Source organism: Amia ocellicauda, chromosome 2 (assembly GCF_036373705.1).
Source record: "Amia ocellicauda isolate fAmiCal2 chromosome 2, fAmiCal2.hap1, whole genome shotgun sequence".
NCBI classification, from domain to species: Eukaryota; Metazoa; Chordata; class Actinopteri; order Amiiformes; family Amiidae; genus Amia; species Amia ocellicauda.
The window spans coordinates 54,552,017-54,624,105 of NC_089851.1; the positions used below are offsets into that span (position 1 = coordinate 54,552,017).

General features: G+C 43.9%; 6 non-coding genes across 6 annotated transcripts; all 6 read right to left on the minus strand.

The window, feature by feature from the left end:
• Nucleotides 1–393: 393 nt before the first annotated feature.
• On the minus strand, nt 394–465 carry trnap-ugg (transfer RNA proline (anticodon UGG)). Its single transcript has one exon. It is a non-coding gene; the product is annotated as a tRNA-Pro (tRNA).
• Nucleotides 466–6,729: 6,264 nt separating this feature from the next.
• trnap-agg (transfer RNA proline (anticodon AGG)) lies at nt 6,730–6,801 on the minus strand. Its single transcript has one exon. It is a non-coding gene; the product is annotated as a tRNA-Pro (tRNA).
• Nucleotides 6,802–13,180: 6,379 nt separating this feature from the next.
• trnap-ugg (transfer RNA proline (anticodon UGG)) lies at nt 13,181–13,252 on the minus strand. Its single transcript has one exon. It is a non-coding gene; the product is annotated as a tRNA-Pro (tRNA).
• Nucleotides 13,253–24,162: 10,910 nt separating this feature from the next.
• On the minus strand, nt 24,163–24,234 carry trnap-agg (transfer RNA proline (anticodon AGG)). The gene has a single exon. It is a non-coding gene; the product is annotated as a tRNA-Pro (tRNA).
• A 2,252-nt stretch (nt 24,235–26,486) lies between these two features.
• trnap-agg (transfer RNA proline (anticodon AGG)) lies at nt 26,487–26,558 on the minus strand. The gene has a single exon. It is a non-coding gene; the product is annotated as a tRNA-Pro (tRNA).
• Nucleotides 26,559–27,654: 1,096 nt separating this feature from the next.
• trnap-agg (transfer RNA proline (anticodon AGG)) lies at nt 27,655–27,726 on the minus strand. The gene has a single exon. It is a non-coding gene; the product is annotated as a tRNA-Pro (tRNA).
• Between the last annotated feature and the right edge of the window lie 44,363 nt (nt 27,727–72,089).

The following is a 72,089-nucleotide window of genomic DNA, read 5'->3' on the forward strand; positions in this document are numbered from 1 at the left end:
TTCCAGAACGGTAACCGTATCCCCAGTGAGACAGCACTGAGAGCATGGTTCAGCAGGCCCGCAAACAACTGAAAAGAATGCATCTCCTTTGGTGCAGCTCAGGAGTACACGTTCAGCAAAGGTCTCCATAACAAGCCGGCAAACCACATTTCGTCCTCCTCCTCCTCAACAACACACTACATGTCCTCCTCCTCCTCAACAACAACAACGAACTTGTAAAATACACATTTTCTTTAAAGAAAACAAAACACACAGATGACAGTCTGATTTCCCATCAGCTACACAGCCAACAGTATCTGAGGTTGAAAGACCTCCCTGGTGCAGAGGAGCCCAGAAGCCAAGCATCGAGAGAGAACAAACAAATGCTTCAGAGAATGTAAAGCAGGGCCAAGCGGGCTCGTCCGGGAGTTGAACCCAGGACCTCTCACACCCAAAGCGAGAATCATACCCCTAGACCAACGAGCCAAGTTAACGTAGGTTGTCGCAGTTTCTGCTGGGCAAGCGCGTAACTGCTTTGGGGCAGACCGGGAGACCTACGCTCACTGACTGATAGCATGGACTGTAGCGCTGAAGTGTCTTTCCAGAATGGTAACGCCATCCCCAGTGAGACAGCACTGAGAGCATGGTTCAGCAGGCCCGCAAACAACTGAAAAGAATGCCTCTCCTTTGGTGCAGCTCAGGAGTACACGTTCAGCAAAGGTCTCCATAACAAGCCGGCAAACCACATTTCGTCCTCCTCCTCCTCAACAACACACTACATGTCCTCCTCCTCCTCAACAACAACAACGAACTTGTAAAATACACATTTTCTTTAAAGAAAACAAAACACACAGATGACAGTCTGATTTCCCATCAGCTATACAGGCAACAGTATCTGAGGTCGATAGCCCTCCCTTGTGCAGAGGAGCCCAGAAGCCAGCCTTCAAGAGCAAACGAACGAACACTTCAGTGACTGCAAAGTGGGACCAAGTGGGCTCGTCCTGGAGTTCAACCCAGGGCCTCTCACACCCTCAGCAAGAATCATACCCCTAGACCAACGAGCCAAGTTAACGGAGGGTGTCGCAGTTTCTGCTGGGCAAGCGCGTAACTGCTTTAGGGGCAGACCGGGAGACCTACGCTCACTGACTGATAGCATGGACTGTAGCGCTGACGTGTCTTTCCAGAATGGTAACGCCATCCCCAGTGAGACAGCACTGAGAGCATGGTTCAGCAGGCCCGCAAACAACTGAAAAGAATGCCTCTCCTTTGGTGCAGCTCAGGAGTACACGTTCAGCAAAGGTCTCCATAACAAGCCGGCAAACCACATTTCGTCCTCCTCCTCCTCAACAACACACTACATGTCCTCCTCCTCCTCCTCAACAACAACAACAACAACGAACTTGTAAAAAACACATTTTCTTTAAAGAAAACAAAACACACAGATGACAGTCTGATTTCCCATCAGCTTTACAGGCAACAGTATCTGAGGTCGATAGCCCTCCCTTGTGCAGAGGAGCCCAGAAGCCAGCCTTCAAGAGCAAACGAACAAACACTTCGGTGACTGCAAAGTGGGGCCAAGTGGGCTCGTCCTGGAGTTGAACCCAGGGCCTCTCACACCCTCAGCAAGAATCATACCCCTAGACCAACGAGCCAAGTTAACGGAGGGTGTCGCAGTTTCTGCTGGGCAAGCGCGTAACTGCTTTGGGGCAGACCGGGAGACCTACGCTCACTGACTGATAGCATGGACTGTAGCGCTGACGTGTCTTTCCAGAATGGTAACGCCATCCCCAGTGAGACAGCACTGAGAGCATGGTTCAGCAGGCCCGCAAACAACTGAAAAGAATGCCTCTCCTTTGGTGCAGCTCAGGAGTACACGTTCAGCAAAGGTCTCCATAACAAGCCGGCAAACCACATTTCGTCCTCCTCCTCCTCAACAACACACTACATGTCCTCCACCTCCTCCTCAACAACAACAACGAACTTGTAAAATACACATTTTCTTTAAAGAAAACAAAACACACAGATGACAGTCTGATTTCCCATCAGCTATACAGGCAACAGTATCTGAGGTCGATTGCCCTCCCTTGTGCAGAGGAGCCCAGAAGCCAGCCTTCAAGAGCAAACGAACGAACACTTCGGTGACTGCAAAGTGGGACCAAGTGGGCTCGTCCTGGAGTTCAACCCAGGGCCTCTCACACCCTCAGCAAGAATCATACCCCTAGACCAACGAGCCAAGTTAACGGAGGGTGTCGCAGTTTCTGCTGGGCAAGCGCGTAACTGCTTTAGGGGCAGACCGGGAGACCTACGCTCACTGACTGATAGCATGGACTGTAGCGCTGACGTGTCTTTCCAGAATGGTAACGCCATCCCCAGTGAGACAGCACTGAGAGCATGGTTCAGCAGGCCCGCAAACAACTGAAAAGAATGCCTCTCCTTTGGTGCAGCTCAGGAGTACACGTTCAGCAAAGGTCTCCATAACAAGCCGGCAAACCACATTTCGTCCTCCTCCTCCTCAACAACACACTACATGTCCTCCTCCTCCTCAACAACAACAACGAACTTGTAAAATACACATTTTCTTTAAAGAAAACAAAACACACAGATGACAGTCTGATTTCCCATCAGCTACACAGCCAACAGAATCTGAGGTTGAAAGACCTCCCTGGTGCAGAGGAGCACAGAAGCCAAGCATCGAGAGAGAACAAACGAATGCTTCAGAGAATGCAAAGCGGGGCCAAGTGGGCTCGTCTGGGAGTTGAACCTGGGACCTCTTGCACCCTAAGCGAGAATCATACCCCTAGACCAACGAGCCAAGTTAACGTAGGTTGTCGCAGTTTCTGCTGGGCAAGCGCGTAACTGCTTTGGGGCAGACCGGGAGACCTACGCTCACTGACTGATAGCATGGACTGTAGCGCTGACGTGTCTTTCCAGAATGGTAACGCCATCCCCAGTGAGACAGCACTGAGAGCATGGTTCAGCAGGCCCGCAAACAACTGAAAAGAATGCCTCTCCTTTGGTGCAGCTCAGGAGTACACGTTCAGCAAAGGTCTCCATAACAAGCCGGCAAACCACATTTCGTCCTCCTCCTCCTCAACAACACACTACATGTCCTCCTCCTCCTCCTCAACAACAACAACAACAACGAACTTGTAAAAAACACATTTTCTTTAAAGAAAACAAAACACACAGATGACAGTCTGATTTCCCATCAGCTTTACAGGCAACAGTATCTGAAGTCGATAGCCCTCCCTTGTGCAGAGGAGCCCAGAAGCCAGCCTTCAAGAGCAAACGAACAAACACTTCGGTGACTGCAAAGTGGGGCCAAGTGGGCTCGTCCTGGAGTTGAACCCAGGGCCTCTCACACCCTCAGCAAGAATCATACCCCTAGACCAACGAGCCAAGTTAACGGAGGGTGTCGCAGTTTCTGCTGGGCAAGCGCGTAACTGCTTTGGGGCAGACCGGGAGACCTACGCTCACTGACTGATAGCATGGACTGTAGCGCTGACGTGTCTTTCCAGAATGGTAACGCCATCCCCAGTGAGACAGCACTGAGAGCATGGTTCAGCAGGCCCGCAAACAACTGAAAAGAATGCCTCTCCTTTGGTGCAGCTCAGGAGTACACGTTCAGCAAAGGTCTCCATAACAAGCCGGCAAACCACATTTCGTCCTCCTCCTCCTCAACAACACACTACATGTCCTCCTCCTCCTCCTCAACAACAACAACAACAACGAACTTGTAAAAAACACATTTTCTTTAAAGAAAACAAAACACACAGATGACAGTCTGATTTCCCATCAGCTTTACAGGCAACAGTATCCGAGGTCGATAGCCCTCCCTTGTGCAGAGGAGCCCAGAAGCCAGCCTTCAAGAGCAAACGAACAAACACTTCGGTGACTGCAAAGTGAGGCCAAGTGGGCTCGTCCTGGAGTTGAACCCAGGGCCTCTCACACCCTCAGCAAGAATCATACCCCTAGACCAACAAGCCAAGTTAACGGAGGGTGTCGCAGTTTCTGCTGGGCAAGCGCGTAACTGCTTTGGGGCAGACCGGGAGACCTACGCTCACTGACTGATAGCATGGACTGTAGCGCTGAAGTGTCTTTCCAGAACGGTAACCGTATCCCCAGTGAGACAGCACTGAGAGCATGGTTCAGCAGGCCCGCAAACAACTGAAAAGAATGCCTCTCCATTGGTGCAGCTCAGGAGTACACGTTCAGCAAAGGTCTCCATAACAAGCCGGCAAACCACATTTCGTCCTCCTCCTCCTCAACAACACACTACATGTCCTCCTCCTCCTCAACAACAACAACGAACTTGTAAAAAACACATTTTCTTTAAAGAAAACAAAACAGACAGATGACAGTCTGATTTCCCATCAGCTATACAGGCAACAGTATCTGAGGTCGATAGCCCTCCCTTGTGCAGAGGAGCCCAGAAGCCAGCCTTCAAGAGCAAACGAACAAACACTTCGGTGACTGCAACGTGGGGCCAAGTGGGCTCGTCCTGGAGTTGAACCCAGGGCCTCTCATACCCTCAGCAAGAATCATACCCCTAGACCAACGAGCCAAGTTAACTCACTGACTGATAGCATGGACTGTAGCGCTGAAGTGTCTTTCCAGAACGGTAACCGTATCCCCAGTGAGACAGCACTGAGAGCATGGTTCAGCAGGCCCGCAAACAACTGAAAAGAATGCCTCTCCTTTGGTGCAGCTCAGGAGTACACGTTCAGCAAAGGTCTCCATAACAAGCCGGCAAACCACATTTCGTCCTCCTCCTCAACAACACACTACATGTCCTCCTCCTCCTCAACAACAACAACGAACTTGTAAAATACACATTTTCTTTAAAGAAAACAAAACACACAGATGACAGTCTGATTTCCCATCAGCTACACAGCCAACAGTATCTGAGGTTGAAAGACCTCCCTGGTGCAGAGGAGCCCAGAAGCCAAGCATCGAGAGAGAACAAACGAATGCTTCAGAGAATGCAAAGCGGGGCCAAGCGGGCTCGTCCGGGAGTTGAACCCGGGACCTCTCGCACCCTCAGCAAGAATCATACCCCTAGATCAACGAGCCAAGTTAACGGAGGGTGTCGCAGTTTCTGCTGGGCAAGCGCGTAACTGCTTTGGGGCAGACCGGGAGACCTACGCACACTGACTGATAGCATGGACTGTAGCGCTGAAGTGTCTTTCCAGAACGGTAACCGTATCCCCAGTGAGACAGCACTGAGAGCATGGTTCAGCAGGCCCGCAAACAACTGAAAAGAATGCCTCTCCTTTGGTGCAGCTCAGGAGTACACGTTCAGCAAAGGTCTCCATAAGAAGCCGGCAAACCACATTTCGTCCTCCTCCTCCTCAACAACACACTACATGTCCTCCACCTCCTCCTCAACAACAACAACAACAACAACAACGAACTTGTAAAAAACACATTTTCTTTAAAGAAAACAAAACACACAGATGACAGTCTGATTTCCCATCAGCTACACAGCCAACAGTATCTGAGGTTGAAAGACCTCCCTGGTGCAGAGGAGCCCAGAAGCCAAGCATCAAGAGAGAACAAACGAATGCTTCAGAGAATGCAAAGCGGGGCCAAGTGGGCTCGTCCTGGAGTTGAACCCACGGCCTCTCACACCCTCAGCAAGATTCATACCCCTAGACCAACGAGCCAAGTTAACAGAGGGTGTCGCAGTTTCTGCTGGGCAAGCGCGTAACTGCTTTGGGGCAGACCGGGAGACCTACGCTCACTGACTGATAGCATGGACTGTAGCGCTGAAGTGTCTTTCCAGAACGGTAACCGTATCCCCAGTGAGACAGCACTGAGAGCATGGTTCAGCAGGCCCGCAAACAACTGAAAAGAATGCCTCTCCTTTGGTGCAGCTCAGGAGTACACGTTCAGCAAAGGTCTCCATAACAAGCCGGCAAACCACATTTCGTCCTCCTCCTCCTCAACAACACACTACATGTCCTCCTCCTCCTCAACAACAACAACGAACTTGTAAAAAACACATTTTCTTTAAAGAAAACAAAACACACAGATGACAGTCTGATTTCCCATCAGCTATACAGCCAACAGTATCTGAGGTCGATAGCCCTCCCTTGTGCAGAGGAGCCCAGAAGCCAGCCTTCAAGAGCAAACGAACAAACACTTCGGTGACTACAAAGTGGGGCCAAGTGGGCTCGTCCTGGAGTTGAACCCACGGCCTCTCACACCCTCAGCAAGAATCATACCCCTAGACCAACGAGCCAAGTTAACGGAGGGTGTCGCAGTTTCTGCTGGGCAAGCGCGTAACTGCTTTGGGGCAGACCGGGAGACCTACGCTCACTGACTGATAGCATGGACTGTAGCGCTGAAGTGTCTTTCCAGAACGGTAACCGTATCCCCAGTGAGACAGCACTGAGAGCATGGTTCAGCAGGCCCGCAAACAACTGAAAAGAATGCCTCTCCTTTGGTGCAGCTCAGGAGTACACGTTCAGCAAAGGTCTCCATAACAAGCCGGCAAACCACATTTCGTCCTCCTCCTCCTCAACAACACACTACATGTCCTCCTCCTCCTCAACAACAACAACGAACTTGTAAAATACACATTTTCTTTAAAGAAAACAAAACACACAGATGACAGTCTGATTTCCCATCAGCTACACAGCCAACAGTATCTGAGGTAGAAAGACCTCCCTGGTGCAGAGGAGCCCAGAAGCCAAGCATCGAGAGAGAACAAACGAATGCTTCAGAGAATGCAAAGCGGGGCCAAGCGGGCTCGTCCGGGAGTTGAACCCGGGACCTCTCGCACCCTAAGCGAGAATCATACCCCTAGACCAACGAGCCAAGTTAACGGAGGGTGTCGCAGTTTCTGCTGGGCAAGCGCGTAACTGCTTTGGGGCAGACCGGGAGACCTACGCTCACTGACTGATAGCATGGACTGTAGCGCTGAAGTGTCTTTCCAGAACGGTAACCGTATCCCCAGTGAGACAGCACTGAGAGCATGGTTCAGCAGGCCCGCAAACAACTGAAAAGAATGCCTCTCCTTTGGTGCAGCTCAGGAGTACACGTTCAGCAAAGGTCTCCATAACAAGCCGGCAAACCACATTTCGTCCTCCTCCTCCTCAACAACACACTACATGTCCTCCTCCTCCTCCTCCTCAACAACAACAACAACAACGAACTTGTAAAAAACACATTTTCTTTAAAGAAAACAAAACACACAGATGACAGTCTGATTTCCCATCAGCTATACAGCCAACAGTATCTGAGGTCGATAGCCCTCCCTTGTGCAGAGGAGCCCAGAAGCCAGCCTTCAAGAGCAAACGAACGAACACTTCGGTGACTACAAAGTGGGGCCAAGTGGGCTCGTCCTGGAGTTGAACCCACGGCCTCTCACACTCTCAGCAAGAATCATACCCCTAGACCAACGAGCCAAGTTAACGGAGGGTGTCGCAGTTTCTGCTGGGCAAGCGCGTAACTGCTTTGGGGCAGACCGGGAGACCTACGCTCACTGACTGATAGCATGGACTGTAGCGCTGACATGTCTTTCCAGAATGGTAACGCCATCCCCAGTGAGACAGCACTGAGAGCATGGTTCAGCAGGCCCGCAAACAACTGAAAAGAATGCCTCTCCTTTGGTGCAGCTCAGGAGTACACGTTCAGCAAAGGTCTCCATAACAAGCCGGCAAACCACATTTCGTCCTCCTCCTCCTCAACAACACACTACATGTCCTCCTCCTCCTCAACAACAACAACGAACTTGTAAAATACACATTTTCTTTAAAGAAAACAAAACACACAGATGACAGTCTGATTTCCCATCAGCTATACAGGCAACAGTATCTGAGGTCGATAGCCCTCCCTTGTGCAGAGGAGCCCAGAAGCCAGCCTTCAAGAGCAAACGAACGAACACTTCGGTGACTGCAAAGCAGGGCCAAGTGGGCTCGTCCGGGAGTTGAACCTGGGACCTCTCGCACCCTAAGCGAGAATCATACCGCTAGACCAACGAGCCAAGTTAACGTAGGTTGTCGCAGTTTCTGCTGGGCAAGCGCGTAACTGCTTTGGGGCAGACCGGGAGACCTACGCTCACTGACTGATAGCATGGACTGTAGCGCTGACGTGTCTTTCCAGAATGGTAACGCCATCCCCAGTGAGACAGCACTGAGAGCATTGTTCAGCAGGCCTGCAAACAACTGAAAAGAATGCCTCTCCTTTGGTGCAGCTCAGGAGTACACGTTCAGCAAAGGTCTCCATAACAAGCCGGCAAACCACATTTCGTCCTCCTCCTCCTCAACAACACACTACATGTCCTCCTCCTCCTCCTCAACAACAACAACAACAACAACAACGAACTTGTAAAATACACATTTTCTTTAAAGAAAACAAAACACACAGATGACAGTCTGATTTCCCATCAGCTATACAGGCAACAGTATCTGAGGTCGATAGCCCTCCCTTGTGCAGAGGAGCCCAGAAGCCAGCCTTCAAGAGCAAACGAACGAACACTTCGGTGACTGCAAAGCGGGGCCAAGTGGGCTCGTCCGGGAGTTGAACCTGGGACCTCTCGCACCCTAAGCGAGAATCATACCGCTAGACCAACGAGCCAAGTTAACGTAGGTTGTCGCAGTTTCTGCTGGGCAAGCGCGTAACTGCTTTGGGGCAGACCGGGAGACCTACGCTCACTGACTGATAGCATGGACTGTAGCGCTGACGTGTCTTTCCAGAATGGTAACGCCATCCCCAGTGAGACAGCACTGAGAGCATGGTTCAGCAGGCCCGCAAACAACTGAAAAGAATGCCTCTCCTTTGGTGCAGCTCAGGAGTACACGTTCAGCAAAGGTCTCCATAACAAGCCGGCAAACCACATTTCGTCCTCCTCCTCCTCAACAACACACTACATGTCCTCCTCCTCCTCCTCAACAACAACAACAACAACAACGAACTTGTAAAAAACACATTTTCTTTAAAGAAAACAAAACACACAGATGACAGTCTGATTTCCCATCAGCTTTACAGGCAACAGTATCTGAGGTCGATAGCCCTCCCTTGTGCAGAGGAGCCCAGAAGCCAGCCTTCAAGAGCAAACGAACAAACACTTCGGTGACTGCAAAGTGGGGCCAAGTGGGCTCGTCCTGGAGTTGAACCCAGGGCCTCTCACACCCTCAGCAAGAATCATACCCCTAGACCAACGAGCCAAGTTAACGGAGGGTGTCGCAGTTTCTGCTGGGCAAGCGCGTAACTGCTTTGGGGCAGACCGGGAGACCTACGCTCACTGACTGATAGCATGGACTGTAGCGCTGACGTGTCTTTCCAGAATGGTAACGCCATCCCCAGTGAGACAGCACTGAGAGCATGGTTCAGCAGGCCCGCAAACAACTGAAAAGAATGCCTCTCCTTTGGTGCAGCTCAGGAGTACACGTTCAGCAAAGGTCTCCATAACAAGCCGGCAAACCACATTTCGTCCTCCTCCTCCTCAACAACACACTACATGTCCTCCACCTCCTCCTCAACAACAACAACAACAACAACAACGAACTTGTAAAAAACACATTTTCTTTAAAGAAAACAAAACACACAGATGACAGTCTGATTTCCCATCAGCTATACGGGCAACAGTATCTGAGGTCGATAGCCCTCCCTTGTGCAGAGGAGCCCAGAAGCCAGCCTTCAAGAGCAAACGAACAAACACTTCGGTGACTGCAAAGTGGAGCCAAGTGGGCTTGTCCTGGAGTTGAACCCAGGGCCTCTCACACCCTCAGCAAGAATCATACCCCTAGACCAACAAGCCAAGTTAACGGAGGGTGTCGCAGTTTCTGCTGGGCAAGCGCGTAACTGCTTTGGGGCAGACCGGGAGACCTACGCTCACTGACTGATAGCATGGACTGTAGCGCTGACGTGTCTTTCCAGAATGGTAACGCCATCCCCAGTGAGACAGCACTGAGAGCATGGTTCAGCAGGCCCGCAAACAACTGAAAAGAATGCCTCTCCTTTGGTGCAGCTCAGGAGTACACGTTCAGCAAAGGTCTCCATAACAAGCCGGCAAACCACATTTCGTCCTCCTCCTCCTCAACAACACACTACATGTCCTCCTCCTCCTCAACAACAACAACGAACTTGTAAAATACACATTTTCTTTAAAGAAAACAAAACACACAGATGACAGTCTGATTTCCCATCAGCTACACAGCCAACAGAATCTGAGGTTGAAAGACCTCCCTGGTGCAGAGGAGCACAGAAGCCAAGCATCGAGAGAGAACAAACGAATGCTTCAGAGAATACAAAGCGGGGCCAAGTGGGCTCGTCCGGGAGTTGAACCTGGGACCTCTCGCACCCTAAGCGAGAATCATACCCCTAGACCAACGAGCCAAGTTAACGTAGGCTGTCGCAGTTTCTGCTGGGCAAGCGCGTAACTGCTTTGGGGCAGACCGGGAGACCTACGCTCACTGACTGATAGCATGGACTGTAGCGCTGACGTGTCTTTCCAGAATGGTAACGCCATCCCCAGTGAGACAGCACTGAGAGCATGGTTCAGCAGGCCCGCAAACAACTGAAAAGAATGCCTCTCCTTTGGTGCAGCTCAGGAGTACACGTTCAGCAAAGGTCTCCATAACAAGCCGGCAAACCACATTTCGTCCTCCTCCTCCTCAACAACACACTACATGTCCTCCTCCTCCTCCTCAACAACAACAACAACAACGAACTTGTAAAAAACACATTTTCTTTAAAGAAAACAAAACACACAGATGACAGTCTGATTTCCCATCAGCTTTACAGGCAACAGTATCTGAGGTCGATAGCCCTCCCTTGTGCAGAGGAGCCCAGAAGCCAGCCTTCAAGAGCAAACGAACAAACACTTCGGTGACTGCAAAGTGGGGCCAAGTGGGCTCGTCCTGGAGTTGAACCCAGGGCCTCTCACACCCTCAGCAAGAATCATACCCCTAGACCAACGAGCCAAGTTAACGGAGGGTGTCGCAGTTTCTGCTGGGCAAGCGCGTAACTGCTTTGGGGCAGACCGGGAGACCTACGCTCACTGACTGATAGCATGGACTGTAGCGCTGACGTGTCTTTCCAGAATGGTAACGCCATCCCCAGTGAGACAGCACTGAGAGCATGGTTCAGCAGGCCCGCAAACAACTGAAAAGAATGCCTCTCCTTTGGTGCAGCTCAGGAGTACACGTTCAGCAAAGGTCTCCATAACAAGCCGGCAAACCACATTTCGTCCTCCTCCTCCTCAACAACACACTACATGTCCTCCTCCTCCTCAACAACAACAACGAACTTGTAAAATACACATTTTCTTTAAAGAAAACAAAACACACAGATGACAGTCTGATTTCCCATCAGCTATACAGGCAACAGTATCTGAGGTCGATAGCCCTCCCTTGTGCAGAGGAGCCCAGAAGCCAGCCTTCAAGAGCAAACGAACGAACACTTCGGTGACTGCAAAGCGGGGCCAAGTGGGCTCGTCCGGGAGTTGAACCTGGGACCTCTCGCACCCTAAGCGAGAATCATACCGCTAGACCAACGAGCCAAGTTAACGTAGGTTGTCGCAGTTTCTGCTGGGCAAGCGCGTAACTGCTTTGGGGCAGACCGGGAGACCTACGCTCACTGACTGATAGCATGGACTGTAGCGCTGACGTGTCTTTCCAGAATGGTAACGCCATCCCCAGTGAGACAGCACTGAGAGCATTGTTCAGCAGGCCTGCAAACAACTGAAAAGAATGCCTCTCCTTTGGTGCAGCTCAGGAGTACACGTTCAGCAAAGGTCTCCATAACAAGCCGGCAAACCACATTTCGTCCTCCTCCTCCTCAACAACACACTACATGTCCTCCTCCTCCTCCTCAACAACAACAACAACAACAACAACGAACTTGTAAAAAACACATTTTCTTTAAAGAAAACAAAACACACAGATGACAGTCTGATTTCCCATCAGCTACACAGCCAACAGAATCTGAGGTCGATAGCCCTCCCTTGTGCAGAGGAGCCCAGAAGCCAGCCTTCAAGAGCAAACGAACAAACACTTCGGTGACTGCAAAGTGGGGCCAAGTGGGCTCGTCCTGGAGTTGAACCCAGGGCCTCTCACACCCTCAGCAAGAATCATACCCCTAGACCAACGAGCCAAGTTAACGGAGGGTGTCGCAGTTTCTGCTGGGCAAGCGCGTAACTGCTTTGGGGCAGACCGGGAGACCTACGCTCACTGACTGATAGCATGGACTGTAGCGCTGACGTGTCTTTCCAGAATGGTAACGCCATCCCCAGTGAGACAGCACTGAGAGCATGGTTCAGCAGGCCCGCAAACAACTGAAAAGAATGCCTCTCCTTTGGTGCAGCTCAGGAGTACACGTTCAGCAAAGGTCTCCATAACAAGCCGGCAAACCACATTTCGTCCTCCTCCTCCTCAACAACACACTACATGTCCTCCACCTCCTCCTCAACAACAACAACAACAACAACAACGAACTTGTAAAAAACACATTTTCTTTAAAGAAAACAAAACATACAGATGACAGTCTGATTTCCCATCAGCTATACGGGCAACAGTATCTGAGGTCGATAGCCCTCCCTTGTGCAGAGGAGCCCAGAAGCCAGCCTTCAAGAGCAAACGAACAAACACTTCGGTGACTGCAAAGTGGGGCCAAGTGGGCTCGTCCTGAAGTTGAACCCAGGGCCTCTCACACCCTCAGCAAGAATCATACCCCTAGACCAACGAGCCAAGTTAACGGAGGGTGTCGCAGTTTCTGCTGGGCAAGCGCGTAACTGCTTTGGGGCAGACCGGGAGACCTACGCTCACTGACTGATAGCATGGACTGTAGCGCTGAAGTGTCTTTCCAGAACGGTAACCGTATCCCCAGTGAGACAGCACTGAGAGCATGGTTCAGCAGGCCCGCAAACAACTGAAAAGAATGCCTCTCCTTTGGTGCAGCTCAGGAGTACACGTTCAGCAAAGGTCTCCATAACAAGCCGGCAAACCACATTTCGTCCTCCTCCTCCTCAACAACACACTACATGTCCTCCTCCTCCTCAACAACAACAACGAACTTGTAAAATACACATTTTCTTTAAAGAAAACAAAACACACAGATGACAGTCTGATTTCCCATCAGCTACACAGCCAACAGTATCTGAGGTTGAAAGACCTCCCTGGTGCAGAGGAGCCCAGAAGCCAAGCATCGAGAGAGAACAAACAAATGCTTCAGAGAATGTAAAGCAGGGCCAAGCGGGCTCGTCCGGGAGTTGAACCCAGGACCTCTCGCACCCAAAGCGAGAATCATACCCCTAGACCAACGAGCCAAGTTAACGTAGGTTGTCGCAGTTTCTGCTGGGCAAGCGCGTAACTGCTTTGGGGCAGACCGGGAGACCTACGCTCACTGACTGATAGCATGGACTGTAGCGCTGACGTGTCTTTCCAGAATGGTAACGCCATCCCCAGTGAGACAGCACTGAGAGCATGGTTCAGCAGGCCCGCAAACAACTGAAAAGAATGCCTCTCCTTTGGTGCAGCTCAGGAGTACACGTTCAGCAAAGGTCTCCATAACAAGCCGGCAAACCACATTTCGTCCTCCTCCTCCTCAACAACACACTACATGTCCTCCTCCTCCTCAACAACAACAACGAACTTGTAAAATACACATTTTCTTTAAAGAAAACAAAACACACAGATGACAGTCTGATTTCCCATCAGCTATACAGGCAACAGTATCTGAGGTCGATTGCCCTCCCTTGTGCAGAGGAGCCCAGAAGCCAGCCTTCAAGAGCAAACGAACGAACACTTCGGTGACTGCAAAGTGGGACCAAGTGGGCTCGTCCTGGAGTTCAACCCAGGGCCTCTCACACCCTCAGCAAGAATCATACCCCTAGACCAACGAGCCAAGTTAACGGAGGGTGTCGCAGTTTCTGCTGGGCAAGCGCGTAACTGCTTTAGGGGCAGACCGGGAGACCTACGCTCACTGACTGATAGCATGGACTGTAGCGCTGACGTGTCTTTCCAGAATGGTAACGCCATCCCCAGTGAGACAGCACTGAGAGCATGGTTCAGCAGGCCCGCAAACAACTGAAAAGAATGCCTCTCCTTTGGTGCAGCTCAGGAGTACACGTTCAGCAAAGGTCTCCATAACAAGCCGGCAAACCACATTTCGTCCTCCTCCTCCTCAACAACACACTACATGTCCTCCTCCTCCTCAACAACAACAACGAACTTGTAAAATACACATTTTCTTTAAAGAAAACAAAACACACAGATGACAGTCTGATTTCCCATCAGCTACACAGCCAACAGAATCTGAGGTTGAAAGACCTCCCTGGTGCAGAGGAGCACAGAAGCCAAGCATCGAGAGAGAACAAACGAATGCTTCAGAGAATGCAAAGCGGGGCCAAGTGGGCTCGTCTGGGAGTTGAACCTGGGACCTCTTGCACCCTAAGCGAGAATCATACCCCTAGACCAACGAGCCAAGTTAACGTAGGTTGTCGCAGTTTCTGCTGGGCAAGCGCGTAACTGCTTTGGGGCAGACCGGGAGACCTACGCTCACTGACTGATAGCATGGACTGTAGCGCTGACGTGTCTTTCCAGAATGGTAACGCCATCCCCAGTGAGACAGCACTGAGAGCATGGTTCAGCAGGCCCGCAAACAACTGAAAAGAATGCCTCTCCTTTGGTGCAGCTCAGGAGTACACGTTCAGCAAAGGTCTCCATAACAAGCCGGCAAACCACATTTCGTCCTCCTCCTCCTCAACAACACACTACATGTCCTCCTCCTCCTCCTCAACAACAACAACAACAACGAACTTGTAAAAAACACATTTTCTTTAAAGAAAACAAAACACACAGATGACAGTCTGATTTCCCATCAGCTTTACAGGCAACAGTATCTGAGGTCGATAGCCCTCCCTTGTGCAGAGGAGCCCAGAAGCCAGCCTTCAAGAGCAAACGAACAAACACTTCGGTGACTGCAAAGTGGGGCCAAGTGGGCTCGTCCTGGAGTTGAACCCAGGGCCTCTCACACCCTCAGCAAGAATCATACCCCTAGACCAACGAGCCAAGTTAACGGAGGGTGTCGCAGTTTCTGCTGGGCAAGCGCGTAACTGCTTTGGGGCAGACCGGGAGACCTACGCTCACTGACTGATAGCATGGACTGTAGCGCTGACGTGTCTTTCCAGAATGGTAACGCCATCCCCAGTGAGACAGCACTGAGAGCATGGTTCAGCAGGCCCGCAAACAACTGAAAAGAATGCCTCTCCTTTGGTGCAGCTCAGGAGTACACGTTCAGCAAAGGTCTCCATAACAAGCCGGCAAACCACATTTCGTCCTCCTCCTCCTCAACAACACACTACATGTCCTCCTCCTCCTCCTCAACAACAACAACAACAACGAACTTGTAAAAAACACATTTTCTTTAAAGAAAACAAAACACACAGATGACAGTCTGATTTCCCATCAGCTTTACAGGCAACAGTATCCGAGGTCGATAGCCCTCCCTTGTGCAGAGGAGCCCAGAAGCCAGCCTTCAAGAGCAAACGAACAAACACTTCGGTGACTGCAAAGTGGGGCCAAGTGGGCTCGTCCTGGAGTTGAACCCAGGGCCTCTCACACCCTCAGCAAGAATCATACCCCTAGACCAACAAGCCAAGTTAACGGAGGGTGTCGCAGTTTCTGCTGGGCAAGCGCGTAACTGCTTTGGGGCAGACCGGGAGACCTACGCTCACTGACTGATAGCATGGACTGTAGCGCTGAAGTGTCTTTCCAGAACGGTAACCGTATCCCCAGTGAGACAGCACTGAGAGCATGGTTCAGCAGGCCCGCAAACAACTGAAAAGAATGCCTCTCCATTGGTGCAGCTCAGGAGTACACGTTCAGCAAAGGTCTCCATAACAAGCCGGCAAACCACATTTCGTCCTCCTCCTCCTCAACAACACACTACATGTCCTCCTCCTCCTCAACAACAACAACGAACTTGTAAAAACACATTTTCTTTAAAGAAAACAAAACAGACAGATGACAGTCTGATTTCCCATCAGCTATACAGGCAACAGTATCTGAGGTCGATAGCCCTCCCTTGTGCAGAGGAGCCCAGAAGCCAGCCTTCAAGAGCAAACGAACAAACACTTCGGTGACTGCAACGTGGGGCCAAGTGGGCTCGTCCTGGAGTTGAACCCAGGGCCTCTCATACCCTCAGCAAGAATCATACCCCTAGACCAACGAGCCAAGTTAACTCACTGACTGATAGCATGGACTGTAGCGCTGAAGTGTCTTTCCAGAACGGTAACCGTATCCCCAGTGAGACAGCACTGAGAGCATGGTTCAGCAGGCCCGCAAACAACTGAAAAGAATGCCTCTCCTTTGGTGCAGCTCAGGAGTACACGTTCAGCAAAGGTCTCCATAACAAGCCGGCAAACCACATTTCGTCCTCCTCCTCAACAACACACTACATGTCCTCCTCCTCCTCAACAACAACAACGAACTTGTAAAATACACATTTTCTTTAAAGAAAACAAAACACACAGATGACAGTCTGATTTCCCATCAGCTACACAGCCAACAGTATCTGAGGTTGAAAGACCTCCCTGGTGCAGAGGAGCCCAGAAGCCAAGCATCGAGAGAGAACAAACGAATGCTTCAGAGAATGCAAAGCGGGGCCAAGCGGGCTCGTCCGGGAGTTGAACCCGGGACCTCTCGCACCCTCAGCAAGAATCATACCCCTAGATCAACGAGCCAAGTTAACGGAGGGTGTCGCAGTTTCTGCTGGGCAAGCGCGTAACTGCTTTGGGGCAGACCGGGAGACCTACGCACACTGACTGATAGCATGGACTGTAGCGCTGAAGTGTCTTTCCAGAACGGTAACCGTATCCCCAGTGAGACAGCACTGAGAGCATGGTTCAGCAGGCCCGCAAACAACTGAAAAGAATGCCTCTCCTTTGGTGCAGCTCAGGAGTACACGTTCAGCAAAGGTCTCCATAACAAGCCGGCAAACCACATTTCGTCCTCCTCCTCCTCAACAACACACTACATGTCCTCCACCTCCTCCTCAACAACAACAACAACAACAACAACGAACTTGTAAAAAACACATTTTCTTTAAAGAAAACAAAACACACAGATGACAGTCTGATTTCACATCAGCTACACAGCCAACAGTATCTGAGGTTGAAAGACCTCCCTGGTGCAGAGGAGCCCAGAAGCCAAGCATCAAGAGAGAACAAACGAATGCTTCAGAGAATGCAAAGCGGGGCCAAGTGGGCTCGTCCTGGAGTTGAACCCACGGCCTCTCACACCCTCAGCAAGATTCATACCCCTAGACCAACGAGCCAAGTTAACAGAGGGTGTCGCAGTTTCTGCTGGGCAAGCGCGTAACTGCTTTGGGGCAGACCGGGAGACCTACGCTCACTGACTGATAGCATGGACTGTAGCGCTGAAGTGTCTTTCCAGAACGGTAACCGTATCCCCAGTGAGACAGCACTGAGAGCATGGTTCAGCAGGCCCGCAAACAACTGAAAAGAATGCCTCTCCTTTGGTGCAGCTCAGGAGTACACGTTCAGCAAAGGTCTCCATAACAAGCCGGCAAACCACATTTCGTCCTCCTCCTCCTCAACAACACACTACATGTCCTCCTCCTCCTCAACAACAACAACGAACTTGTAAAAAACACATTTTCTTTAAAGAAAACAAAACACACAGATGACAGTCTGATTTCCCATCAGCTATACAGCCAACAGTATCTGAGGTCGATAGCCCTCCCTTGTGCAGAGGAGCCCAGAAGCCAGCCTTCAAGAGCAAACGAACAAACACTTCGGTGACTACAAAGTGGGGCCAAGTGGGCTCGTCCTGGAGTTGAACCCACGGCCTCTCACACCCTCAGCAAGAATCATACCCCTAGACCAACGAGCCAAGTTAACAGAGGGTGTCGCAGTTTCTGCTGGGCAAGCGCGTAACTGCTTTGGGGCAGACCGGGAGACCTACGCTCACTGACTGATAGCATGGACTGTAGCGCTGAAGTGTCTTTCCAGAACGGTAACCGTATCCCCAGTGAGACAGCACTGAGAGCATGGTTCAGCAGGCCCGCAAACAACTGAAAAGAATGCCTCTCCTTTGGTGCAGCTCAGGAGTACACGTTCAGCAAAGGTCTCCATAACAAGCCGGCAAACCACATTTCGTCCTCCTCCTCCTCAACAACACACTACATGTCCTCCTCCTCCTCAACAACAACAACGAACTTGTAAAAAACACATTTTCTTTAAAGAAAACAAAACACACAGATGACAGTCTGATTTCCCATCAGCTATACAGCCAACAGTATCTGAGGTCGATAGCCCTCCCTTGTGCAGAGGAGCCCAGAAGCCAGCCTTCAAGAGCAAACGAACGAACACTTCGGTGACTACAAAGTGGGGCCAAGTGGGCTCGTCCTGGAGTTGAACCCACGGCCTCTCACACCCTCAGCAAGAATCATACCCCTAGACCAACGAGCCAAGTTAACGGAGGGTGTTGCAGTTTCTGCTGGGCAAGCGCGTAACTGCTTTGGGGCAGACCGGGAGACCTACGCTCACTGACTGATAGCATGGACTGTAGCGCTGAAGTGTCTTTCCAGAACGGTAACCGTATCCCCAGTGAGACAGCACTGAGAGCATGGTTCAGCAGGCCCGCAAACAACTGAAAAGAATGCCTCTCCTTTGGTGCAGCTCAGGAGTACACGTTCAGCAAAGGTCTCCATAACAAGCCGGCAAACCACATTTCGTCCTCCTCCTCCTCAACAACACACTACATGTCCTCCTCCTCCTCCTCAACAACAACAACAACAACAACGAACTTGTAAAAAACACATTTTCTTTAAAGAAAACAAAACACACAGATGACAGTCTGATTTCCCATCAGCTATACAGCCAACAGTATCTGAGGTCGATAGCCCTCCCTTGTGCAGAGGAGCCCAGAAGCCAGCCTTCAAGAGCAAACGAACGAACACTTCGGTGACTACAAAGTGGGGCCAAGTGGGCTCGTCCTGGAGTTGAACCCACGGCCTCTCACACCCTCAGCAAGAATCATACCCCTAGACCAACGAGCCAAGTTAACGGAGGGTGTTGCAGTTTCTGCTGGGCAAGCGCGTAACTGCTTTGGGGCAGACCGGGAGACCTACGCTCACTGACTGATAGCATGGACTGTAGCGCTGAAGTGTCTTTCCAGAACGGTAACCGTATCCCCAGTGAGACAGCACTGAGAGCATGGTTCAGCAGGCCCGCAAACAACTGAAAAGAATGCCTCTCCTTTGGTGCAGCTCAGGAGTACACGTTCAGCAAAGGTCTCCATAACAAGCCGGCAAACCACATTTCGTCCTCCTCCTCCTCAACAACACACTACATGTCCTCCTCCTCCTCAACAACAACAACGAACTTGTAAAATACACATTTTCTTTAAAGAAAACAAAACACACAGATGACAGTCTGATTTCCCATCAGCTACACAGCCAACAGTATCTGAGGTTGAAAGACCTCCCTGGTGCAGAGGAGCCCAGAAGCCAAGCATCAAGAGAGAACAAACGAATGCTTCAGAGAATGCAAAGCGGGGCCAAGTGGGCTCGTCCTGGAGTTGAACCCACGGCCTCTCACACCCTCAGCAAGATTCATACCCCTAGACCAACGAGCCAAGTTAACAGAGGGTGTCGCAGTTTCTGCTGGGCAAGCGCGTAACTGCTTTGGGGCAGACCGGGAGACCTACGCTCACTGACTGATAGCATGGACTGTAGCGCTGAAGTGTCTTTCCAGAACGGTAACCGTATCCCCAGTGAGACAGCACTGAGAGCATGGTTCAGCAGGCCCGCAAACAACTGAAAAGAATGCCTCTCCTTTGGTGCAGCTCAGGAGTACACGTTCAGCAAAGGTCTCCATAACAAGCCGGCAAACCACATTTCGTCCTCCTCCTCCTCAACAACACACTACATGTCCTCCTCCTCCTCAACAACAACAACGAACTTGTAAAAAACACATTTTCTTTAAAGAAAACAAAACACACAGATGACAGTCTGATTTCCCATCAGCTATACAGCCAACAGTATCTGAGGTCGATAGCCCTCCCTTGTGCAGAGGAGCCCAGAAGCCAGCCTTCAAGAGCAAACGAACAAACACTTCGGTGACTACAAAGTGGGGCCAAGTGGGCTCGTCCTGGAGTTGAACCCACGGCCTCTCACACCCTCAGCAAGAATCATACCCCTAGACCAACGAGCCAAGTTAACGGAGGGTGTCGCAGTTTCTGCTGGGCAAGCGCGTAACTGCTTTGGGGCAGACCGGGAGACCTACGCTCACTGACTGATAGCATGGACTGTAGCGCTGAAGTGTCTTTCCAGAACGGTAACCGTATCCCCAGTGAGACAGCACTGAGAGCATGGTTCAGCAGGCCCGCAAACAACTGAAAAGAATGCCTCTCCTTTGGTGCAGCTCAGGAGTACACGTTCAGCAAAGGTCTCCATAACAAGCCGGCAAACCACATTTCGTCCTCCTCCTCCTCAACAACACACTACATGTCCTCCTCCTCCTCAACAACAACAACGAACTTGTAAAAAACACATTTTCTTTAAAGAAAACAAAACACACAGATGACAGTCTGATTTCCCATCAGCTATACAGCCAACAGTATCTGAGGTCGATAGCCCTCCCTTGTGCAGAGGAGCCCAGAAGCCAGCCTTCAAGAGCAAACGAACGAACACTTCGGTGACTACAAAGTGGGGCCAAGTGGGCTCGTCCTGGAGTTGAACCCACGGCCTCTCACACCCTCAGCAAGAATCATACCCCTAGACCAACGAGCCAAGTTAACGGAGGGTGTTGCAGTTTCTGCTGGGCAAGCGCGTAACTGCTTTGGGGCAGACCGGGAGACCTACGCTCACTGACTGATAGCATGGACTGTAGCGCTGAAGTGTCTTTCCAGAACGGTAACCGTATCCCCAGTGAGACAGCACTGAGAGCATGGTTCAGCAGGCCCGCAAACAACTGAAAAGAATGCCTCTCCTTTGGTGCAGCTCAGGAGTACACGTTCAGCAAAGGTCTCCATAACAAGCCGGCAAACCACATTTCGTCCTCCTCCTCCTCAACAACACACTACATGTCCTCCTCCTCCTCCTCAACAACAACAACAACAACAACGAACTTGTAAAAAACACATTTTCTTTAAAGAAAACAAAACACACAGATGACAGTCTGATTTCCCATCAGCTATACAGCCAACAGTATCTGAGGTCGATAGCCCTCCCTTGTGCAGAGGAGCCCAGAAGCCAGCCTTCAAGAGCAAACGAACGAACACTTCGGTGACTACAAAGTGGGGCCAAGTGGGCTCGTCCTGGAGTTGAACCCACGGCCTCTCACACCCTCAGCAAGAATCATACCCCTAGACCAACGAGCCAAGTTAACGGAGGGTGTTGCAGTTTCTGCTGGGCAAGCGCGTAACTGCTTTGGGGCAGACCGGGAGACCTACGCTCACTGACTGATAGCATGGACTGTAGCGCTGAAGTGTCTTTCCAGAACGGTAACCGTATCCCCAGTGAGACAGCACTGAGAGCATGGTTCAGCAGGCCCGCAAACAACTGAAAAGAATGCCTCTCCTTTGGTGCAGCTCAGGAGTACACGTTCAGCAAAGGTCTCCATAACAAGCCGGCAAACCACATTTCGTCCTCCTCCTCCTCAACAACACACTACATGTCCTCCTCCTCCTCAACAACAACAACGAACTTGTAAAATACACATTTTCTTTAAAGAAAACAAAACACACAGATGACAGTCTGATTTCCCATCAGCTACACAGCCAACAGTATCTGAGGTTGAAAGACCTCCCTGGTGCAGAGGAGCCCAGAAGCCAAGCATCAAGAGAGAACAAACGAATGCTTCAGAGAATGCAAAGCGGGGCCAAGTGGGCTCGTCCTGGAGTTGAACCCACGGCCTCTCACACCCTCAGCAAGATTCATACCCCTAGACCAACGAGCCAAGTTAACAGAGGGTGTCGCAGTTTCTGCTGGGCAAGCGCGTAACTGCTTTGGGGCAGACCGGGAGACCTACGCTCACTGACTGATAGCATGGACTGTAGCGCTGAAGTGTCTTTCCAGAACGGTAACCGTATCCCCAGTGAGACAGCACTGAGAGCATGGTTCAGCAGGCCCGCAAACAACTGAAAAGAATGCCTCTCCTTTGGTGCAGCTCAGGAGTACACGTTCAGCAAAGGTCTCCATAACAAGCCGGCAAACCACATTTCGTCCTCCTCCTCCTCAACAACACACTACATGTCCTCCTCCTCCTCAACAACAACAACGAACTTGTAAAAAACACATTTTCTTTAAAGAAAACAAAACACACAGATGACAGTCTGATTTCCCATCAGCTATACAGCCAACAGTATCTGAGGTCGATAGCCCTCCCTTGTGCAGAGGAGCCCAGAAGCCAGCCTTCAAGAGCAAACGAACAAACACTTCGGTGACTACAAAGTGGGGCCAAGTGGGCTCGTCCTGGAGTTGAACCCACGGCCTCTCACACCCTCAGCAAGAATCATACCCCTAGACCAACGAGCCAAGTTAACGGAGGGTGTCGCAGTTTCTGCTGGGCAAGCGCGTAACTGCTTTGGGGCAGACCGGGAGACCTACGCTCACTGACTGATAGCATGGACTGTAGCGCTGAAGTGTCTTTCCAGAACGGTAACCGTATCCCCAGTGAGACAGCACTGAGAGCATGGTTCAGCAGGCCCGCAAACAACTGAAAAGAATGCCTCTCCTTTGGTGCAGCTCAGGAGTACACGTTCAGCAAAGGTCTCCATAACAAGCCGGCAAACCACATTTCGTCCTCCTCCTCCTCAACAACACACTACATGTCCTCCTCCTCCTCAACAACAACAACGAACTTGTAAAAAACACATTTTCTTTAAAGAAAACAAAACACACAGATGACAGTCTGATTTCCCATCAGCTATACAGCCAACAGTATCTGAGGTCGATAGCCCTCCCTTGTGCAGAGGAGCCCAGAAGCCAGCCTTCAAGAGCAAACGAACGAACACTTCGGTGACTACAAAGTGGGGCCAAGTGGGCTCGTCCTGGAGTTGAACCCACGGCCTCTCACACCCTCAGCAAGAATCATACCCCTAGACCAACGAGCCAAGTTAACGGAGGGTGTTGCAGTTTCTGCTGGGCAAGCGCGTAACTGCTTTGGGGCAGACCGGGAGACCTACGCTCACTGACTGATAGCATGGACTGTAGCGCTGAAGTGTCTTTCCAGAACGGTAACCGTATCCCCAGTGAGACAGCACTGAGAGCATGGTTCAGCAGGCCCGCAAACAACTGAAAAGAATGCCTCTCCTTTGGTGCAGCTCAGGAGTACACGTTCAGCAAAGGTCTCCATAACAAGCCGGCAAACCACATTTCGTCCTCCTCCTCCTCAACAACACACTACATGTCCTCCTCCTCCTCCTCAACAACAACAACAACAACAACGAACTTGTAAAAAACACATTTTCTTTAAAGAAAACAAAACACACAGATGACAGTCTGATTTCCCATCAGCTATACAGCCAACAGTATCTGAGGTCGATAGCCCTCCCTTGTGCAGAGGAGCCCAGAAGCCAGCCTTCAAGAGCAAACGAACGAACACTTCGGTGACTACAAAGTGGGGCCAAGTGGGCTCGTCCTGGAGTTGAACCCACGGCCTCTCACACCCTCAGCAAGAATCATACCCCTAGACCAACGAGCCAAGTTAACGGAGGGTGTTGCAGTTTCTGCTGGGCAAGCGCGTAACTGCTTTGGGGCAGACCGGGAGACCTACGCTCACTGACTGATAGCATGGACTGTAGCGCTGAAGTGTCTTTCCAGAACGGTAACCGTATCCCCAGTGAGACAGCACTGAGAGCATGGTTCAGCAGGCCCGCAAACAACTGAAAAGAATGCCTCTCCTTTGGTGCAGCTCAGGAGTACACGTTCAGCAAAGGTCTCCATAACAAGCCGGCAAACCACATTTCGTCCTCCTCCTCCTCAACAACACACTACATGTCCTCCTCCTCCTCAACAACAACAACGAACTTGTAAAATACACATTTTCTTTAAAGAAAACAAAACACACAGATGACAGTCTGATTTCCCATCAGCTACACAGCCAACAGTATCTGAGGTTGAAAGACCTCCCTGGTGCAGAGGAGCCCAGAAGCCAAGCATCGAGAGAGAACAAACGAATGCTTCAGAGAATGCAAAGCGGGGCCAAGCGGGCTCGTCCGGGAGTTGAACCCGGGACCTCTCGCACCCTAAGCGAGAATCATACCCCTAGACCAACGAGCCAAGTTAACGGAGGGTGTCGCAGTTTCTGCTGGGCAAGCGCGTAACTGCTTTGGGGCAGACCGGGAGACCTACGCTCACTGACTGATAGCATGGACTGTAGCGCTGAAGTGTCTTTCCAGAACGGTAACCGTATCCCCAGTGAGACAGCACTGAGAGCATGGTTCAGCAGGCCCGCAAACAACTGAAAAGAATGCCTCTCCTTTGGTGCAGCTCAGGAGTACACGTTCAGCAAAGGTCTCCATAACAAGCCGGCAAACCACATTTCGTCCTCCTCCTCCTCAACAACACACTACATGTCCTCCTCCTCCTCAACAACAACAACGAACTTGTAAAAAACACATTTTCTTTAAAGAAAACAAAACACACAGATGACAGTCTGATTTCCCATCAGCTATACAGCCAACAGTATCTGAGGTCGATAGCCCTCCCTTGTGCAGAGGAGCCCAGAAGCCAGCCTTCAAGAGCAAACGAACAAACACTTCGGTGACTACAAAGTGGGGCCAAGTGGGCTCGTCCTGGAGTTGAACCCACGGCCTCTCACACCCTCAGCAAGAATCATACCCCTAGACCAACGAGCCAAGTTAACGGAGGGTGTCGCAGTTTCTGCTGGGCAAGCGCGTAACTGCTTTGGGGCAGACCGGGAGACCTACGCTCACTGACTGATAGCATGGACTGTAGCGCTGAAGTGTCTTTCCAGAACGGTAACCGTATCCCCAGTGAGACAGCACTGAGAGCATGGTTCAGCAGGCCCGCAAACAACTGAAAAGAATGCCTCTCCTTTGGTGCAGCTCAGGAGTACACGTTCAGCAAAGGTCTCCATAACAAGCCGGCAAACCACATTTCGTCCTCCTCCTCCTCAACAACACACTACATGTCCTCCTCCTCCTCAACAACAACAACGAACTTGTAAAAAACACATTTTCTTTAAAGAAAACAAAACACACAGATGACAGTCTGATTTCCCATCAGCTATACAGCCAACAGTATCTGAGGTCGATAGCCCTCCCTTGTGCAGAGGAGCCCAGAAGCCAGCCTTCAAGAGCAAACGAACGAACACTTCGGTGACTACAAAGTGGGGCCAAGTGGGCTCGTCCTGGAGTTGAACCCACGGCCTCTCACACCCTCAGCAAGAATCATACCCCTAGACCAACGAGCCAAGTTAACGGAGGGTGTTGCAGTTTCTGCTGGGCAAGCGCGTAACTGCTTTGGGGCAGACCGGGAGACCTACGCTCACTGACTGATAGCATGGACTGTAGCGCTGAAGTGTCTTTCCAGAACGGTAACCGTATCCCCAGTGAGACAGCACTGAGAGCATGGTTCAGCAGGCCCGCAAACAACTGAAAAGAATGCCTCTCCTTTGGTGCAGCTCAGGAGTACACGTTCAGCAAAGGTCTCCATAACAAGCCGGCAAACCACATTTCGTCCTCCTCCTCCTCAACAACACACTACATGTCCTCCTCCTCCTCCTCAACAACAACAACAACAACAACGAACTTGTAAAAAACACATTTTCTTTAAAGAAAACAAAACACACAGATGACAGTCTGATTTCCCATCAGCTATACAGCCAACAGTATCTGAGGTCGATAGCCCTCCCTTGTGCAGAGGAGCCCAGAAGCCAGCCTTCAAGAGCAAACGAACGAACACTTCGGTGACTACAAAGTGGGGCCAAGTGGGCTCGTCCTGGAGTTGAACCCACGGCCTCTCACACCCTCAGCAAGAATCATACCCCTAGACCAACGAGCCAAGTTAACGGAGGGTGTTGCAGTTTCTGCTGGGCAAGCGCGTAACTGCTTTGGGGCAGACCGGGAGACCTACGCTCACTGACTGATAGCATGGACTGTAGCGCTGAAGTGTCTTTCCAGAACGGTAACCGTATCCCCAGTGAGACAGCACTGAGAGCATGGTTCAGCAGGCCCGCAAACAACTGAAAAGAATGCCTCTCCTTTGGTGCAGCTCAGGAGTACACGTTCAGCAAAGGTCTCCATAACAAGCCGGCAAACCACATTTCGTCCTCCTCCTCCTCAACAACACACTACATGTCCTCCTCCTCCTCAACAACAACAACGAACTTGTAAAATACACATTTTCTTTAAAGAAAACAAAACACACAGATGACAGTCTGATTTCCCATCAGCTACACAGCCAACAGTATCTGAGGTTGAAAGACCTCCCTGGTGCAGAGGAGCCCAGAAGCCAAGCATCGAGAGAGAACAAACGAATGCTTCAGAGAATGCAAAGCGGGGCCAAGCGGGCTCGTCCGGGAGTTGAACCCGGGACCTCTCGCACCCTAAGCGAGAATCATACCCCTAGACCAACGAGCCAAGTTAACGGAGGGTGTCGCAGTTTCTGCTGGGCAAGCGCGTAACTGCTTTGGGGCAGACCGGGAGACCTACGCTCACTGACTGATAGCATGGACTGTAGCGCTGAAGTGTCTTTCCAGAACGGTAACCGTATCCCCAGTGAGACAGCACTGAGAGCATGGTTCAGCAGGCCCGCAAACAACTGAAAAGAATGCCTCTCCTTTGGTGCAGCTCAGGAGTACACGTTCAGCAAAGGTCTCCATAACAAGCCGGCAAACCACATTTCGTCCTCCTCCTCCTCAACAACACACTACATGTCCTCCTCCTCCTCCTCAACAACAACAACAACAACAACGAACTTGTAAAAAACACATTTTCTTTAAAGAAAACAAAACACACAGATGACAGTCTGATTTCCCATCAGCTATACAGCCAACAGTATCTGAGGTCGATAGCCCTCCCTTGTGCAGAGGAGCCCAGAAGCCAGCCTTCAAGAGCAAACGAACGAACACTTCGGTGACTACAAAGTGGGGCCAAGTGGGCTCGTCCTGGAGTTGAACCCACGGCCTCTCACACCCTCAGCAAGAATCATACCCCTAGACCAATGAGCCAAGTTAACGGAGGGTGTCGCAGTTTCTGCTGGGCAAGCGCGTAACTGCTTTGGGGCAGACCGGGAGACCTACGCACACTGACTGATAGCATGGACTGTAGCGCTGAAGTGTCTTTCCAGAACGGTAACCGTATCCCCAGTGAGACAGCACTGAGAGCATGGTTCAGCAGGCCCGCAAACAACTGAAAAGAATGCCTCTCCTTTGGTGCAGCTCAGGAGTACACGTTCAGCAAAGGTCTCCATAACAAGCCGGCAAACCACATTTCGTCCTCCTCCTCCTCAACAACACACTACATGTCCTCCTCCTCCTCAACAACAACAACGAACTTGTAAAATACACATTTTCTTTAAAGAAAACAAAACAGACAGATGACAGTCTGATTTCCCATCAGCTACACAGCCAACAGTATCTGAGGTTGAAAGACCTCCCTGGTGCAGAGGAGCCCAGAAGCCAAGCATCAAGAGAGAACAAACGAATGCTTCAGAGAATGCAAAGCGGGGCCAAGCAGGCTCGTCCGGGAGTTGAACCCGGGACCTCTCACACCCTAAGCGAGAATCATACCCCTAGACCAACGAGCCAAGTTAACAGAGGGTGTCGCAGTTTCTGCTGGGCAAGCGCGTAACTGCTTTGGGGCAGACCGGGAGACCTACGCTCACTGACTGATAGCATGGACTGTAGCGCTGAAGTGTCTTTCCAGAACGGTAACCGTATCCCCAGTGAGACAGCACTGAGAGCATGGTTCAGCAGGCCCGCAAACAACTGAAAAGAATGCCTCTCCTTTGGTGCAGCTCAGGAGTACACGTTCAGCAAAGGTCTCCATAACAAGCCGGCAAACCACATTTCGTCCTCCTCCTCCTCAACAACACACTACATGTCCTCCTCCTCCTCAACAACAACAACGAACTTGTAAAATACACATTTTCTTTAAAGAAAACAAAACACACAGATGACAGTCTGATTTCCCATCAGCTACACAGCCAACAGTATCTGAGGTTGAAAGACCTCCCTGGTGCAGAGGAGCCCAGAAGCCAAGCATCAAGAGAGAACAAACGAATGCTTCAGAGAATGCAAAGCGGGGCCAAGCGGGCTCGTCCGGGAGTTGAACCCAGGGCCTCTCGCACCCTAAGCGAGAATCATACCCCTAGACCAACAAGCCAAGTTAACGGAGGGTGTCGCAGTTTCTGCTGGGCAAGCGCGTAACTGCTTTGGGGCAGACCGGGAGACCTACGCTCACTGACTGATAGCATGGACTGTAGCGCTGAAGTGTCTTTCCAGAACGGTAACCGTATCCCCAGTGAGACAGCACTGAGAGCATGGTTCAGCAGGCCCGCAAACAACTGAAAAGAATGCCTCTCCTTTGGTGCAGCTCAGGAGTACACGTTCAGCAAAGGTCTCCATAACAAGCCGGCAAACCACATTTCGTCCTCCTCCTCCTCAACAACACACTACATGTCCTCCTCCTCCTCAACAACAACAACGAACTTGTAAAATACACATTTTCTTTAAAGAAAACAAAACACACAGATGACAGTCTGATTTCCCATCAGCTACACAGCCAACAGTATGTGAGGTTGAAAGACCTCCCTGGTGCAGAGGAGCCCAGAAGCCAAGCATCGAGAGAGAACAAACGAATGCTTCAGAGAATGCAAAGCGGGGCCAAGTGGGCTCGTCCTGGAGTTGAACCCAGGGCCTCTCACACCCTCAGCAAGAATCATACCCCTAGACCAACGAGCCAAGCTAATAGGCAATATTGCATGTTCTCCTGGGCAAGCACATAACTGCTTGAGGCAGACCCTCACCTGATCACCACATGTGGTTACACTTTAAGAAGGGGTGAGTTTAAGGTCATCGGTAACATCACAAAGGTTGGCAGCATTTTACATGAATATGTAAAGTTAAAAACACACACTACATGTAAATAAGCCATACTACTTGTTTAGTGTATGTAAGCTCGTTCTGTAATCATACATCATCCATACTAGTATTTAATAATTGAATTAACTATACACAAACTACTTGGTCAATTCACTCTTGTTACCGTGTAATTACAGTGCAAGTAAATTGTAATAATTGTAGCGTTGTATATTGGGCCATATTTTACATGTAACTATATATTTCATATTTGTCCAATTAATGTACATTTGTTTTTTTTGTTTTTTAGCTGGTACCAAAACATTGGACTCTGGAACTAAAAGGTCGGAAATTGGAAGAACTATTAATGACAAATGAATGACCGCTGATACAAGTAAATAGTGTTTCCTCAAATCTAAAGTGAGACCTTTTTGAATGAATCTGTAATACATGCCCTAAACAGAATGAGAACATGGATCCATCATGCCTTGTTACCACTGTGCAGGCTGGTGGTGGTGGTGTAATGGTGTGGGGGATGTTTTCTTGGCACACTTTATGCCCCTTAGTGCCAATTGGGCATCGTTTAAATGCCACGGCCTACCTGAGCATTGTTTCTGACCATGTCCATCCCTTTATGACCACCATGTACCCATCCTCTGATGGCTACTTCCAGCAGGATAATGCACCATGTCACAAAGGTCGAATCATTTCAAATTGGTTTCTTGAACATGACAATGAGTTCACTGTACTAAACTGGCCCCCACAGTCACCAGATCTCAACCCAATAGAGCATCTTTGGGATGTGGTGGAACGGGAGCTTCGTGCCCTGGATGTGCATCCCACAAATCTCCATCAATTGCAAGATGCTATCCTATCAATATGGGCCAACATTTCTAAAGAATGCTTTCAGCACCTTGTTGAATCAATGCCACGTAGAATTAAGGCAGTTCTGAAGGCAAAAGGGGGTCAAACACCAAGTGAGTACCAAGTGAAATCTATTAAAGTATTGAAGTATCCCAATGTTTTAAGTTACACTTCATGTATACATGTGTTTGGAAGTTTATCCAAATATATTCTACCAGTATATTTAGAATGCAACATTTTTGCAGTCTAATATATTCACAGTATACAATACATGCAATATGAGATTGTTGTGTATTTAGCAGTATACTAAATGTATATTATAAGGGGACATATATGTATGCATTTTTATATATTTAGTATAAAATACATGTGTAGATGTTACAGTATATTTGCATATAATTATAGATATATTAAAAGTTTTTATTACAAGTTTACATATAATTCTGAATATACTTAAATTATATTAAGCAATATTTGTATTGTATAATATAGTGTATTTGACCATATTTCTGTATCAAGTGACAGTGCAATTGATATTTAAAAGAATATTTTCACCATATATTATAAAATGGTATGCACATTTATAAAACATATTAATACATTAAAATACATTTCATATTTCAGAATAATATATATTTTTAAATATTTTATTTTTGTAAGGGTATCTTCCATAAATGCAGTTTTACCAAACAAAGGAAAACCAGGAAAGGTTGGTGGAGGAGATTACGCAGTTTTGGCAGCCCATTCTGAAACCCACTGCAGAATATATTCTGGCAGGAGGTCTGATTAAAATACTGGAAAATCTTCAATCAAAGTCAAGAAATGTGTCAAAAGGCTTCCAGTTTCCTTTCCTGCCATGAGAAGTATGCTGATTTCAGAACCTCTATGAAGTAGATTCCTTATTTTCAAAAAATAAGTAATGGTTATTTTTTTCATTGTTTCCTCAATATATTAATAATAAACTGTTTTATTTTTTTCTGCAAAATAAGTAAAGTTTACTTATTTATTTCTGGTTCCTGTTTTTTTTTTTTTTTAAATAAGTAATGGTTATTTATTTTTATCTTTCTTGTTTATTACTTTTTCTGTGAATTCTGATTCTAGTAGTATGAAGAAATAAGTAATAGTTACTCATTCCTTATTTCTGTTTCCCTGTTTTTTCACAAAATAAGTAATGGTTATTTCAAAAATCCCTGTTTACAAATGTAAGGACTTATAGGACAACAGCATTACATACAGATAGATAACATACATTAGTTATTATGGTAACAAGTGTCCATTATAAACAATCTATTAACAAATTATTGATTATGTTATTGTTATATGATTATTACAAATTATAAATATATTAGACATTTTTATTTAAACATTTTTGCTATACTATGTAGTTTGCATGTTCTCCCCGTGTCCACGTGGGTTTCCTCCCACCGTCCAAAGACATGTGGGTTAGGTTAATTGGCTTCTCTAAATTGCCCTGTATGTGGGTGTGTCTGCGTGTGTGTGTGTGTGTGTGTTGCCCAGCGATGGACTGGGGTCCCGTCCTGGGTGTATTCCTGCCTTGTGCCCTTTGCCTGCCGGGACCAGTGCTCGGCGACCTTCGCCAGGATAACTGGTTTCAAAAATGGATGGATAATAGCAGCAATTAACTGGCATGGCAGTTAATGATAATAGATTGATATCGATGTGCAAATGTCATGTTATTATACCCTTTATTAAATATGTTATTAAATACCTTAAAACATATTATAGCAAAAAAGTTTAAAAATGTCTAATATATTTATAATTTGTAAAATTAATCATATAATAATAACATAACATGTTAATAGATTGTTTATAATGGACACTTAAAATAAAGCATTACCATTATTCTTAATACATGGATACAAGATAATCAACAACATGGGAGGGCTTGAGAATCTGCTATGGCTTTGTGCAAGGAAATTTGGCACTGAATAAATGTTGGCTACAGCAAACATGCGCTGCTGTACAGGCTGACAGAGACACTGTGATGCATTTCTTCAATGAGTGATGCTTACTTAATCTTTATTTCCATTTCCCAGTTTAAGGACACTTATCTCTACAGCATTACTTCAGTAGTTCACGCAGCCCCCTATAGAAGTCAGCGGAAGATGTAGTGATTGAAGTAATGGAGGTATCTTGGCCTGTACACACTTGGCAGAGGGAACGACAGCCTGGCCATGGAACACCTACCCCCAGCTCCATCTTGAGATTAGCGAGAGGCAGCAGTGATGCAGCGCTATGGAGCCTACAGCGCAGGGAAGGGACTTAATGCGTGGTATCTCTGATGTAGTGCTTGTGTGTTTTTCAGGTCTTTTCTATAATGTGCTTTCTGTATTGTCATAAACCCCTGGCACTTTTTGTCGCTGTTACTCTATATTGTTTTGCATTACATTCATAAAGAAAATAAAACGAAAAATCTCTAATAGTGTGTGTCTCAATGGTTGTGTTTGTTCATACATCGATAAAAAACGTTTGGAAATACTATGAAAAGTAAAATGTAGATAACAAATAAGTAATCATAAGTTATTTCTGTGTCCTATTCTGTAAAAAATAAGAAATGATTAGTCCTACTTATTAAGTGGTCACTGAACAGTGTGCTCTCTGTCAAAAGCCAGCTTTTGGGCTCCTCTGCACAAGAGGGCTTTTGACCTCAGATGCTGTTGCCTGTGCAGCTGAAGGGAAATCAGACTGTCATCTGTGTGTTTTTCTATAAAACAAATGTGTATTATGCAAGTTTGTTGTGGTTGTTGAGGAGGAGGAGGAGGAGGAGGACGACATGTAGTGTGTTGTTGAGGAGGAGAACTTTGTGAAGCCACTTGTTCAGTTGGCCCGTTGGTCTAGGAGTATGATTCTCACTTAGTGTGCGAGAGGTCCTGTGTTCAACTCCTGAACGAGCCCTAGGGCATGAAGCCGTCTGGTTTCGTGGCTGGTGACGGTAGTCTTCTTGGGGTTGCTTTCCTCTACCTGCTTTCGCATTATTGTTGATCTGCACTGTGAAGTGCTGTTAAATGAGTTTTGAATCATTTGGCTGAATCTGAGCAGATAACATAGCCCTAAACATTTCAGAATTCATCCTGCTGCTTTTGTCAAAAGTCAACCAGTTCTCTTGACAGCCATACATGCCCTTACCATAACACTACCTTCACCATGTTTCACAGATGAGGTGGTATGCTTCAGATCATGAGCAGTTCCTTCCCTTCTCCATACTCTTCTCTTCCCATCATTCTGGTACAAGTTGATCTTTGTCTCATCTGTACATAAGATGTTGTTCCAGAACTGTACAGGGTTCTTTAGATGTTTTTTGCCAAACTCTAATATGGTCTTCCCATTTCCTGTTTAAATACAGAGGGTTTACCACAAGATGTACTCTGGTGAAGTGTTCTCTTGATTGTTGACATTGACACAGATACGCCTACCTCCTGGAGGGTATTCTTGATCTAGCCAACTGTTGTGAAGGGGTTTTCCTCACCAGGGAAAAAATTCTGTCATCCACCACAGTTGTTTTCCGTGGTGTTCCTGGCCTTTTGGTGTTCCTGCGCTCACCAGTACGTTCTTATTAGTGGATTTGGCCACACCTAATGTTTTTGCTCTCTGATTGGTTTGTTTTGATATCTAAGGCAAAACACCCCAAGAACAAGCAGGATCTAAAGACAGCTGTAGTGCAGGCCTGGCATAGCATCACCAGGGAAGAAACCCAGCATCTGGTGATGTCTATGGGTTCCAGACTTCAGGCAGTCATTGACTGCAAAGGATTTGCAACTGATAGGGAGAAATTTTACTCCCTCAATAAACAGGCGGACAAGGAATACTCAGGACCCGATTTAACTGAAATAATACCAAAATAGTTTATTCAGCTACAACTAAGTGCTCTGGAGATGGTCAGTCAGCAAGACACATCTAAGGTTTTTCTAAAGAACATGCTATCATATACAAGATGACTCCCTTTGGTTGCTGGGCAACTGGATGACGTCAATGATGTACCCCAAACTTGATCACAGACTTCTCCTTTGTCTTCTGTTTTCTCTATAGCCTTGGATGAAAATGTTTTTCTAAAAATCAGCTACACAGAACTACTGCACCTGTCCTCTGCGGAGCAATACACAAAGCTTAAATTCATACATGGGTTACACAATCTTACTGCAACAATGGTGCAAATATATTTGGCATTCGGACAGGCCACTGTCCCGCATCACAACCAAGTATTGAAACTCACAATTTAATTAATGATTATGTTAGTTTGTCCAAATACTTTTGAGCCCCTAAAATTGGGGGGACCACATAAAAATTGGTTTAATTCCTACACCATTCACCCGATTTGGATGTAACTACCCTCCAATTAAAGATGAAAGTCTACACTTAAAGCACATCTTGATTGTTTCCTTTCCAATCCATTGTGATGGTGTACAGAGCCAAATTGACAATTGGGTCTGTCCAAATATTTATGGACCGGACTGTATACCTGTAACGAAGGACTGCCATGGCGGGGAACCCAGGTGCGGAGTGAGAGGTGGTCAGAAACAGGCTGTGGTCAATGCCGGCAAACCGTAATGTCCAGGGAAATCCACAAGTCCTGGTCGATAAGACAAGCAGGGGGTCAATGATCAGGCAAACAGGCTGGTAGGGAGAATACGGGAATTGGTGGAGGAACACGTGGAGGTTGTAAACAATCAATAACAAAAGGATACAAGACTTAGCAGTGAATTAAAGTCACAGAGGGGTTTATATGTGTAGCAGAGAGGAGCAGAGGACGGTGAAGGAGGGTGCTGGTCCAATGGGAGTTCGAGGATGATAGAACAAGTGCACATGGTGCCGAGGAATGTTAAGTGGCTGATTGCTGGGGAATGTGAGGGTTTAGAATTCCGGTGATGCTGACCTCTGCAGGGGAGCTTGTGAATTGCGGGATGTGTGGGATACAACAGTGACAATACCACTTGTTATTGTGTGTTTGAGTTTACTTGCATGGATTGTCTATTCATGTCAATATTAAAATTCCAAAGCATAACATTTATTCACAACATGCTTTAGTGTTAAATGTTTGATATGGCAGCACATATAAAGGTGTATACAGCTCTGGAAAAAATTAAGAGACCAGTGCACAATTATCAGTTTCTCTGGTTTTACTATTTATAGGTATATGTTTTGGTAAAATGAACATTTTTGTTTTATTCTATAAACTGCTGAAAACATTTTTCCCAAATTCCAAATAAAAATATTGTCATTTAGAGCATTTATTTGCAGAAATGTACAACTGGACAAAATTACAAAAAAGATGCAGTGTTGTCAGACCTCAAATAATGCAAAGAAAATAAGTTCATATTAATTTTTAAACAACATAATACTAATGTTTTAACTTACAAAGAGTTCAGAAATTAATATTTGGTGATTTTCAATCAAAGCATTCATGCGTCTTGGCATGCTCTCCACCAGTCTTTCACATCGCTGTTGGGTGACTTTATGCCACTCCTGGCGCACAAATTCAAGCAACTCGGCTTTGATTGATGGCTTGTGACCATCCATCTTCCATCCATCACATTCCAGAGGTTTTCAATGGGGTTCAGGTCTGGAGATTGGGCTGGCCATAACAGGGTCTTGATCTGGTGGTCCTCCATCCACACCTTGATTGACCTGGCAGTGTGGCATGGAGCATTGTCCTGCTGGAAAAAACAATCCTCAGATTTGGGGAACACAGCAGAAGGATCAGAGCAGAAGGAAGCAAGTTTTCATTCAGGACAACCTTGTACATGGCTTGATTCATGCGTCCTTCACAAAGACAAATCTGCCCGATTCCAGCCTTGCTAAAGCACCCCCAGATTATCACTGATCCTTCACCAAATTCCACAGTGGGTGCGAGACACTGTGGCTTGTAGGCCTCTCCAGGTCTCCGTCTAACCATTAGATGACCAGGTGTTGGGCAAAGATGAAAATTTGACTCATCAGAGAAGATTACCTTACTCCAGTCCTCTACGGTCCAAACCTTATGGTCTTTTGCAAACCTCAGCCTGGCTCTTCTTTGCTTCTCGCTTTTTTCTAGCTTTGCAAGACTTCAGCTCTGCCCCTAGGAGCCTGTTTCGAACCATCCTCGCAGTGCACTTCACCCCAGCTGTCGTTTGCCATTCTTTTTGTAGGTCACTTGATGTCATCCTACGGTTGTTGAGTGACATTCCAATGAGTTGGCGGTCATCCCGGTCAGTGGAGAGTCGTTTTTGTCTTCTGCTGGTAGCTTTGTAGCTTTGTTGTCCCCAATGTCTGCTGCTTGACCTTGTTCTTATGAACCGCCATCTTTGACATTTTAAGAATGGAAGCAATTCTCACTGTATCCCTCTGCCAGTAAAGCCAGAATTGAAACCTAATTTTCTCAAAACTTTCCTATTCAACTCTTTTGGCATGGTCAATAGTTATTTTCTGATTCCAATTACTTTTGAGGTTCTACTAGCACTATTTTTGCCATCCAGCTGGTCCTAATGCAAGAGGATAGTGATATACTTTTCTTCCTTAAATATGATTTGGTTCAGGTGATCACCTAATTAGTACCTCATTGAGTAGAATGAGGTGTGTCTGTGTTGGAATTCAACAGACACTGGCATGGAATGACTGCCATACATGTCGAGATGCTGATTTAAGAAAAATGTGCAGTGGTCTCTTAATTCTTTCCAGAGCTGTATAAAATAATGTGGACCTAGTAGGGTGGCATGGTGGTTAGCACTGCTGCCTCACCGGTACAGGGGTCTGGGGTTTGAGTCCTGGCTTGGGGGCTTGTCTGTGTGGAGTTCACATGATCTACCTCTGTCTGTGTGGGTTTCCTATGGGCACTTCAGTTACCAGTTCTGTGAGAAGAGTGCAAATCTAAACAAACAAGAAAGTTCTTGAGTTTCAACTTCACTGCTGCAACTGGTCTGTAATTCTGTGAGGCAAGAATGATAAAAAAAAAATCTGTAACCTTTGTAAGGTATGCATATTCCATGTTTTTACTGGTAATGGATTTTATGTAATTACAGTCACTGACTCCCTCAGCTGTGCTTGGGTGGCCTTCTTCTCCTCAGTCCTCATCCTCCTCAATCTCTCTGCAGAATTTGACACTGTCGATCACTCCATCCTCCTCTCCTGCCTCGCTGACCTTGGAATCTCTGAACTGCTCTCACCTGGTTCTACTCCTACCTCAGCGACAGGACCTACCAAGTGACATGGCGAGGTTCCTCATCCACGCCCCAACCTCTCCTCACAGGTGTAACCCAAGGCTCCATTCTGGGTCCCCTCTTGTCCTCTCTCTACACTCACTCCCTGGGCCCCCTCATTGCATCCCTTGGTTTCTCTTACCATTTTTACACAGATGATGCCCAGATCTTCCTGTCTTTTCCCTCCTCCGACATTCTCATCCCCTCTTGCATCTCTTCCTGCTTGTCTGCTATCTCTGCCTGGATGCACTCACACCACCTCAAGCTCAACCTCTCCAAATCTTTTTTACATTCCGTTAATTCCTTTAGAAATCAGGATAAATTGGGTAAAACCAGAAAAGCATCTAATTAATTCTCATTCAGGAGTCAACATAAAAAACAGAAAAGAAACAGAAAACCATCCTGAGGTTCTGTGACACCGAAGAAGGTTTCCTACTGTTCACAGAGAAAGGGGAGCAATTGCTTGCCCCAGTGGAGGACCTTCTACGGCAGATGGGATTGAAGACTGTGGAGGAGATCGAACAGCTTCTCCCTGTAGTAGCAGACATAACTATCCAAAGTAAAAAAAAAATGCAATCAATCTATTGCAATTAGCAATGAGGAGTAGCATTTAGTGCTATTGTTTGGCTCCAAACCAGAAGCCTATTGGATGATGTGTTATTTTAAATAAGTATGTATAATATAAAAATAGTAACAGACTGATTTGTTTTTTTGTATACACGTATTTTACTGTTTTAGTTTTTAATTTACTTTTTTTTAATTAAGTTAATTACATGCAATTAAATGTGTGTGTATATATATGTTTCCAATTTTGTTTACTTTTTAACAAAATTAAAGTGTTCCGAAGCCCAACCCTGCAGCAACACCAGTCTATCACAAGGCAACTCTAATTATCTCTAATTAAGGACACAAGTCTAACACAGGGTAACTCTAATTCTAATGCTTGTTATATTTCTTTTTGATAATTTTCAAGATAAGAAAATGTACAAACAAATGATATACGCCAATATTCAGTAAATAATTATCCATTAAGTTTAATCTGAGGATTTTTACAGCTTTTCTTCTACCCCCAAAATTCCAACTCCTGTTACAACTTTGGTAGAAACATAGTATACATACCAGCCAATTAATTCCCTATATTATCCTTATCTAATAGCCTTAGCTTATTTTCCTTAAACACCTTTTTCAAATCGTTTAACGTTTCGATTATTTTCAAAAACTACTACTAGTAGCTTACTACTGTTAACAATAACTTACATGTACTTATAGTAACTTACATACTGTAGCATTGGGGGGGCATTTTATTGGTTATTATGAATTATTATTTATTATTTTGTTTTGTAAGGATAAGGGTGTCTGCCAAGAGATAAATAATAATAATAATTTAATTATTGAAACAGCGATACACAGCAGACCGACACTGTACACACTGCCGGTTTTTCTGCCGCTCACGCTTGGCTGCCTGAAGAGCTGGAGTCTCTGGCCTGCGCCCCCTCCTCCCCTGTCTGCTGGCCAGGAGCCGTAAGTGTCCATCCTCATTTCTGATGCCAATGTAGTATTTTCAGCGGGGGAAAACAAGTAGCCCACAAATCGCTTGCTTACTTGCTGCTAGATTTATTGAAGAAAAAAACTAAAAAAACTAAGAAAAAACTAAGCGCCTCTTGCCCAGAAGAAGTTCACACAGTTCCAGGTGTTGCTCCGCACACGTGGTCACCAACTCTAAAACCCCTGCACACACCCTAATAAACCCCAGCTACCTTACCTAAATTAGCATAACACATTTTTAAATAAATTAAACTGAGCACTTTATCTCCGTTGTTACACATACATAGTATTAATAATTATACTGTTCTTACCATATGTAAATCCTGCAATAAATCATTCCCCAGCGTGAAGTAATTTTCACAAAACGAAATCCAAATATAAATTTTTGCTAGTCTTTAGATGTGCCCAGCAAATGTAGTCTGTAACTCTAAGTTAAAACTTTAATAACACTCATGTATTACAATCAAACTTGAAAAATAGGGCATCCAAAACAGGAATGTCACAAAATGTTGTATCACTATATTAAAATAATATCATATGAAAGCTGTTGGGACTGAGGGACGGAAGCTCAGTTCGTTAGCTTTGCCCCTCATATTAGGAATTGGGGGTGCACAAAATGTACTAATTTATGTTTAATCTTAATTGTAAACTACTGTAAATAAATGAATAAACATATCAAGATGGCTTCCTTTGATCTACTGGCAGAGGTCTGGTCTCATAGTTCTCAAAGCAACTGTTGATCAATAATGATGAGGTGACCTCTCCAGCCACAGATTAGCCACAGAAATCTTGAAGGAGATGCTGGGAGTGTCAGAACAGCCTTGCTAAAATTTGCTTGCTTGACAATTAATACAATTGGCTCTGTTGACATGTTTTTCAATCATTAATATAAAACATTATACAGTTTATACAAAACATTAATACCGGCTCTTCAAAAAGTTTTACATTTATATTTATAAATGTTATTTTGTATACTGGTAAGTTAGCCTTGATTGGTCTTTGTTCACATATTTTTCTTTTTAAGCTGTCAAAAGCAAAATATTCCATACCTCTGTTTTGGATAGCGTACAGTTGCTAATAATAATACAAACCATACATTTCATTACAATAACACACACACATATATATTAAGGCTGTCAGTCCATTCAAATATTTGATCGGTTAATCAATGGGCAATTGCTGATTAATCGGGCACTTATTGAAATAAAAACAACGCTGTAACATTAATGGTAAAATATATATATATAGGAATATATATTTAAAAAACACCAAATCATTATAATAAGCAAACTAAATTATAATTGCTACAGCAAATGGGTGCTCACAAATTATACTGTAAACTACACTGCTCTTGTAAGAAAAGCATTGCATGCAAATGAAACAGAAAACCTTTCCTTGTCTTCAATATTTCCTTACAAATCGAGTTTGAATCCAAAGTTTAGTTTCCCATTAGCGGCTTGTGACCCTGTAGTTTGTGTGCTGATACTGTACACGTGATGTGATCTTTTGCATGATATGCCTTTATAATTTAACTCTAGAAGTGCACGGCTGGTCAGTTTGACTGATTTAATTTGAATTACTATGTGTTCCTGAATACACTATGGATACCAATTCCTGACTTTTCCTAAATATATGTATTAAATATGCCTACAGCATTTTAGCTGCATAAACGCAAATAAAGTTTTTTATTTGATCATTATTATACTATAGTTTTGGCTCTTGTAGGTAGTTTGAAATGTCGGTGCTTCTAGTGTGTACTGTATACTAGCCAGTCATTATAATAGACATTTTTAATTTGTTTAAATCTGCTTGATAAATGATCTTTTAAGAACTATACTGTGATGATTATATATATATATATATATATATATATATATATATATATATATATATATATACACTCACCTAAAGGATTATTAGGAACACCATACTAATACTGTGTTTGACCCCCTTTCGCCTTCAGAACTGCCTTAATTCTACGTGGCATTGATTCAACAAGGTGCTGAAAGCATTCTTTAGAAATGTTGGCCCATATTCATAGGATAGCATCTTGCAGTTGATGGAGATTTGTGGGATGCACATCCAGGGCACGAAGCTCCCGTTCCACCACATCCCAAAGATGCTCTATTGGGTTGAGATCTGGTGACTGTGGGGGCCAGTTTAGTATAGTGAACTCATTGTCATGTTCAAGAAACCAATTTGAAATGATTCGACCTTTGTGACATGGTGCATTATCCTGCTGGAAGTAGCCATCAGAGGATGGGTACATGGTGGTCATAAAGGGATGGACATGGTCAGAAACAATGCTCAGGTAGGCCGTGGCATTTAAACGATGCCCATTTGGCACTAAGGGGCCAAAAGTGTGCCAAGAAAACATCCCCCACATCATTACACCACCACCACCAGCCTGCACAGTGGTAATAAGGCATGATGGATCCATGTTCTCATTCTGTTTACGCCAAATTCTAACTCTACCATCTGAATGTCTCAACAGAAATCGAATCTCATCAGACCAGGCAACATTTTTCCAGTCTTCAACTGTCCAATTTTGGTGAGCTTGTGCAAGTTGTAGCCTCTTTTCCCTATTTGTAGTGGAGATGAGTGGTACCTGGTGGGGTCTTCTGCTGTTGTAGCCCATCCGCCTCAAGGTTGTACGTGTTGTGGCTTCACAAATGCTTTGCTGCATACCTCGGTTGTAACGAGTGGTTATTTCAGTCAAAGTTGCTCTTCTATCAACTTGAATCAGTCGGCCCATTCTCCTCTGACCTCTAGCATCAACAAGGCATTTTCGCCCACAGGACTGCCGCATACTGGATGTTTTTCCCTTTTCACACCATTCTTTGTAAACCCTAGAAATGGTTGTGCGTGAAAATCCCAGTAACTGAGCAGATTGTGAAATACTCAGACCGGCCCGTCTGGCACCAACAACCATGCCACGCTCAAAATTGCTTAAATCACCTTTCTTTCCCATTCAGACATTCAGTTTGGAGTTCAGGTGATTGTCTTGACCAGGACCACACCCCTAAATGCATTGAAGCAACTGCCATGTGATTGATTTGTTAGATAATTGCATTAATGAGAAATTGAACAGGTGTTCCTAATAATCCTTTAGGTGAGTGTATATATATATATATACTGTGTCATTTATGTTGTTGTAACTTACCATTACATATAGTGTGCCTTCCAGATGTATGCATACCCCTGATTCAATGTAACAAAAATAGTTTTAGCAAAGAAAAGAGAACAATGTTTTTTGTTTGTTTATGTTTTGTTTAAATACATGCACACATGAAACAATGTAGGACTATCAGTGTTAGATATCGCAAAAATATTAAAGTACAAGTTTTGAACAAATATGCAAATATGTTTTTGCGAAGTACAGTACTGAAACTAGTATTGCTTTCATTAATTTCTGCAACAAATACTGAGTGTACACTTGCATAGATGTGAGTGAAGCCATCTTCTTTTTGCCAATGTACAGCATGGCAGAAGCTGCCATAACTAAATATTCCTATACATATTTACACTCTTGATCTTGCTTTTCTCTTTCAAAACTCAAAACTTCACCATGTAGTCTCGCTCCCAAACACCCTTTATATAGCATGCAATTGCATCACGATTTAATCTGTATTCACCTGATTAAATCATGCAATTTCATGCATTCGGATTTCATGAAATCCAACGAAATTGAACACATTCGGATTCCATGGAAATTTCATAGTGTATCGCAAAGCTCTTTACAAGAAAATATAGTTAATTAAATATTAAAACTACAATTAAGATAGACAATAAAACAATACAATTATACTATAGTACTTACTACAGTAGTACAACAAATACTGTAGGACACTGTTGTATACCACACTAAACTTTTATACTATGGTATACTGAATAATGTGTGACATACGATAGTACAATGTTATACTACAGTATACTCTTGTTACGTGATATACTATAGTATCTTGTAATGTACTATAGTGCCTCCTACGGTACTTAGACAAATATTGAACTACCCTGTTGTATACTATAGTTTACTGTAGTACCTTGTGATGTACTATAGTACTTAATATATTACATGTACACTGAAACATACTGCTTACTGTACTTCCACAATGTTTCTCATGGAACTTTAGCATTCTAGTTATAAATAATATCATCATTATTATTATGCTTTTACTTTGTATTGCCTACAGGTCTTACACATACTAGTACAGACTGTTACCGAGGGTCTGGTGGAGAGAAAATGGCCACCTATTCCTTAAGAAAATCATATTAATAAATATATCTTCACTTCAGACATTTGTGACATTGCTATATTTAAAACAATTTATACAAATAACAGAATTAAGATAAAATTGTGGTGCAGTTCCCCTTAAAGTTTAAGCAAAATTTATTTTAGCAAATACATTGTTTATTCATTACTTGAATCGCTTCACATTACATAAATAAATGAATAAATGTAGTAGTGTTGACATAAAAAAATGTCCATTTGAACATGTATTTATGTATTAATGTATTGATTATTTTCACTGTAACTAAAATTTAAAACAAATTCGCAGTGAAAATAATAAATAAATGTTGAAATAAATAAATACATGTTCTAATAAATACATGGAGATTTATTTATTATTGTATTTAATTCAAAATCTGTTTATTTATCCATCTATTTATTTCCACATTAATTCATGTATTTATTATTTTCTCCATGTATTTATTTTTAATTTTGTCATGGATAGTATGGAGGATAATTTGTGCCAAAATGTAAAAAAAAAAAAAACAATGTATAAATAAATAAATAAATATGTAGATAGTAAAGACGTTAATTCCGTTCGGAACTTAAAATGGTGTCCAGACTGTTCCTATTGCACAGACCTCCTGATGTGCCTTGTCCTAATGGATAATTTCTGTAATGGATAATTTAATCGCTGGCTCTATAGAGTTGAACATAAGACAACATACGGACATACGGACATACTCGGTCAGGCGCAATAGTAAAAACTAATTGGAGCTATTTGCTCCTTAGTGATATACTTTGCTTTTCCAGCTGTAAATATATATAACGCATACATCAGAAATCAACGTGATAACTATATGAAACACCAGGTATGCAACTAAATAAGCTTGAGAAGGCAAATGGAAAAATGGAGAGCAGCAGCAATCTAAAGCTACTTAAATGGTTAGATTGTGTTTTAAAGTACACAAAATGAAACTTAGAGAATAAACTGTTTACTACTATATTATGATATTAGAAGTATTGATGGTACTACTAATGTAATTAAATTGATACATTTCAATCAAATAAGTGTAGTTGGTTTATTGAGATTGAAATGGCTTGTTCCTTAAAATATTAGACCACAAGAGGGGGAACTTGACCTTGAATACTCTACTTACCAAAACCTTTAAGCAACAATTGTTGTCAACATGTGTCTTCATCTGATTCATATTTTTATGAGTCTGAAGCCATACATTTCTCGACTCCAAGCACCTGGAAGCCTCAAAAGTTGGGGGCCAAGCAACGAAGTTGCTGGAACCCTATTGTTATTGTTAGGATTATTATTTTTCCGCAGTATCTTTTCAAAAGCCTATAAAAACCAACGCTTGATGAAAACTCATGAAACTTCATACAGTGATAGATGGCTATGTAGTACTATGCCATATTCAATATGGAGGCCATATGTCACATGGTCTGGTGGCCATAGTGGCTTAAGTGACACATTTTGGAAAATATACAAAAATCTTCTTCTCCGAAACCGCAGACGGGACAGATGTGAAACTTGGTGTGTGATGTTATGTTATGGCCTAAATTCAGATTTATTCAAAACAAGTCAATAAGTCATATTGTTTGGCAGCCATATTGGATTGGCCAAGAATCTTCAAAGATCTTCATCTCCGAAATGGTTGGTCTGATTGATATGAAATTTTGTACACGTGACCTTGGCTAGCTCCTCTATCAGATTTGTTCAAGGCAAGTTGATTGAGAAAACAAAATGGCCACCATGAGCCAATCAAATTTCAGAGATGGTCAAGTTGCAAATAAATGCATATGGTGCAGTATGGAACTATGTTAGAATGTATTGGACTGATTGTTACTTGACAGAATTGATCCCATAAGCAATGTGGTGGTCACTGGTCATTATTATTATTATTATACTTATTTTTTCTTCTCTTCCACCAGAATATGTTCAAATGCCTATAACTTTTGAACCGCAGTCTAAAAAGTCACCAGACTTTGAATGGATGTAGGGGTCTATGGCATGGTCACTAGATCGCAAAATGGCGGCATAATGTCACATGGTTTGGTAGCCATCTTGATTGTAGTCCAGGCAAAAAATTACAGTTTTCAAACATAGTTTTCTCAGGAACGGGAAAGATATTGTACATATTGCGCTTATGAGTAGTAATGATGGCACTTTATGTCAAAGTGTCAGGTGGCCCCACCCCTACCCAGAAGCCCCATGGGCTGGGAAGCCCCGCCTTACCCAGAAGCCCCACGGGCCAGGAAGCCCCTCCTTACCCAGAAGCCCCACAGGCCAGGAAGCCCCTCCTTACCCTGTACCCTTTGATCCTCTCCAGTCAGCCAACTTGTTAGGATACAGGTTTTACCCTTTGACCCTCTCCTGTCAGCCATCTTGTTTGGATGACCGTAATCTTGTTAGGATGACAGCCATCTTGTTTGGATGACCTCCATCTTGTTAGGATGACAGGCATTTTGGAAAGGGCACAGGTCATCTTGACAAGTGTTTACTGCCATCTCACCCTGATGGTGTATGTGTGTGTGTGTGTAATGTTTAAGAGTTTAAACTTATTATTATTTGTGTTAGGTTATGTTTTATGATTAGGTTTGTTATGATAAGTTGTTAGCAAAATAAAATACATTAAAATAAAAAGAGAACAACAACATAAAGTTTTAATAAAAAAGTATTTTAAACTGTGTTTAGTGATGTGCGTGTGATGATTTTAGGTTATATATTTTATGATTATTTTTGGGGTGGTACAGTTTTGGAAAAATAAAAGAGAAAGAAAAGGTATAGACATTCAAAATATGAGACTCAGTAAAATATATTTCAATGTCAATATTTTATTGTGACAGCTCTAAAAATGACAACAAGGCATCAAGTCAGATGTAGACAGTGAGATTAGATACTGACTCGGGTGACCAATGATCCCGCTTCCCAACACCTACAGCAGCCAGGAAGAAACAACTGAACTGTACTGCACTAGCTACTCCCTCTACTTGTTTATTGGCCAGGGCAGTGACACTATTCTGTCTAGCACAGTGTAGAAATTGGGTTTGGTCATGATAGGGATAGTATTTCCAAAAGAACTGTGCAGAACTTTTTAGACAGATGTAAAAGCAGATTCACCAGGATGTGTCTCTTTATACAGCATTCTCTTGAGCACATTGGGGAGGGACGCCACTGTTTTTTCAACATCAGCAACTAGCGATTTCACATCAGAATTACCAGTATCATACAAATCACCAAACTTGTGAGCTATTAGAGTGAGGATGACATCTTCAAACATAGATTCCTCAAACATACGTAAACGTAATTCCAGGGGCCCCGGGGGTTTCTTTCTCTGAAAAAATATAGGAATTAATATAATGTCTTATTGCACAGAAAAGCAGAGCAGACACAAACAGTATTTTATTTATGTTTGTAAAACACTTGATAAGCCTTGTTTTTTATAACCTTCTCAACTATTTGCATTACTTTCTCATCCACACTTTCTAACAAGTCACTAAACCATCTTGAAGGTAGAGTGCATGTTTCAGAGAAAAGCACGCAGTAAGACAGCCCGCTACTGTAAAAAGAGGTAAGCAGACAAATAGCACAGTTAACCCCACTCCGAGTGTGCATAAAGAGATAGACAGGTCAGGTGAACAAATACCCTGTACAGGCATTCAGACCTCTGATGATTCTAGGGCCCTGTTGTTTAGTAAAATATGTCACATTTGTTGGCAACTGGTAGAAGATTTACACACAGCTCATAGAAAAATACATGTTTTGACAAATGTGTTAAAACAAAAAGGGTATAACATCGAGTTTGCTGAATCGTCACACTGTGAGTGAAAACCGCAATTAACAAATAATGAAACAAGTAAGACACAAAGACACTCGGTCTGCACGTATCACGGCAGTACTGATAAAGAATATTAATGTAGCCAAAAGAATGCTGCGTAGGCTTAAATCTAGAATGGATGTGTCACAATTAGCAGGATCACAGACACCATTACAGCACAGTGGCGGTTGATGACCACCCAGCAAACTTGGAAATTCAGGAATATATTGATTTGATTGTGTCTGATGAATTAGCATTAGAAGCTGATAATAATAACCAACCAGACTTGGAAATTCAGGAATATATAGATTTGCACGTGTCTGATGGGTAAGCATTAGAAGCGAATAATAATGATAATCAGATTGGGGGTGGTGATGTAGCAATGTTAGAGGTGAATAATGAAAATGCTGAACAAATGGTTGAGGGTGGTGAAGGCGGGGACCCGCCTCGGGTGTTTTTGGAGCGTATTCGTCACTATGACCGGGAACTTAACAGGTTCCGGGGAATGGAGTTTTATGAAGAATTCAGGTTTGTGAATCTGGATCTGGTAGAATCGTACTGGTGCTGCGCAAGGGCTGTTAAATGAAATATCACACAATGTGGGTCCTAATGATTTTGTACAGCTTAGACTGAGCTCGGGGTCATTAAATAATGCTTTCTGTTAGAGGAGGCAACATTTGGGGGAGCTGGATGAAACAGATTTCCTAGAGAGCATAGCTAATTTACTGCAAAGTCACACCGAAATCCTAATATGCAAGGTGGGGTACGGAGACGTATAAAAGGTATTTTGTTTTGCAAGATAATAGACAAGAAAAGGGCATGCCTCACTGATTTCAAAAACCAAGGTAACAATTTATGTTTTGCCGCCAGTGTGTACCGCCTGTGGAAAGGGAAAGAATGCACAGATGTTTGTTTTACTTCACAAACAGCATTACTACGGGGTTTTAAACATCAGAACATTTATAGGTGTTAACTATTTCTGTGATTATTGCCACGCAGTATATGGGCATAAAAATAGTCACACGTGTCGGAATTTGTGCAGAGCGTGTTTAGACCCCCACTGTTTTGAGGTTAAAGAGACCATCACCAGATGCGATGTATGTAAAATATTCTGTAGAGGTGGTGTCTGTCTCAGGAGACACAAGGCTAAAGCTGCCACCAAAGAGATTCAGTGTGTTCAACACTTTTACTGTACAGAGTGCTGGACTTTTCTCCCAATAATGCACACTTGCGAAGAAAAGCTCTTTCCGTGCTGTAAAAGTGTTATCCAGACACCTGACAATCATGTATGCTACATGAGCGTAATAAACATCCCCAAACAATCGGAAAAATACATTTTCTTTGATTTTGAATGCATGCAAGAAACAGGACACACATCCCAAATTATGTTTATGCCTCACACATAAACAACAAATGCACATGGGAGTTTTATGGGGATTCTTGCTTATCTGACTTTGTGAAATGTTTCATTGACACGTGTTTTAAAAACTACACTTTTATTTCACACAATGGTAAAGGCTATGATAACTACTTGGTCATTAGAGAGCTCATACGTGAAAAGGTTGCTACACACTTCATCACACAAGGAGGTAAAATTATGTGCATGACAGTGACCGCTCTGAACATCAGGTTCATTGATTCATTACATTTCTTGCCTCTGAAACTGAGCAATATGCCAAAAGCAATGGGGTTTGAGGGTGAGAAAGGCCATTTCCCACACTTCTTTAACACGGTCGCAAACCAAAATTATGTAGGACCCTTACCCGCTGAACAATTTTACGGGGTAGACTACATGATGGGTGCAGATAAAACACAGTTTCAGGAATGGTACGATGAGCACAAACTCGATGAATTGAAGCGGTATTGTAGACAGGACGTGGACATACTGAGACAAGCTTGTATTACATTTAGAAACGAGATATTAAGTATGACAGAGCAGATATGTCTGAAGTGTCCGTCTGACCCTGATTCAGACCTGATTAAAGTCAGTCTTGACCCGTTTCAGTACATCACATTAGCCTCTGTGTGTATGACCATGTACCGGTACATGTTTCTCAGACCGCAGACCATAGCATTAGTCCATGACAATTATCACAACCAGAAAAAGCGGTTCTCGACCCCCGCTATTCAGTGGCTCATGTATACTGAACACACAGACAACATCAGTATACAACACGCACTAAAGCTGGGTGGTGAGCATAAATTTGGCCCGTACTATCTAGATGGTTTTGCAGTAATAAACGGTGTGTACACTGCTTTTGAGTACCATGGATGTTTTTTTCATGGTTGCGATACCTGTTATAGCGAAAATGACGTTAACAGTGTGACAAAAACAACATTCGGCTGGCTATATCAAAAGACAATGTATAAAACCGAATTCTTAAAATTACAAGGGTTTGATGTTAAAGTGATGTGGGAACACAAATGGAAGACAATGCTGAATGAAGACCAGGATGTTAGGGCATTTATTTCCAAATCACAGTTACCAGCGCCTTTAGACCCCAGGGAGTCTCTATTCGGTGGGTGGACGAATGCAGTGACCCTGTATTATCAACCAAAACCTGGCTAGGAACTCCGTTACTATGATTTCACCAGTCTGTACCCGTTTGTAAATAAAACCAAATTGTACCCCGTTGGTCACCCGGATATAATATGCGAGGGCTTTGAAGATTTACAAAATTACTTTGGGCTCGCAAAAGTCAAAGTTTACCCTCCTAGAAGGTTGTTTTTCCCTGTGCTACCGACCAGAGTTGGTAAAAAACTGTTCTTTACACTCTGTCGGACGTGCGCTGACACCCAGCAGGGCTCCCCCTGAACAAACAGCGACGAGCAGATAGCGCTTACCGGTGTCTGGTGCATGCCAGAGCTGCTGTCTGCTGTAGATAAGGGTTACAGAATAGCAGAAATATACGAGATCTGGCACTTTAAGCACTCGACCAACACGTTGTTTAGTGAATATATTAAAACGCATTTAAAAGGCAAACAAGAAGCTTCAGGCTACCCCCAGTGGTGCAAAAATGACACAGACCGTGAACACTACATCAGAGAGTATCATGACAGAGAGGGGGTACACTTGGACCATTACAACATTACTAAGAATCCGGCCAAAGGACAGATTTCAAAACTGTTTTTGAATTCTTTATGGGGAAAATTTGGACAACGACCAGATTTACAAAACACCAGTATTGTGAGAGACCCCAACGAATTATTTAAATACGTGTTTGCCCCATACCACGAGGTCCCGTCTTGTGATTTTATTGATGATGACGATGATTTTATGTGCCTGTGTCACCTGGAAACGGGGAAAAGAGCACTACACACAGCTTTCAAATGTAAATATTTGTATTGCCAGTTTCACCACCGCCTATGCTAGGTTAGAACTGTACTCTCTTCTGGATTCATTACAAGGTCGTTGTTTGTATTATGACACTGATTCAATCATTTATGTAAGCAGGCCAGGACAGTGGGACCCCAAGTTAGGAGATTATCTGGGTCAATTGACAAGTGAGCTGCCTCCGGATCAGCACATTACAGAGTTTGTTGCAACAGCACCTAAATCCTATGGATATAAGCTCTCAGGAGGGAAAGCCTGTATCAAGGTAAAGGGTATCACATTAAACGTGGCTAATAGTGAGAAAATTAATTTTGATAGCCTAAAAGATTTGATACTTGACTATGCGGATAAGTAGGCTGGTGCAAATGGTGAAATAAAAGACATTGCACTGCGGCAACCGGGGATAGTACGTGTTAAACGTGACTGGCACTTTGAGATGAGAACCCTGCAAAAGACCGAGAGATAAATTACAGATTACAACGTTAGCTCGACAGATGTATCCAGGCAAATCTCAATATTTTTTGGAAGCTTTTGAAGATGCCACCAAGAAGTATTTCGGATACTTATTTGTCGATGTCATGTCAAAGACCCCTGATGAATACCGTTTAAGGACGGGTCTTTTCCCCCCTGACATCCCGGTGGTTTATGTGTTTAAAAAACAAAGAAAGTAAAAGCCGCTGGTTTTCCAGCGTTGAGCACATTTGCTGTCTGTGACTCTGGCTGTCAGTATGTCACTGCGTATGAAGAGAAAACTGGCTCTCCTGCAGCTGCTGGTTAAAGCCAAGCCGCAACAAGGCCATTCTGTGCGCCGCTGGAAGCGACCTGGTACAGGCCGTGTCAGAAATCGCTCTAAATACACTGAAAGGAAACATCCGCTTGAGCGCTAAACAATTTCAGAAACTCAAGAAAAGTGGCCACATTATAAAAACACTTAGTAAAAAGACAGTGTCTGTTAAGAGAAAGAGAAATCTATTGAATCAGTCTGGGGGGTTTATCGGTAATTTGCTAAGTATTGCCATTCCCCTCATTACCGGCTTACTGACCAGATGAAAATGCAATTCACTGAGAAAATGTATCTAGTACCTCAGAAACAGATGGGCCAAATTAAAGAGGACTTTCCAGTTGAACACGACATCAGAAAAATAGCCACATATAAATTGGATGGTGAAATGAAAGATATTCTGCAAAGCTCTCAATTGGGTGAATATGACAAAGCGCTGCAGAGGTACTTGGCCCTGACGTGGCAGGCAGAATCTGAAAAAGCCACTTTGACTTTGCAGATGCCTGACACCGATACCCCGGCCGAAAAACCGCACACAGAGCCTGTTTTCGATTATATTTTAGACGCTATCCCACAAAGGCAAAATAAAAATGCCGAAATGGTGTCCAACAATTCTATAGCTAGCTGGAATGAGAATGGGGAATTTGTGTACAAGGGGGGCCCTGTTCGTGGGTCTCATGTGATTGATCTGGTTAGGGCTGTCACACAGCCGCACACGCTGGCCACAGGAAGAGCCCCCAAAGGCTGGGGCAGTTTTATGATGGCGATGGCGGAGATTAACATCCCCGGTTCGGTACTGTCTAACAGAATAAACAGGGAGGTGTTGGAGAAACTGAAAACAACACCTACTAGAAACAGTTCTATGTCTATACAGAGAAATCCTATTTCTCCTGAACCAGACTTTGATATTTCGATGGAGGGGGCGGCTGCCCCACCCGAAACACCACAAAGAGACCAGCCAGCTAAAAAGCATCGGCTGTTTGGGAAATTACCATGGCTGTCTCTGTAAAGCGGGTCCTCATGGTTTTATTTTTTGTATTATTATTTTGGTTGTTGTTTGTTTATATATAGGCTATAGAAATACATACATTGATGTTATCTGTAAAATGTTAAATCCTTGTGTGATTCTGATAATAAAAAATGTATTATTATTATTATTATTATTATTATTATTGTGTTTGTATGTCAAAGAACATTATCAGTGGTGTTTCACTGTTTTAGTTTATTTGGTTTTTGTGTGTGCTGAATAAAAAATGTAACGCGTGATAAACTATGGTGTTTGTATGTATGGATTTATTAACTACATATAAACATAATTCATGTGTATATAATATTTTATTATCAGGTTAGCAGGCGTTACATATATGAGAATGCCACGTCATTAAGCTTAAACGCACACACACAAACATACACACAAGCATTATTCTATCATTCTATAGTGTCTATAGTGTTATTCATACACTGTTCTAACATTGTTTATTTCTGTTCATGACTGATTTAGCAATTATGACAGATCCTAAAATCATGCATTCGGTTACACATCTGACAATTCTCATTTACATGAAGCTTAAACAGATACATAGGTCTCGTTCTCCTGTTATAACTTTTCACAAACTGCATTACTAATTAAATCTTCAGAATACAAATCCAATATCTGATTTTAAGCTAGCCCCTTACAACGCTGTTGTAAAAAATACACACAGTGGTTTCCACATGTTGTGGATAAAGCATCCTGCAACTGTCTGGAGTTAACACTGTTAACACTGAGTTTGTGTTTAAAAAACGCATGATTGATTTAGGGAAAAAAGGAGCATTGGGGGGGAATCCGTAAGAATCAAAGAATTCGGCCTTCCCATCTCCTCCTAGATAGATAGCAAGCCAGTGCTCCCCGGGTCGGTCATGCGGATGTGTGTTGATGACGAAACAGGCCGGCCTGTGGACTCCTGACCGTTTGGGGAGCTTGTCAGATGGAAACACACCCAGAAAATAGTCTGTTGTGTAACTGTCCTTAGTCATGATGGCCCCAATCTGTTGCGTATTCATGACCAGAGTATTGAAAGCCACAAGGCAATCGTTTTTCAACTGTAGTCGTAAAGGACTTATCTTAATAATGATTAATGTTAATTTCAACAATGTTGTCAAAAACAGCATACACTATCATGTTCACGGTGGTTGGTAATGGCTGGGCAAAACTAATTTCTGCTCTCAGGTTCCCTGTTTTTATGAGCGAATAGTGCCCAGTGCACTCTTGATCCGGGCTGAGGTTAAATGCAAACAGTGTGTAACCTCTGGCAAACTCCTTACAGTCCACTACCAGAGGCTTGTCTTTGAGGTGCTTTCCGGCTGTTTCCACCAGGTTAAAGTTATCATTTGCGAAATCCGGTTGTAGCGGATTAGTAGGGATCTGCTCCCCATCTACTTACAGGGCCAGGAAATTAATATCACAATGTTTAAAGTAGAAGGGGTTTATCCACAAAACCAATTGCTATTATTTTAGCCAATTGTCCCAGAAACACATTTTCCTGGTTGCAGACCCTGCTTCCTCTGGCCAGACTGAACACTTTCATATGAACCCGATCTACAGGGTATTTTGCATTAGCCACCTGCAGCACATCGGCATGACCCAGCCTGACAGCGGGGGCCACCCGGACCCTCTTCACAAACACAGCTGCTGAGAGAACCGACAGTTTGAAATCCTCAGCGTTGCTCATGAGACAGAACGCTTCTCTGTTACGGGTGAGTTGAATTTTTATATCAACGCCGTTCAGCACTAATTTGTCTTGAAAAAACATGTCTGCATGAATACAACCCAACAATTCTAGTTTTCGGCTTCCTGCTGTATAGGCCGCTCTATTTCTGAACCCCAGGTTTGTCCCGTTCAGTGCGGTTACTTCATGCTGGCCGGCTGTGTCCTTGACAAAAAGGCCTGCTGAGTACTGTGTGTTCAAAGTGCTTTCACTGTAGTTGAGAATGGATTCTATTATAGCCCTGTATGGATAACAGTTGTTGCTCTGGCTAATAAGTCTGTCACCGATTGTGATGTCGACCTGGCTGAAAAGGGAGGCCACGGGGTAATTTACCAGGCCCACCCGATCATCCTGGGCCAGATCAGTGCCATCATGCTTAGTAATTTTACAAGTCAGGTAGATGATCGTGTTGTTCAGATCTAGATAGTCTTCTCCGTTTCCAGTGATGTAGAATTCCAGTGGGGCATTGTCAGAGAGCGCTGTGAGGGGGGGCACCTACACATAGAAACTCTTCTCAATGCTGGTCTGTGTGGGCACCAGCTGAAAAAGGTCCAGTTCAGATTTGGTGCACTCCTCAGAACTGCAGTGAACGAAAGCCATGTTTAAAATATATCCCCGCGATGTTGTTGCCTGGAGCTCCTCTTCTTACCAGCCCCGTTTCTCTTATGATTGTGTTTCTTCTGTATAGTCCTTTTAACAGGGGCCGGCGGTCCTGTGAGCCCCAGTGGTGTCGTTCTTTTCCTTTTAATGCCTCTCCTGACCTTTCGGAGCATGAATTCTACTGGCCACCGCACTTGTAACCTGCCCGACCACATCTTTAGCTATGTTTCTGGCAGCCAATTTGACGTGTGGTTTGACAATTTCTAATCCGCGTCTCAGAAAAGGCATAGCTACCAGCTACCCCCGCACCGTATTGTACTGGCATCCCGGCGAAACCGGGGAGGCCGTTACCCGCCTGATACTTGTAGTAGTTCCTATACATGTGCGGGTCTCCATAGTTTTTAACAATCACCATGATTTAAAAGTGGTTGTATCTAACAGGTTGGAAATGCAACTTCACTATCACCTTGCCGTATGCGAATGTCACATGTCCGTTCTGGTCAGTCTTTATTTCAGTGCTGATGGTGTCGAATTCATCCATGCTCAGGGGGACATAGTGGGGCTTATCATATAACAGCGTAACAAACTTGCCTTCTTCCCCTTTTTTAGGTATACAGCGCAGAAGCGGGGCATACATGTCACCCACTAGTTGGTGTTCAATTATATCGGTATAAACATACATGTGGTTAAAACCCGCTGTAATATCTGCAGGCTGGGGCGATTCCCCCCCCCCCCCCCCCTTCTCGGGAATGAACCCCAAGACATGTGCTAGCTGGCCCGTGGTAAAAAACAATAAAGTCGAATCCCTGAAAAGCCTCACGCTTCTAATATAGTTGTATTGAAAGTATACCTTGGGCAATGTGGGGACGGCCTTGACAGCATTATTCATGGCTGTTAACAATACATCAATGTTTTTATAGTAGCCTTGTGATATTTCATAATACCAGTTTGTATCGGTTGTCTCAGAATGCAATTCAAAGCTCTGTTTCCTGTCAAACGTATTGATGGTCATGGGGTAGTGCATCTCCACCATCCCTACCTCCCATTTACCTGGTAGATCGATGGATTTGGCTAGATGGTCAGTGAAGTTGGAGCTCTTGTTGTTAGGAAATAGTGTCTCCGAGGCATTACTGGTAAAAGTCAGGTAAAATCCATTTTCACTCATTTTTTATCCTCTCACAACCCCCGGGGCTATGTCTTTCACCTCTGAAGCTTTGATCCAACTATTAAATTTAACTCCCCAACTCAGCCATTTGACTAAAACTTGTTTACCCCGGCCACGGCCTCTGGAGTCTAAAATTTTCTGTATTCGATAGACTCTGTCACCATTTGGGTTTATCTTTTGTAACTCTTCGGTGTAAAACTGACCTTTTATGTCGTCACCAGCATAATCTTTTAGTTTGTAAATAGGCCTTAATCCAGGCACACATTCTTTAACTATGAATATTTCATCTGTGAATGTTTGCTCATACCCCTTTTCAAATTTCCCTTTTATTCTCGACACCCTCACATGATCACCTTCTTTAAACTTAAATTTTGAAGGTTTGCTTTTTACAAATGACCCATACACAGTCCTCCACACCCTCAGGGCATTGTCATGGGTGACATCTACTGGTCGTTCCTTGACAGTTCTATGGAATGTGTGATTGTAACTGTGAAACAGCTCTAAAGTACTTCCACATTTTCGATTTTATAGTCCTATTGAATCTCTCTACCACACTGGCTTTCACTTTACTATTTGTCACAAAATGTACAATTTGGTATTGCTTGAGAAGACTTTGAAAACCATGGTTGAGGAATTCTTTCCCCTGATCTGTCTGCAGTTTCTTTGGAACGCGCCCTTGGGTGAATATTCTTTTAAAGGCGGCACACACTTGCTGACCCGTTTTGTTTTTTAATGGTACTGCCCAGGCGTATTTGGACAACACATCTATACAGGTTAGAATGTATTTCATACCGTTGTTGAACTTTGAGAACTGACCCATTTCCACCAGGTCTGCCTGCCATTGCCAGTCAATGTCTTGTACCAGTGTCAAGTTCCTCTTAAACCTCACCCGCGCTGGTCTGTGCACTGTGTATGTATATTGATCCGATAACCATTGTGAAACATGTTCTCTTTTTATACGGTCACCCTTTGCTCTGGCACTTCTCAGCAGTGTATCGAGTCCTCCAAAACGACCGGCTTCTTTAGGCGTATAATAGATCTCTTTTAATCTCTCTTCATGGTTCATTTTCTCGTGATTAATGAATACACCCTTCAACTTAGTAACTTATACCAAATAGTAACACCCAGGTGGCTGAGTGCTTAAGGCATTGGACTTAAGATCTAATAGATGTATGTCTGTGTGGGTTGGAATTCCACTCTGGGTAAGTACTTTTTTGATCAAAACTTTATTTTGTTCTCTTTTTCTAATTTAATTTATTTTATTTTATACCACCCCAAAAACAATCATAAAATATATAACCTAAAATCATCACATGCACATCACTAAACACAGTTTAAAATACTTTTTTATTAAAACTTTATGTTGTTGTTCTCTTCTTATTTTAATGTATTTTATTTTGGTAACAACTTATCGTACCAAACCTAATCATAAAACATAACCTAACACAAATAATAATAAGTTTAAACTCTTAAACATTACACACACACACACACCATCAGGGTGAGATGGCGGCGAACACTTGTCAAGATGACCTGTGCCCTTTCCAAAATGCCTGTCATCCTAACAAGATGGAGGTCATCCAAACAAGATGGCTGCCATCCTAACAAGATCACGGTCATCCAAACAAGATGGCTGACAGGAGAGGGTCAAAGGGTAAAACCTGTATTCTTACAAGATGGCTGACTGGAGAGGATCAAAGGGTACAGGGTAAGGAGGAGCTTCCTGGCCCATTGGGCTTCTGGGTAAGGAGGGGCTTCATGGCCCGTGAGGCTTCTGGGTAAGGCGGGTTTCCCAGCCGATGGGGCTTCTGGGTAGGGGCGGGGCCACCTGTCACTTTGACATAAAGTGCCATCATTACTACTCTGATGTTAGTACTTGAAATGTGTATTACCAAACATTGATAAGTCACACAGTGTGGCAACAATCTTGGATTATGCCTCGATTTCTCATAAACCCTTATACTGGCTGATGTGTGCTTTGGTATACAGTATCTTTGGACTGTGTTCTACACATATCCTAAAAGACAATTCCTACATGAAGAAACATAGCAGTAATGAACAAAATATTTTGACTTACTGTACATTTTGTTCAATTTTAAGCCTGCAATAACACACTGTCACCACTGGTAGCAGCATATACCACAAACAGCACTGAGATAAAAAAAATGAAGCGGCCATCTTGGGCATGTACATCGTAACAACAAAACACTATCAGTCACTTGCAACAGTATTAGAGTGGAAACTATTATTTTAAACACACAGACACTTCTGTCTGCAAATACAAATAGTGTAAATTGAGATGTGTTTAAATTAGGGATTATTTCAGATGTAGAGAAACCTTGAAGAGAAGCAAGAGAAAACAAATGTGAAACTAAAAAATTGGATTAAATGTGATTCACATGAAACATAAATACACATTATGTAAAATAAATACATGAAAATCAACAGTGGTACAAGAGCGGTGATGTTGCTGAATCTGTAGTGGTGGATTATTGCTTTCAACTGAACATCATTTCAAACTGAGATTGGCTGGATCCATGCATCAGTTCCTGGTTAAATAGTTAACGATGCAACACGGGGGCGATTTTGTGCTCTTCTCTCTCAGTGAAATCGTAACTTATGGTGACATGTTGTATACTGAACTGTGCAGAATCGCTGGCTCTATTCAATATAATTGAAAGGGCGAACATAAGACGTTTACTGTGCGAGCTACAATCGAATAAACGGACCTGCTCATTGAGGCGCTTGATATTAGTAATTGGACATATTTCCCGCTTTATGAAAAACATTGCTTTTACAAGCTGGAATTGTACACTGTAAAAAATGTTACATGCAATCTACTTAAAAAAATTATGGTAACATTATTACACATATTTTTTAAGGTTTAGTTTTTTTGCGAAATCTACCCGAATAAATTAAGTAAAATTTCCTAAATTATTTAGTCTATGGCACACAATGAATTTAATTTAATCTTTTTTATTGTATGTTTTCTCACAAATTAATCAAGTAAAATTTACTCATTTGTATTAATTAAAATGACTTAATTATAAAATGTACTGCCTTTTTCAGGTTAAGATAATAATGAATACAAAATGCAGTTTTTGTTGACAAACATGCTTTTATTGTCTTTTTGGACTGTAACCATAAATAACAAATATATATAAAATGTAAGCAGCAGTTTTAAGACATGAAAAAAAAAAGTTTACATTTCCCATGTCATTGAGAAACATCATTTTGTTACACAAAAACATGTGCATACAAATAACAACTTGTAGCAAAATGTATAAAACCATTTATACTAGCTAAAAGATTGTATGAACAACAATCATGTAGAACAGTATCAAACGCTCAATCAGTGCAGTTTTTTTTCCACCAGAACTTGATAATAATGCTTTGTCTCTCAATCTAAGACATGAGTTTGTTTTTAAGTGTTAGTAATTTGGGGGAAAACTTGCACACATCCAGTTCTAAGAAGAGCTTCTGAAAGGCCTCAAATGTGTGCCTCAGTTCTTTCGAGTAGGTGAGGTTTAGTACATACGTCAGTACAAGAAAAACAGCACAGGCTCTAGACAGATTTTCCAAGCCAGCCATGACTTGCACCCCCTCCAAGATGATGCTGACGTCCTCCTGATCATCCCTCTTGCAGATGGCAATTTTCATTATTTGCGGCAGGAGATCTTGCTGTACATCTGTATTGTTGCACTGTAAAACAACCATTAAATAAGTATTTTTATCTTGTCTGTCTCTCTATCATTATATATCTGTCCATAATTATAAAGTTTATTTGTGTACGGTTGTAAACAAACATTTTGAAACATTTTTCTTATAACAGCTTAAAATTCTAAATTTCTTTGTAAACACTAAAACAAAAAAATATGTTTCAGTGGACGGCACACACTGTCAAAATAACAAGCTCAAATATAGTTTCACCAATGACAGAGGGTGTATTCAGGGTAAAGAAAAAAAATACATTTGGTGACACCAGTGTAGGGGGGAAAACTGCAAATTAACCATGTTTACATGAGGAATATAGTGCATTCAGAATGTAAAACAGCCCCCACATTAATTCTAATTTTCAGTTTACTTATTCTGATTGTTGGGGTAAAGTTGTTTTCCCAATTATAAAGAATACCTTATCAATTATTTCTTCCTGTGTCTCGGAACTGCCCTGGGACATATGCAAAGAAAATTTCATTCAGGTTCGGGACTGCCCCGAACCACCTATGAAATATTGCTTGTAGATGTATAAAAGGCTGTGTGAAACTTTCAATAAACAAAGATAAACAAACTGACATTGTGTCAGTGACTTTATTTCCCGGGCCTGTCTCCTGCTGAGAGTCTAAACTGTTACTGGAAGCGCTCACTGGGGTGCCTGATTCACTGGGATCCGAAGGGTTGCTTCAACTGAAGCTTTGCACCTTAACACTGATGTTGATCCCAATCTGTAAATGTAACTGGTCCTACTTGCACCGCTCCAAGCAGAATTCGAACCAGCTTCACCGGCATTGGAGGTGGGTGCACTAACAAGGACGCTAAAGATCATAGCCTCTAGCATCAGTCACTGGGGCACCTCTTGAGGCCAAGTGGAGTGAGGTTTACTCACACAGCTCTTACTAGCTGCTCTCTGTTACATATAAATGAAATTACACTCTGCCTTACATCACGCCTTTTGGGTTTGAGGACTGAAAGATATAACCTACATTTTTTTTTTTGGTTACACTATTTCGATGGTCCACTTTTGACATTCTACTAACTGTAAGTAACTACTCTCATTAGAGTATTAGTAGACTGCAAGTAAACTGTTAGGTTAGGGTTAATAGATTACGTTAACACATAGTTGCAAAGTTACTTATACTCAGTAGAATTTCTAAAGTGGACCACCAAAATAAAGTGTTACCTTTCTTAATATAGTGGCTGACAAAAGTCTTATTTGTGTTAAATATTTTCACAGTAGTTTTAGACAATTTAATTGTAAAAAAGTATTGTTCAGGTTCATCCCCTTGGAATTATAAGGTTCTATCTGACATTTTTGACAAAATTGAGTTATTCACATATTCTTATTCTGTGACAACTTATTGCTTATTGTATTTTTATCTTGTCTGTCTCTCTATCATTATATATCTGTCCATAATTATAAAGTTTATTTGTGTACGGTTGTAAACAAACATTTTGAAACATTTTTCTTATAACAGCTTAAAATTCTAAATTTCTTTGTAAACACTAAAACAAAAAAATATGTTTCAGTGGACGGCACACACTGTCAAAATAACAAGCTCAAATATAGTTTCACCAATGACAGAGGGTGTATTCAGGGTAAAGAAAAAAAATACATTTGGTGACACCAGTGTAGGGGGGAAAACTGCAAATTAACCATGTTTACATGAGGAATATAGTGCATTCAGAATGTAAAACAGCCCCCACATTAATTCTAATTTTCAGTTTACTTATTCTGATTGTTGGGGTAAAGTTGTTTTCCCAATTATAAAGAATACCTTATCAATTATTTCTTCCTGTGTCTCGGAACTGCCCTGGGACATATGCAAAGAAAATTTCATTCAGGTTCGGGACTGCCCCGAACCACCTATGAAATATTGCTTGTAGATGTATAAAAGGCTGTGTGAAACTTTCAATAAACAAAGATAAACAAACTGACATTGTGTCAGTGACTTTATTTCCCGGGCCTGTCTCCTGCTGAGAGTCTAAACTGTTACTGGAAGCGCTCACTGGGGTGCCTGATTCACTGGGATCCGAAGGGTTGCTTCAACTGAAGCTTTGCACCTTAACACTGATGTTGATCCCAATCTGTAAATGTAACTGGTCCTACTTGCACCGCTCCAAGCAGAATTCGAACCAGCTTCACCGGCATTGGAGGTGGGTGCACTAACAAGGACGCTAAAGATCATAGCCTCTAGCATCAGTCACTGGGGCACCTCTTGAGGCCAAGTGGAGTGAGGTTTACTCACACAGCTCTTACTAGCTGCTCTCTGTTACATATAAATGAAATTACACTCTGCCTTACATCACGCCTTTTGGGTTTGAGGACTGAAAGATATAACCTACATTTTTTTTTTTGGTTACACTATTTCGATGGTCCACTTTTGACATTCTACTAACTGTAAGTAACTACTCTCATTAGAGTATTAGTAGACTGCAAGTAAACTGTTAGGTTAGGGTTAATAGATTACGTTAACACATAGTTGCAAAGTTACTTATACTCAGTAGAATTTCTAAAGTGGACCACCAAAATAAAGTGTTACCTTTCTTAATATAGTGGCTGACAAAAGTCTTATTTGTGTTAAATATTTTCACAGTAGTTTTAGACAATTTAATTGTAAAAAAGTATTGTTCAGGTTCATCCCCTTGGAATTATAAGGTTCTATCTGACATTTTTGACAAAATTGAGTTATTCACATATTCTTATTCTGTGACAACTTATTGCTTATTGTATTTTTATCTTGTCTGTCTCTCTATCATTATATATCTGTCCATAATTATAAAGTTTATTTGTGTACGGTTGTAAACAAACATTTTGAAACATTTTTCTTATAACAGCTTAAAATTCTAAATTTCTTTGTAAACACTAAAACAAAAAAATATGTTTCAGTGGACGGCACACACTGTCAAAATAACAAGCTCAAATATAGTTTCACCAATGACAGAGGGTGTATTCAGGGTAAAGAAAAAAAATACATTTGGTGACACCAGTGTAGGGGGGAAAACTGCAAATTAACCATGTTTACATGAGGAATATAGTGCATTCAGAATGTAAAACAGCCCCCACATTAATTCTAATTTTCAGTTTACTTATTCTGATTGTTGGGGTAAAGTTGTTTTCCCAATTATAAAGAATACCTTATCAATTATTTCTTCCTGTGTCTCGGAACTGCCCTGGGACATATGCAAAGAAAATTTCATTCAGGTTCGGGACTGCCCCGAACCACCTATGAAATATTGCTTGTAGATGTATAAAAGGCTGTGTGAAACTTTCAATAAACAAAGATAAACAAACTGACATTGTGTCAGTGACTTTATTTCCCGGGCCTGTCTCCTGCTGAGAGTCTAAACTGTTACTGGAAGCGCTCACTGGGGTGCCTGATTCACTGGGATCCGAAGGGTTGCTTCAACTGAAGCTTTGCACCTTAACACTGATGTTGATCCCAATCTGTAAATGTAACTGGTCCTACTTGCACCGCTCCAAGCAGAATTCGAACCAGCTTCACCGGCATTGGAGGTGGGTGCACTAACAAGGACGCTAAAGATCATAGCCTCTAGCATCAGTCACTGGGGCACCTCTTGAGGCCAAGTGGAGTGAGGTTTACTCACACAGCTCTTACTAGCTGCTCTCTGTTACATATAAATGAAATTACACTCTGCCTTACATCACGCCTTTTGGATTTGAGGACTGAAAGATATAACCTACATTTTTTTTTTTGGTTACACTATTTCGATGGTCCACTTTTGACATTCTACTAACTGTAAGTAACTACTCTCATTAGAGTATTAGTAGACTGCAAGTAAACTGTTAGGTTAGGGTTAATAGATTACGTTAACACATAGTTGCAAAGTTACTTATACTCAGTAGAATTTCTAAAGTGGACCACCAAAATAAAGTGTTACCTTTCTTAATATAGTGGCTGACAAAAGTCTTATTTGTGTTAAATATTTTCACAGTAGTTTTAGACAATTTAATTGTAAAAAAGTATTGTTCAGGTTCATCCCCTTGGAATTATAAGGTTCTATCTGACATTTTTGACAAAATTGAGTTATTCACATATTCTTATTCTGTGACAACTTATTGCTTATTGTATTTTTATCTTGTCTGTCTCTCTATCATTATATATCTGTCCATAATTATAAAGTTTATTTGTGTACGGTTGTAAACAAACATTTTGAAACATTTTTCTTATAACAGCTTAAAATTCTAAATTTCTTTGTAAACACTAAAACAAAAAAATATGTTTCAGTGGACGGCACACACTGTCAAAATAACAAGCTCAAATATAGTTTCACCAATGACAGAGGGTGTATTCAGGGTAAAGAAAAAAAATACATTTGGTGACACCAGTGTAGGGGGGAAAACTGCAAATTAACCATGTTTACATGAGGAATATAGTGCATTCAGAATGTAAAACAGCCCCCACATTAATTCTAATTTTCAGTTTACTTATTCTGATTGTTGGGGTAAAGTTGTTTTCCCAATTATAAAGAATACCTTATCAATTATTTCTTCCTGTGTCTCGGAACTGCCCTGGGACATATGCAAAGAAAATTTCATTCAGGTTCGGGACTGCCCCGAACCACCTATGAAATATTGCTTGTAGATGTATAAAAGGCTGTGTGAAACTTTCAATAAACAAAGATAAACAAACTGACATTGTGTCAGTGACTTTATTTCCCGGGCCTGTCTCCTGCTGAGAGTCTAAACTGTTACTGGAAGCGCTCACTGGGGTGCCTGATTCACTGGGATCCGAAGGGTTGCTTCAACTGAAGCTTTGCACCTTAACACTGATGTTGATCCCAATCTGTAAATGTAACTGGTCCTACTTGCACCGCTCCAAGCAGAATTCGAACCAGCTTCACCGGCATTGGAGGTGGGTGCACTAACAAGGACGCTAAAGATCATAGCCTCTAGCATCAGTCACTGGGGCACCTCTTGAGGCCAAGTGGAGTGAGGTTTACTCACACAGCTCTTACTAGCTGCTCTCTGTTACATATAAATGAAATTACACTCTGCCTTACATCACGCCTTTTGGGTTTGAGGACTGAAAGATATAACCTACATTTTTTTTTTTGGTTACACTATTTCGATGGTCCACTTTTGACATTCTACTAACTGTAAGTAACTACTCTCATTAGAGTATTAGTAGACTGCAAGTAAACTGTTAGGTTAGGGTTAATAGATTACGTTAACACATAGTTACAAAGTTACTTATACTCAGTAGAATTTCTAAAGTGGACCACCAAAATAAAGTGTTACCTTTCTTAATATAGTGGCTGACAAAAGTCTTATTTGTGTTAAATATTTTCACAGTAGTTTTAGACAATTTAATTGTAAAAAAGTATTGTTCAGGTTCATCCCCTTGGAATTATAAGGTTCTATCTGACATTTTTGACAAAATTGAGTTATTCACATATTCTTATTCTGTGACAACTTATTTACATTATGTGACTTTTTTTTAAGTTGTGTACATTTTTGGACTTTTTATTTAGAAAACAAAAAGGTTCTGTCTACAAAGTTGAACTCAAACTTCGTACTATAAGGTTCTATTTGCGAGCCAATCAGCACTTATCTAATTCTATCTATCTATCTATCTATCTATCTATCTATCTCTCTTTTGGCTATTCTTTCTCAAGCCAACATCAAACAAACCTTTCAATCCATACTGATCTCTAGAGAGAAAGACATTTTACCTGTCACACTTTTTGTGGAATATTGGATTTTGTTAATTTAAGACACCTGTTTCAACTCATCAGCTCGTCAGAATAGGCATCGACATGAGACAACTAAAATTGAACTAATTCTCTTAAGCCTTAAAATTGCAGAAATGTCCTTAAATAAAAGAGGAAAATGTATCTCTTGGTTCTATTAGTGAAATCTTCTCAATATTTTCTATCAAACACTAAACCACAATTTCATTAATAAAATGTACACATTATTTTTAATTATTACGTAAAAACATTTAGTGAAAATTACAAGACCCATGATAAATTTTTTACAGTGTATAAAACATTGCATTTACAAGCCATAATTATATATAACGTGCACATCGGTAATCAATGTGACAACCAAATGAAACAGAAATTAAGCTACTAAATGAGGTTCGGATGATTACTGCGAATTGAAAAGCTGCAGCAGTTCTATGCTATACAAGTACACAAATGAGACTTGTAGAATAAAGTGTTTACTCATTTATTATGATACCAGAGCTATTTATATTATTAAACTAATTTAATTAAAAATGATATATTGAAATCAAATCAGGGTAGTTGACTTTTTGAGATTAATACTGGCTTGTACTTCAACATATTTGACCACAAGAGGGGGAACTTCAACATGAAAACTCTTCCAATTTTGTCAAAATTTGCTTTCATCTGATTTATATTATTAGGGGTGTGAAACCATACATTTATTGACTGGAATCACCTGGAAGCCTCAATAGTTGTCTGCAACGAATATATTTCATTAGTATTATTATGAAAATGTTTCTGCAGTTATTTTCAAAAGCTTATACAAACAATACACTTCATACAGTGATACACAGCTGTGTAGAGCATTGCCATATGTAATATGGAAGTCATTTGTCACTGGCTGGTTGCCAGATTGGTTTAAGTGACAGATTTTGGACAATTTTCAAACGTCTTCTTCTGTGAAACCGCAGGTACGATTGATGTGGAATTCTGTACACATGCCCTTGGCTAGATCCTCCATCAGATTTGTTAAAGGCAATACGATTCATGAAACGAGATGCTTAAAGCAATGCTTAAATTGCATAACGTGTCATAAATAGCAGGTTTGAAGTACATTAGAATGTATTAGACTGTGTTAGTACTGTGTAGATGTGTATTTGGCCCCCTGCATTGCTGCTTGCAGATATATTTATTATTACGCTTCCAGGTCCAGGATGCCTGGAAGCCTATTGTTGTTGTAAGGATTTTTATTATTATTATTATTATTATTATTATTATTATTTATTTATTTATTTATTTATTTTTCTTTTCTTCCGCCAGAATATTTTCAAATGCCTATAACTTTTGAACTGCTTGGTGAAAACTCACCAAACTATGGTATGAGTGTAGGGGCTATGGTATGGTCACTTAAATACAATATGGTGGCCTAACGTCACATGGTTTGGCAGCCATCTTGAATGTAGTCCAAAAAATTGGACCGTTTTCAAACAGTGTTTTATCAGGAATGGTAAAGAGTTGAGTTATGAAACTTTTTCTACATAGTGTGCTTATGTAAATACTTGATTTGGATATATCAAAAAAATGATAAGTCACATGGTGTGCTCACAATTTTCAATTAAGCTGAAAACACTTGAGCCTCAGCTCCTCATAGACCATTTGACTGGCTGATGTGTGCTTTGGTATACAGCATCTGTGGACTGTTCTCTACAAATATTCTATAAGAAAAGTTCCTACGTGAAGAAATATGGGCGCAATGAACAAATGTTTTAGACAAAAAGTCAATTTTTTTACTGTAATGATGCACTGTCTCCACTTGTGGCAGCATATATCATATTTTTCACTGAGAAAACAAGATTCAGGCGCCATCTTTGGCATGCACATCGTAAAAACTAAGAACTATCAGTCACTTGCAACAGTACTACAATGGAAAGTATCTGTTTAAACACACAGACACTTCTGCAAGCAAATACAAATAGTATAAACTGAGATTTGTTATAGTGAGGGATCGTTTCAGAAAGAAAGCCGTTGAGAAAAGCTAGACAAACCGAAAGTGAAACTAAAACATAGAATTAAAAGTGATTCACAAAACAAGAAAATACAAGTTATTAAAATAAATCAAAGAATATGAACAATGGTACAACAGCAATGACGTTGCTGAATCTGTAGTGGTGGGTTATTGCTTTAATTTGAAAATCATTTCAATCTGAGATCGAGTGCCACCGCGAGTGCATTACTACTGTTTAATGTTAACGATGCAACACGGGGGCACGATTTTGTCCTCTTCTATCTCAGTGAGATCGTATATTATGGTGACATATTATATACTGAACAATGCAGAATCGCTGGCTCTACAAAGTAGAGTTGAAAGGGTAAACATAAGACGTGTACTGTGCGAGCTACACCCGAAAATACGGACCTACTCTGTCTTTGTACATTGTAACAGCAAAAGACTAAGGGCAGGATTAAATCAAAAATGTTTGCGAGCGCGAAAAGTCCCAGAAGAGTCACAGGAGGGGATCTCGCAGCTCAGCTCCTCGCTGAATTAAATCTGAAATGTGCGGAGCTGCGAGCGGGAGGAGCCGGATTTTCTGGCGGGGTTTCTGGGGTGGGCGGGCGCGTGAGAGAAATCGCGAGCCAATCACAGTGTCTGAAATCTGAGTGACAGCGAGGGCGCGAGAGCAGGACGTGCTGCGAGGAGAGCGATGCGTCGATAAAGCAGAGAAATCAAAACTGTGACCCGCCCGCTAATAGCAAACTACACAACTGTACTCAGTTGCGGCTTCATTTTCAGTAAGATGACACTTTCTTCTAACCATAAATGTAACCGCTGTGATGTACAGGTGTGTAGTTTGCTATTAGCGGGTGGGTCAAAGTTTTAATTTTATCCAGCCCCACGATAGCGCCTGAAGGTACAGCTCCACGCTGTAAATTGAAAGCATGAGTCTACCCGCTGAAACACAATTACAAACCTGTACTGTGTAGCGGCTAAAAAAGAGTAGGAGAAAATAATACAATAATAAAAACAAAGCCGCTCTTGATGACAGCTGTGTATTTTAAATTTTGTATGTCTTCGCAGACAATCTTATCCAGGCGTTATCTATAGCCGTGGATCAATGCTGGTATCTTCGGTTATATATGAATACCAGAAAAATGCAAGTCTCTTATTCAGGGACGCTTTAAATCAGCGTTTACTTGTCATGTGCACTTTGTATTGCTCTGTTTTGTAAGATTGCCAATAAACATATAAACACATATAATAATAATAAGAATAATAAGAATAAGAATAATATGTGTAGCGCGGTGTATTCAATAAAAACTGACCCACTGGCTAATACAAAACTACTAAATGAACATCATAGTGGTTACATTAATTATTAGAATAAATGATCAACTGAAGAATGAAGCCGCAACTGAGTCCAGTTCTGTAGTTTTGTATTAGCAGCGGTCAAAGATTTGATTCAATCTGGCCCCTAGTTTGCCGGTATAATGTCGGTTGATGTGTGATTGTTCACTGGATGTGTCCCATTGTGATATGTGGTTGTGACGCAAATATATATTTCATGGAGATATTGATATAAGTTGTTCGACTCCGATATGACTCAGAATCGCTCATTTCAGGTGTTTAATTTTCTACATTTTCTGGTGGAGGACCCCCAGACCCCCACCGTGAATCCCTCATTATGCCTCGCCCTCATTTTCCTGGCTACGCCACTGATCCATACATAGATACTCTTTATAGTACACATTGTAATATGACAGTGTAATATAATTGTGTATATGTCAGTTGTATATATGTCAATCTACATCATTGATTTTCCACAGTGCCAGCTGTGATAGCGGTGCTGATAGTGGCTTGGCGCCCCCACAACGTCCCCTACTGTAGTTTGAAAGGAGCCTGTAGCATATAGGCTAACGCGGCACATAGTTGTCTCCACGGTAAGAGGATGGTTGCGTGCAAATCTATTGTTCAATTTATCCTTCAGCAGGTGACACAATAACGATATGCTGTGTCTATCAAACCGATAATGTCTTATTAAAAGGTGATCGGAAGGTCTAGAAAGTTCCGATGGATCTGAAAGTGTAGGGCTGGCATCGTCTTCCACGCCTTCGGGCATCGATGTCTGCCGTTATAATTTTAATTGTCATAATAGTCCACTTTCTCTTGTATAGATGGCGATATGGTGCTCATTCAATCCAATTGCGTCATGCGTGTGTGATATGTGATTAGTAATGAATGATTGACTGATGCTACATTATTACTGGTTTCATTATGTTGTTGCATATCATCTCCGTGTTATATAGGCTGCTGTGTCTAGGATAAAGGCATAACGTTGGCCACCTGCTACTAGATAATTGATTGTTCAGATTATTCCATATTTTTCTAGAATATATACAGTGGGGGAAAAAAGTATTTGATCCCCTGCTGATTTTGTACGTTTGCCCACTGACAAAGAAATGATCAGTCTATGATTTTAATGGTAGGTGTATTTTAACAGTGAGAGACAGAATAACAACAAAAAAATCCAGAAAAACAAACTGGCAAACTGCCAAAATAACTATAATGAAAAAAAAAAAACGGTAGATGCATTAGACAAAATAAAGAACAAAACATGTTTCTAAAGCAATACAAAACAGTCTAATACATCTTTTTCTAATTTTAAAAACAGTCAGCACATCAGACAAACCATAAACATAAAAAAAACCTCAAAACCCTGTGATTTAAAACCATTTAAAACAAAGACCATAATCAGTCTTTATAAAATTAAAATCAACAATCCTGCAGAGGAGGCCCTCACAGTCCTGATAGAGATGTTCTTTCTATGCTTCCCAGTGCTGATGCTCCACTCCGGACCGGTTCCTGTCTCTGCTGTGCTAACTCCTCTCCGCAGGCCATGGTTGCCTCGCCGGCACCCTCAATCTGTGTGGATGGTGCCTAGGCGCCGGCGCCTCGGCTCCTCACAGACCTGCAGAGAGAGAGAGAGACAGAGAACCAGTCTGGGTGCACATGGGAAGCTTCACTCACGTCTGTACTCCTGAGACCAGCGTGTGAGGTCGGACTCTGCTCCTGAGGAGCAGCCCTGAGGTGGGGGCCCAAGGACCCCTGGACCAGACTTATTAGGAGGAGGAGTGCCTTTTACCCCCCCCCCTCACCACCTTTGATCTTCTTAACAAGAGGGATGGGGTAGTTGGGGTATCTCTTCCCCTCTCTCTTCCTCTCCTTTGGCCGTCTGGCCAACTCCTCCTCTGTCATGGAGGCTTTGGCCCCTAACATCGAATCCTGGGTGGGGCAGTGCAGTTGTACCCTTGAGCAAGGTACTTCACTTAGATTGCTCCAGTAAAATGCCCAGCTGTATAAATGGGTACAAATGTAAGTCGCCCTGGATAAGAGTGTCAGCTAAATGACAAAAATAATAATAATAATAATAATAATAATAATAATAATAATAATAATAAAAAGCAGGGACCCCTGGGTGAGACCGTGGCCCTGCCGCTCCTCTATCCCCCTTCTCCGAGGTGGCTAGAGGAGGCACCCTTCTGTGCTGGCGGTTTCGACACCTGTGTGGCGCCGATATTCCTGTCCTTTGCCTTTCTTTCTATACGAGCCAGCACCTGATCTAATTCACCCTCCAGCTACAACGGTTCCAGGGCTTTCTTTCTCACCTGCCTGTCGCAGCTGGAGGGAGGGCTGGCTCTCTTCTGCAAGACGGTCTCACCTACACTATCTTTCGACCCGGTTCCCGAGGCTCTGCTCTCCACTCTCACACATGGAGGAGCGGTGGGTCTGGTTTTCTTTTCAGCGGTTTTCAGGGGGCTGGTCCACCAAGGCAGGGCCCGATGTTCCGTTTTTGCTGGAGGAGGGAGTTGAACTTCTGCCTCGGCTCCAGCGAGGGGTGGGCCGGGGGGAGCTCGACTATCTTGGGCTGCCTCCAGAGAGGAGACATTATTCGGGTTCTTGGCAGATTTCTCCTCTCTGTCCACCACTTTTCTCTTTTTATTGCTCACCTTCACCCAACCCCCCCCTTCTGACTGTTACCCCTTTCTCTTAAGTGGTTCCTTTGGGGTAGGGGGAGGTTCTGGAGCCAGGTCATATATCTGTTCTTCTTCTCCCTCTCCCTCCTCCTCCCGCGCCGGGCCTCCCTCATGTTCCGGCTCAGGGTCCAGAATGAAATCGTGAGAAGGGAGACCCAACTCTATTTGTGTACGACTGGAGGCAGTTCTTATAGATATGGCCCCCACAGCTGCAGAGGTAGTAGAGTAACTTTTCTCTGCAGGCGTGTGTCTGGTGACCTCCTCTACACTTACATGTGCACTGGGCAACAACGGGGTCTCGGCCCTGACACCGCCTGCAGAGTTTTGGCATCCCGTCATAGTAGACCAGCCCCCTAGCTTCTCTGATCTGTATAGTATTGGGGAGGTGGCAGACCTTCTCTGGATTCTCCACGCTCCGCCTCAATCGAATCCGGCACTGCCACATTCCCCCCACACACCGTCCACATCCAACATCCAACTATTCGAGTGGAGAGCTCACTGAACCTCGCAAGCCAGATCTTCACGTCCTTGCCTCAGACCATCTCACAGAAAAATTGCACAGTCACTATTCTATAGCAAATATCCGACAGGATTATCATCGCAAAACCCGCCAGCTCCCTGTATTTCTCCCTTCTATACACGCTGTAGCACTCCTCTAGCAAATCATGGTTGACAAAGCTTACCTCGAAGAAGTCTTTGTCTTTATGCGGCAGCTTCACCAGCAAAGCCCATACCTTTTTGCAGGACCTCCCTGCTGAACTGGAGTCTTGACATCCGCTTGTCTCCTAAACTAAACAAAGGAACAGAAAACTAGAGGTAGGTCTCCTGCTGGTGGTGGAGGTTCCAGTGGATTGATGTCAGTGAAAAGGTCTGACTGGAGTCACTGCTCCAGTGGGCTGCGCTGCTTCCCGCTGAGACCTGGTCCTGGTCTCCCGTGGGGTGCTGCCTTCATGAAGCCTGCTCTTCGGTCCCACTGGTCCAGGCAGGACCTTCAGATGGTTCATCCTCAGCTGGGCCTCCCTCGCACCGGAACAGGAACACCGCTGGATCAGGAACTCCAAAGGATTCTGGGTCGCCGCCACACTGCCTCTGCTGAAACAAAAAAAGACAAATGCCAATCTCTGCAAAGTCTACTCCATGTCCTCCTTCAGGTGGTGAAGAGAAACCCAATTCCAAGATAAAGGAGCACTGGCTATGTCAAAAGCAGGAATCAAACCCATGCCTCTAGGGGAAACTACAACCTAACCACAGCACCTTCGACCACTTGGCCATCCTGACCAACCGGGAGGGTGCTAGCAAAATGAGTAGCAGTCAAGGACTGCCTTCCGGAGCTTGAGCTGACTGAAGGACACTCACAATGTGGAA